This window comes from Parasteatoda tepidariorum, chromosome 6 (genome assembly GCF_982258835.1).
Source record: "Parasteatoda tepidariorum strain Cologne lab strain chromosome 6, Ptep-v5.0, whole genome shotgun sequence".
Classification (NCBI taxonomy): Eukaryota; Metazoa; Arthropoda; class Arachnida; order Araneae; family Theridiidae; genus Parasteatoda; species Parasteatoda tepidariorum.
Genome location: NC_141760.1, coordinates 13748924 through 13818183, shown reverse-complemented (window position 1 = coordinate 13818183; position 69260 = coordinate 13748924). Strand labels below are relative to the sequence as shown.

Below are 69260 nucleotides of genomic sequence, written 5' to 3'. Positions count from 1 at the left end.
AGGCCCTCAAGCCCTTCTAAATACTGTGCGTTTAAAATATTGGCCCATTGGTGGCAGGAATGCAGCACGCAAGGTCGTTCACGAGTGTGTCGAATGCTACAGAAACAAGCCAGTTGTCGCAAATCAAATTATGGGGGACCTTCCTGCAGAAAGAGTTACATCTAGTTCAGCATTTTTAAATGCAGGAATTGATTTATGTGGACCGTTCGAAATTAAATACAAGGGACAGAGAAAGGGTACTCTTCAAAAAATATATGTTGCTTTATTTATATGTATGGCGACCAAAGCTGTACACATAGATTTTGTCTCGGATTTAACGTCCGAAGCTCTAATCGCAACCTTAAAAAGATTTTTTGCGCGTCGTGGTAGAAGCTCCATGATTTTTAGCGACAACGCGACTAATTTTACAGGAGCTTCCGCAGAACTTAAACGCTTATACAAATTAATGTATAGCAGCGAAGACGTTTTGAATATGCTTTCCTCCGAAGGCATAAGATGGAAATTTTTGCCTCCTAGGGCTCCCAACTTTGGCGGTCTTTGGGAGGCAGGAGTGAAATCTTTTAAATATCATTTTAAGAGAGTGGTAGGCTCCGCAAGACTAACGCTTGAAGAGTTTTTAACAGTAATCACTCAAATAGAGGGTATCCTCAATTCGCGACCTCTCACTCCTCTACCGTCTGATACTGACGAATTTCAAGTTTTAACACCGGGTCATTTCCTTATAGGAAAACCTATAAATTCGATACCAGAACCTAACTTCATCGACAAAAAAGACAATCTTCTTAATGGATGGCAAAGGGTTCAAAAATTAGTTCAAACTATTTGGAGACATTGGCAAAACAGTTATTTGAGCCATTTGCAACAACGCTCAAAGTGGCTGCTCAAAAAGCAAAATTTATGTCCTGGCATGCTAGTTCTTGTAAAGGACATCCAACTTCCAACCTATCAGTGGCCTTTAGGTCGAATCATTAGAGTAATTTCAGGTTCAGATGGCAACGTTAGAGTTGCAGATATTCGCACAGCGAAAGGAAATTTTCGAAGGCCAATTTCAAAAATTAGCATTTTGCCTATAGTAGATAATTTTGAGTTGAATTGAAATGTTCATTTGTATCTGTTTAATTATTACACTGATTGTATTCATTTACTAATTGTATGGTTATTTAGTTGTTTTATTTCTTTTTCTTTTATTTGTAAGAATAGTGATGTAACTTTATATATATTTTTCCTTATTGAAACATATGCATATTTCAACGCCGGGCGGGATGTTCCGTATTTGTAAGTTACGCTCTTGGCGTTCGAGCATCTCCCCTTGGCACACTGTAAATACGCCAACTTGGCAAGATATCTATGTTTGTACGCCATTACAGTCTACGCTCTACACCCGAAAGGGAAACGCTAATAAACTCCTAATTTACAAAACGCTTTCTCTTCATTTTACGCTACCTCCGCACAACAACAATTTTAAAAAAATTGGGAGCCAAATCTGCTTGTTTAGTAAACTTTTATTACACTAAATAAGTAGTACGCTAAGTAAAACTAAATTTCATACTTAATAAATATTTATTAATGCGAACAATGTGCTTGCATCTCCTGCATCTCCTTGGAAAGTGTGAGTAAGTCTGGTTTGTATGTTGTTGTTTTTAATTTTAGGCATGATTCCGAGTTCTCATCAATGAGACGACTTCTCAGTTTACTCTTGATAATGTTCATGCTTGAAAAAGATTGTTCGCATGTATATGTAGAACCGAAAAGGGAAAGAATAGCAAAAGCGAGCTTTTTCAGCTGATCGTAAGAGTCAAGAATACTATTCCAAGCGTTGAAAATGATCAGGTCTTCCTTCTCCAGTTCACAAAATAAAATTTTAATTTCCTATCTATCTTTTAACTTAAACAAAAAATTTTACATTGTCTTGATTTATAGAAGAATTTTAATTTATCAAAATAAAATGCAATTTTTTTCTTACCAAGTTTTTTTTAAATGAAAATATTATTGCGCCTTCCGTGGATATTTGTGCCAGAGCTGCAGTTAAGGAGCCAAAGAGCCACATGCGGCTCTGGAGCCGCACTTTGCCGACCACTGTTCTAGGCGAAAACATATCCCCATTAAAACGTTGGCAGTTGACTCAAAAACTTTTCCAGAATTTTTGGAAAAGATGGGTTAACGAGTATATTTCCAGCTTACAGCAGCGCCCCAAATGGTTGCGAGAACAGCCTAATTTGAAAATTAACGATTTAGTTCTCATTAAAGAGGACAATATTCCACCTTTGAAGTGGAAATTAGGGCGTATACAAGAAGTTTTTCCTAGTGCTGATACTAAGGTAAGAGTGGTCAGTGTCAAAACTGAGACTGGAACTTATAAAAGACCCATTCACAAACTGTCAGTTTTACCTATTGACTGATTAACTTTCTTTATTTTATTTTAGACTTTTACTTTTCTTTTTGTTTTGTGTTATAGTTATCCGGTTTATACCAAGGAATCTATACATCTGTTTATAATTATATATATTTTAATTTTATGTATGTTGCATTAGTTTTTTATAATTATCTTTTTATTAGATGTGTATAGTTTAATTTTGTTTTTTGTCAATTTATGTGCAAATTTTGAAACTATGTTTCAAGGTGGCCCGGTATGTTGAAGCCGGTATGAATGTAGTAATAGTAGCGCCACCTACATTAATTAGAAAAAGTTACTTCCTTGTTGGCTTCTTGGCGTCATTGTTCTCAGCCAAGAGTCAGTTAATGTAAAACAACCAAAGAGCAAACACGCTCGGTTTTTGCATCTCCGCAGCGCTATCAGCGCACCCGCAAAATAAATTTTTTACAGTCCACGTTGTCCAAGTTTGATTTTATACACCCCGCAAGCTATCGCAAAACATATAGTTAGAATTTTTATTCCTTAATATTTATAAATACTTTTCCTAGGATGTGGAGATATTCTAACTTGGTCTAAATGTGCTCTTAAAAAAGGGGAATATTTAAACCCACCCTTTCTTTAGATCACCTCTCGATTTGCGAAGCTTAATAAATAAGGTCCCATGTTTTAATCTACCCGCTACACATCTACTACCCGTCCATGCTATCCAATCTCTGTTCAACTTGATGCCCAGGTGTTGCGGGTTCGCATAGGTAATATTTCATGGGAAATAGTTTAGTTGCAATGGAACGGCAACAAAATATAAAAATATTATAGAACAAACAATCGATAAGTTAACAAGTAAAAACAATGTCTAAAATAGTTATTCTTCCTATGTAAAATGTCCTCGTCATGTAAATAAATGTGCTCTTGTCTAAAAGAACCTGTATCTTCTTCTTGTGAGTCGTAGTTCAATATTGTTAGGAAATTTAAAGTTCGCCTTCGCAACACCAGGAGAATAACAGCTGTTATTGCTGTCAGGGGAGGCAGCTCTAATGATTCCTCAGTATCTATACATCCAAATATCCTGAAAATGTAATCACTTGCTCTTCAACTATAATGTATAATCCCAATAAATATCATTCTGTTATTTGCATTCCTTCCTGGTGTAGCAATTTTATTGGCCATTAGTGTATATTGTATTTTTATTATTATACTAGCCGCCTAAGGCGGCCAGCTGTCCGCCACGCTAAAGGTTTTCACAAATAAAGTTTTTTAAGACATAGCAGGAAATCTGAAGATTAGTGGACAATTAAAGTATTCCTGACCTGCAATTTTGTCTTAAATTTCTATTTTATATAGCTACAACGCTTAAGAAAAAAAAAACTAAAATGCTAAATACATGAAAAGAACACGAAAACGAATTAATTTTTTATGGTATCAATTTATATTTCTATATAATTTTTTATGGTATCAATTTATATTTCTATAAAAAATTTTTATGGTATCAATTTCTATTTCTATATCGCTACAAAAATTATCGTCTTCGCTTGAGAAAAAAAATAGAGCGTGGAAAGAAGAAGAAAAACTTAATATAACAATTATGAACAGCGACAAATATATCAAAGCAAAGCGTTCTATTTACGTATCGAATATGTTGCCACATTTTTAATACAAAAGTTAAACTTTTCTCCACTTTGATAAATGTAAACTAATGCGAACATTACAATTAAATTATTAATTCCTTCGTATATTATTGGTTTAAGTTGTCGAAAATTAATATTTCAATTGTAAGGTTCGCATTAGCATACATTTATAAGAGTGGAGAAAAGTATATACATTTTTTAATAGATTTTTGAATATGGCTCTTTGAAGACGAAAAAGCATAGATTTTCTTACAAAATGACTGATAACTAAAAAACTAATCCAAATTTTTGAAAAAAAAAAAATACTTCTTTATTATGTCAAAACACAAATATGTGCCGAGTTTAGTGCCTGGGCGAGGCTTCTGAGGCGATATATTGTGATTACAGACACACACACAGCCACGTTTATTATTATGTATAGATTATAAAAGGTCATTTGAATTCTGACAAATATTTTAAGTTACACGGTTTTCTTGAGTAAGAATGAGTCGCAAATAACATTCCTATGTTTCTATACATTTCGAAACTGAACCTGCTCAACATGTTCTTTAACTAAATTCTTATGCCGCAGTGGACGGATCGTAAAGACCCAGTAAAACACCGAGATCAGGCATCACTGGTTTGCTGTCAATAAGCAGCACTTGACTTCCTCAGGGATGTTTCCCAGACGGTCGCCACTAGCCCATTGCGCAGCTCTAGTGTATCGTAAATAAAGTACGTACTACTAAGATTTTTGATTGCTATCAGTTACTCATTCATCACAAAAAAAAGTTTCTTTGTTTCGTTCCTTTATTTACAAATTTATTGTTTACCAACTCACCATCGACATCTGATATGATAGCCCCATTTTAAGTAGAGTTCATAAGGTCCTTAGGAAATTAAAAATGTGGTGGCTAAACTAAGAAGATGTATCTTATTATGTTTATATTGACCACAACATTCAATATTTAATTTTAAAAATTTGTAAATTCGTGGTAACGAAATGTGTGGCTTTAAAATTTTAATGATAACTTTATAATTACGATACGGTTACCACAGTTTTCTTAATTTATTAAGGACAATATAAGTCCTGCTAAACTATTAAAATACAGATCTTAGGTACTACAAGCATAAAAACTTAATTTTTCTAAAGGAAAGTTCAAATTAAAAAAAAAAAAAATAGTTTCAAATCTTTGAAAAAATTAAAATTTGCCAAAAATGGGCGTCTAAGCTCTGAAGGTACTAGTAAATTGCAGAGTAAATTGTACTTGGAGTTTTTCGTTGAGTTTTGCCGTTGTAGATTATTGAGAGATTTGCAAGTTTTTATTAGAGTTTTACTAATTTTAATCGTTAAAGTAGAAAAAATAATGTTCCACAAACGCATCACCAAAAGACATGGCTTATACACTCTAAAAGGAAAAATAGTAGCACTATATGAAACTGGAAAATCCATCAGAGAAATTAGTTGGGTATTGAATCTATCGTATTATACAGCTAGAATGAGTATTATATCATTTGAGGTAAATTAATTGTATTTTTAAGTTGAAAATTCCTAATTTAAAGGTATATATTTCGAAATAAATTCCTTATTACTTAAGTATATAAAGTTGTAATCAGCATCTGACTTTATTTTAAAAATTTTTATGTATTGTGGTAAAAAAAATTAGTTTCTCAAAACTATTTGCATTATTAACTCTTTTAAAGACCTCTCTATTTTTTTGTAAATTTATATTAAACTACATTTCAAGATTTTTTGTAAAATAGAAGTTCACAGAGCCTATTATTTTTTATAGTTTGCGTAAAAAAAATTTGGTTTTTAAAACCTTTGATGGGTTGTAAAATTTTACCTATAAGTAAAGAATTGACCATTCTGTGCATATAAATAACCGGATTTATCCAATAAAATTACAAATAATTTATAAACAACCAGATAAATATCCAAATATGTAAAAAAAAGTTTTTTTATTCAGAGAAAGTATGTTTCTGTGTCCGATTTCGTAACTTAATTAATAGTTAGCACTAATTAATTTTCATATATGAGGAACCATTAAGATTGACACTTAGTACGTGAAAATCAAATCATTAGAGCGAAAGTTATTCAGGGTGGTTATGAGGGAAAGTTATCCTTTTTTTTCGGTCCACTGTACAATATGTACATGAATTCGCAAATATACAATTGGTAATAATTTTAGTAGTTCCTTTACTTAAGTGAAAAAAGAAATATTTTTTAAAAATGTGTTTTCTTTTTTACAAAAAAGAGAATAAAATTGTCTAAATATAGAAAATCGTTAACTTGTAGCAAAATACAAGGATTTTCTTGTGAGAAACAGTAGAGTATGATGTAGCGATGAGGGGGGAGTAGTGAGATAAGAGATTTTTCTATATTCCTCTCACACATCGAATCAAATAAGAGTAATTGTCTCTAATACTGGAAGTAGATTAACATCGTACTTGAGAGCTATAAAGACTTCGTAGTTCTTTTTGTTACTTACTTTGTTTCATTAAATTTCTTCAATTCTTTTTTAGATTTTCAATAATTTTTCTCCCTGTTAATTTCAACAAAATTTTAAAATCACAAAAATTTCAGGACATCTATTGCAATGCTTAATAGTTTAGAATACTTTTTTTTTAAAAAAAAAAGAAATTAAGGATTACTTTGAGCCCCGATTATGTAATACTATAAAGCAGGGTTGGCAAGGTTTAGGACAAAATGGATTAATCCAAGGATTTAACCGTCCTGTCCAAAACCCTTTTACTCAAATAGTGTCACAATTTTATCTGAACAATATTTAAGAGGTAAAATAAACATCAAACTAATAATAACATATTAATAATTAAATCTACTAGAAAATATTTGTTTTTTAAAAGTATAATGTTTTATTAATATTGTTTGACTCTTTAATATAAACATTAAACAAAGGAAGATTAATCAGTAATCAAGTTCAATTGGTCCTCTCATTCAATAGTACATAAATGAAATTTGGCCTTACCATACAGGTTAAACTTTTAGGGACTAAGTACTTGGTTAGTCATAAACAGGTTTATTCATCTATAAGTACTATCCAAGAATACTTTCATTTCATTCATGTTCAATTCTTTTAGCATAGTGGTGATACATCACCAGTGTCAGTAACTGAAACTGATGTCATGCCCTTCAAAACTGTTAATACATTTTTCAGTTATTTTGTATTTCCAATTTAAATTAATATATTTATATTTAAAAATAATATTTATTATAACATTTTTATAATAGTTATATTTATATTAACAGAAATTATAACATTTTAAAAAAAAATATATTGTGAAAAATAAAAGGTAAACAAATTTAATTTTTTTAAAAAATATATATATTTTTTTTAATATTGCCTTACTTATCCTTATGCAAAAACATTTATCAGTATTAAAAGCATGTTTATATTTAAAGGATTAGGTATTCACTGTTGTTGTTCAATGAATTGTGGAGCTTCAAAAATTATAAACCTTTTCATATTATAATAAAGTATCTTCTTTTAATAAGCTATAGTAAATTGTATAAAAAATATAAAATATTTATTGATACATGTAATTATTATGTCTACAATGGTTACACCTATAGAATTTTTACCTTTTACCAAAGTTCAAGGTTTTGGACTCTTTAAGACAGTTTAACACAGTTTAAGACAGTGAAACCCACATGTCATGTTCAAAATCCCAACCTTGCTATATATAACAGAACCTGCTATATATTATAACAGAACATTTCATGCACCAAAACATGTAACTGCTTTATAAAGCAGTTATTTAAATTATAAAATTTTTAAATTGATGATTTTTTTAAAAGTTTTGGAATATTTGTTCATGTTATGACATTTGCCTTTAAAATAATTGTTATATTATTCATCATATCTCTTACAATAAATTTCTCTATCATCATCAGAGGCAGCACAATAATAGCCGTTTCTAGCTTATTTTGAACAGTAGGAATGTATTGATTTATGCTTATCTGAGCTGCTGAGAAGTTTATTTTATACAATTTCATTTTTAAAATTTTAGAAAAAAGGAAAATATTTCTCAGTGGTTTAGGTTATTGATAATATGTTAACTATTAAAAATGTGAATAAGCATAAGAATGATGTAGCATAATCCTCTTGATCCTTGTTAAAAATAAAAGAATTTTTAATTGAATTTTAGTAATATTTCTATGTTTGCGTGCAGCTTTATGATATCCATAATAATAAAATATCTAAATTCATAATTATAATACTTAGATCCTTTTGCTCATTCATGCAACTCAGTTAGGAAAACAAAACTTAACATCTTTTTCATTTGCCCAGTAAAAGAGTGATTCAAATTTAATTACTCAACAATCTATTTTTAATTCTTTCATAGAAAATTTTTTTTAAAATAGCAGCGAAAACTGAAAGCAATCACAGTTAATAAAGCTGTAAATCTAACATGGAGTGCAAGTTAACAGTGAGTTAAGAAACCCCCAGTTAGGAAAAAGAGTGTCCAAAAATAATGAAAAATACCCTTTTCGAATCGTGGTCAACATTTCCAAACAGGGGCTTCGACACTGGGTGTTTCGCGTAAGGTCAGTGTCAACGGTGGAAACAGGGTTAATAATTAACTACAAGAATCAGGTTTCTCACTAGTATGAACAATGCTGTGTTTCATTAGATTACTGTTGTGAGTAAAATTTTTATTACATATACAACAAGAATAAGGCTTTTCTCAAGTATGAACACAAAGTGCTCAGTCAGATGACATCTACGTGAAAAACTCTTATTACACATACTGCACAGATAAGGTTTCTCACTAGTCTGAACATAACTGTGCTTAGATAACTTTAGCATGAAAAACTCTTTACATGTAGCACAAGAATACGGATTATCACCAGTGTGAACAAGACGGTGTTTAGACTGATAACTTATTTGCTAAAAAACTTTTGTTGAATATACTTTAAGAGAAAGGTTTCTCACCAGTGTTAACACGACTGTGTTTAGTCAAAAGACTATTTTGCGAAAAACTCTTATTGCATATACTACAAGAATAAGGTTTCTCACCAGTGTGAACATGACTGTGTTTATTCAGATGACTTCTTAGCGAAAAACTCTCATTGCATATACTACAAGAATAAAGTTTCTCACCAGTGTGAACACGACTGTGTACAGTTAGAGAAATTTTTTGCGAAAAACTTTTGTTGCATACACTACAAGAATAAGGTTTCTAATCAGTGTGAACACGACTGTGTTCAGTCAGATGACTTTTAAACGAAAAATTCTTGTTGCATACACTACAAGAATGAGGTTTCTCACCAGTGTGAACACGACTATGTTTAGTCAAAACATTTTTTTGCGAAAAACTCTTATTGCATATACTACAAGAATAAGGTTTTTCACCAGTGTGAACACGACTGTGTACAGTTAGAGAAATTTTTTGCGAAAATCTTTTGTTGCATACACTACAAGAATAAGGTTTCTCACCAGTGTGAACACGACTGTGTTCAGTCAGATGACTTTTAAACGAAAAACTCTTGTTGCATATACTACAAGAATGAGGTTTCTCACCAGTGTGAACACGACTATGTTTAGTCAAAACACTTTTTTGCGAAAAACTCTTATTGCATATACTACAAGAATAAGGTTTCTCACCAGTGTAAACACGACTGTGTTTATTCAGATGACTTCTTTGCGAAAAACTCTCATTGCATATACTACAAGAATAAGGTTTCTCACCAGTGTGAACACGACTATGTTTAGTCAAAACACTTTTTTGAGAAAAACTTTTGTTGCATACACTACAAAAATAAGGTTTCTCACCAGTGTGAACACGACTGTGTTCAGTCAGATTACTTTTAAACGAAAAACTCTTGTTGCATATACTACAAGAATAAGGCTTCTCTCCAGTATGAACACGACTGTGTTTAGTCAAATAACTTTTTTTCAAAAAACTCTTGTTGCATATACTACAAGAATAAGGTTTCTCACCAGTGTGAACACGACTGTGTTCAGTCAGATGACTTTTATGCGAAAAATTCTTGTTGCATATACTACAAGAATAAGATTTCTCACCAGTGTGAACACGACTGTGTTTAGTCACATGATTTCTTTGTGAAAAACTCTTGTTACATATACTACAAGAATAAGGTTTCTCACCAGTGTGAACACGACTGTGTTCAATTAGATAACTGCTTTGCGAAAAACTCTTGTTGCATGTACTACAAGAATAAGGTTTCTCACCAATGTGAGCAAGACCCTGCTCAGTTAGAAGACTTTGTTGTGAAAAACTCATATTACATAAACAATAAGAATAAGATTTCTCAGCAGTGTGAACAGAACTCTTCTTAGTCAGATGACTTTTGTATGAAAAAACTCTTATTATATACTAGAATAAGGTTTTTCACCAGTGTGAACACGATTGTGTTTAGTTAGATTACTTTTTAGTGAAAAACTCCTATTACATGAGCTTCAAGAGTAAGGTTTCTCAGCAGTATGAACATAACCGTGTGTAGTCAGATTACTTCTATGGGGAAAAGTCTTATGACATATAGGACAGGAAAAAGGTTCCTCACCAGTGTGAACAGGAAGGTGCATAGTCAGATGAATTCTTTGTGGAAAACTCTTGTTATATATACTACAAGAATAAGATTTCACTCTTGTATAAACACAACTATACTTAGTCAGATAACTCTTAGGGGATATTTCCGTATCGGTATCTGTGAGGCCCACTAGATTCAACTGAGGTCCTCTATTTAATACCTATAATTATATTTCTCCATTCATTGGCGATGCATTTTCGACAATCATTGTGGAAGTACTTAGAGCACATTAACTAAAATCAATTAATATATTTCGCACATATTGAAGCAAGATTTACTATTTAACATGATACACAAATTATTTCGAGCACATTTTTCCTGATTCAGATTTCCTAACTCATATAATTTCGGATTATAGAGGCCCGGATTGTTTGGAATGAAGGATTGACAAGTGCATGGGTGTAGTATAGTGAGACGAGATCTTTGCTTAAGCTTATAGCTTCCTGATCCCATTAATAAGGCTCTAGTTGAAGCTAGAGAGACAGCGAATGGGGCACGTGACATCACGATCTTTGTTTACATCAATTGGGTGGCGAGCACTCTAATGTAAGTCTATGGGATTTTGATGTCATTTTGTAATAAAGTAGCAAATTTTATATTTTCCTTAAATTTTTGAAGTATAAAAGGTCGATTTTCGTGTAGAATAGAGTTCTAATAAACTTTATAGAAAGTTTTGGCTAAATTGTGACAGTCTTTAAAGGAAAAAATTCAAATATTTATCGGTGGTGAGTGAGTTCTGTTTCATTTCGCAGATGTTGGTTATTACAATACATACTATATATATAATTGTTGATTTTTTTTTATTAGATCTTAATAAATTAGATTAACTGGGATGTCTGCTTCATAAATACGTCAAAATAATTGTCAAATTATTTTTTACAATGTGTTGATATAGCTTTGTTTTATCATTATTAACTTCTGGGTGGCAGAATTGAAACTTAAATATTTTGCTGACATTTTTAACAATTCACTTTATTATTTTATTATTATATATATTAAAAGTAGAATCAATTTATTTTTATCTAAGTCCAAATAATAATAATATATTTTAATTAGGTTTAGATAATTGTGTAAAAAAAATCGTATGCTCTGTGGGTGAGTGTGCTTTCTCCTTAAAAATAGTGTTTGTTTTAAATCAAATTAGAAATAGTTGTTGTGTTTTACGTAAGATATTAATTAAGTATAATGCCTGTATAATATATAGGAACAAATAATGATAAAAAAATTGTTTCAGTGTGTTTAAATTGCTTTGTTTTTGTAAATAAACTTCTGGGTGGCAGAGTTGAATGAATGGATTTTCCTGATATTTTAACTAATACACATTATTATTTAATTCTTTTGTTTATTAACAGTAGAATTTTTTTTATTTTTTGAAATGTCCTAAATCTATTATAATATAGTTAGGTTTAGATAATATTTGTTTAAAATCTTTTGTTCTGCGAGTGAGAATGTGCTCTCTCCTTAAAGATGTTTGTTGTGATTCATATGAGAAACAGTTGATTTTTTACATTAGATATTAATTAAGTATAATGCCTGTAGGATAAATAGGGATAAAAAAAATTCTACAATATATAAATTGCTTTGTTTTTGTAAATAAACTTCCGGGTAACAGCTTTGAGTGAATGGATTTTTCTGATATTTTTACTAACAGACATTATTATTTAATTCCTTTGTTTTTCAACCGTAGATTTAATGAATTTTTTTAAATGTTCAAAACTTCTTGAAAATGTTTCAATCAGATTTTGCTAAAATTTATGAAAGAAGTCTTGTGTAAGGTAGTTGAGCTTCAGGATATCAGACCTTCGAATATAAGGATTTTGCTGATATTTTCACAAATACACATTATTATTTAACTATTTTGTCTATTAAGAGTAGAATTAATTTATTTCAAGTATGTATAAAACTTTTTAGTTAGATTTTAATAATATTTATCACAAAAATTCTTATTTTTAAGTGAGTAGGCTCTCCACTTAAAGTTACTGTTTGTTATGATTCATGTAAGAAATAGTTGCTAATATTTTACTTAAGACATTATTAATTAGATTACATATAATGCATGTTTCATAATTCTTCCTCACACTTGTTTCCTTTCGATTTAGGATGCAACTTTGTATGGAGAAAACAATTCAAAATAAATTGTGAAGAAGCAGATGGAATTATTTAAAGCAGGCTATGCCGAAATGAAAATATTATTCAATTGAATCTTTAAAAGATGCAGAATGGCTCAGTTGGGATTTAGTGAGGAAACTTGTTTCTTATTTAATATCACGTATCTTTCCGCCTATTGCCCCTTCTAAGCCGCATCAATCCTTAAGGAATCACTCATGGAGACATCTTTCAAAATTAAGTCTGACTATAAGGTACTCCATAACACGGTGATAGCATAGTATGGAGGTGCGTATGTTTGTATTGATTTTTTTTCTTTAAAATTTATTAGTCATTATGCATGTTTGTTATAAACTGTCTATTAAACAACGTTGAATTTAGGGTAGGATTTATATGCTTCCCAGCCAGTATAACAAATCAGTTGTAAATAAAGTGGAAAAAAACGAAAATATAAAGAAATTTAATTAATAATTAAAGGTTTATTGTAAAATAATTTCTATCCTTGCTTTCAGAATTTTAGCTATATAATATTTTATAATCCAATTATGTAATTATGTTGAAATAATAATTTTTCTTCGAAAATTATTACTTAAATAATTAATTGAATATCCATGAAGTACATTCAGAAGAGGTTTGAGAAAAATATATAATAAATATCCTGCGTAAATGCTTTAATTTTTTTTCTTGTTTTTAAATAATGTGTTAAGTTATTATTACTATTTTTTTTTAATTCATTACCACTTATCTTATTTCATTGCATATAATATCACGATAAAAACTTATCTCAGCTTTGACATAAGCATGTGAACATCTAATATTTCATGCAGTTTTTCTTATAGTTTGTATAGGGTGATAAATATTTCTTTAAAACTATAATTTATGTATCTGCTACTCTATCTCAGAACTATGATGCTTAGCGATGAGTTTATTAACCAGCTTATATTCGAATGTTTTACTCGCACGAGTGACTGTTTCAAAACTACACGTGAGAGACATGCCTCAGGCATGTGCAAATCGCATGTTAAATGTAAACCTGTTATTTGTTCTTCTAAGAATATAGTGTCTGTTTTACTTACAAATTTCAGCTACCCATTTGTAGAGCACCCTGTTGATGTGAATGATATAATGTAAAACTTATTGTATTATAGATTCTATATAGTAATTAACTCTCCTGAATCTTCTCTCTCTTTTTAAAAAATAAAAATAGTTTCATGTTTCATTGAAATACATAAACAATGAAAATATAAACAAAAATAATTAAATCACCGCTAAAAGACTTTCATAGAATTGAAAATTTAAAAAAAGAAATTTCTATGAATACAGCTTAATAGCCATCGTAGTGAATATTAATCGGTGATGTCTTGTTCAAACTCCTTTGAGTTGCTCATTGCTGTCAGGCTAACAATCGACTTCCATTTTAATTTTACTATTACATAAAGCAAAATATATTTAGTTTAATTTATATGTCTAATAAGTATGTTAGTTCCAAGTGTATTTTTTTTAGTTTCAAATGTTTTAAATTAAAAACAGTTGAAAGTTTTAGTTATTTGTTTATAGTTTATTTTGAGAGTTTTAGTTATATTCTACTTAAATAATTCAAATGCTGTTTAGTTTTACTTACAAAGAAATATCCTTCATGTTTCAAGAAAGGTTTAATCAAAATTGTTTATGTCGCTTAATGAGAGGTAAAAAGAATAACAAATTTTAAATAACTTTTAATGCAAATGATTTATCACACAAAAAAAAAATCACAAAATAAACGATTTGTCCCTTTGGTTTTTAGTGCCACAATCTCACAAAGAGTATTTCAATGGAAAATGTAATGATCATCCATGTCAAACTGACCATAGAGTAAGAACACATGCCAGTAGTAATAGATTTTTTAGCCATAGAAATATGTTACGAGTGTGCACGGCGAGGAGGCAGATCACTCCCCAGTATTATATATAAGATAAAATTTGCTAAATAAATATAAGTGATTCAATAACTTTTAGTATTAAATGTGTGACAGAACATTATATATACTTTCTATAATTTATATATTTGATTCATATTTTAATGTGAATAAAAACTTATTCTCATACAATTAGCTATTGTTTAACTACGAAAAGCTTTAAACACTGTAAATACTCTTAAATAGGATCAGAATATGATTTTTTATTAATTTAAAATGTTATTTTGTGAGACACTCATGTACAAAAAACATTTTTTGTATTTACTCTGCTTTAATGACTTAAAAAACACAAAAAAATACAAGATCTTTAATAATAATATTAATTTTAGTATGTACAGTATTTTGATACATGTGTAGTAAGTATATTAGAGTAGCAAAAACAACATAAATAACATGTAAGAAGTAAACAACATGCAACAACATGGTGATCCTAGTTGAATCCACAATTTACTAAATAAAAATGGAATAAATGAATCATAAATCTATCCTAATTCATTGTTCAGAAGACAAGTTTTCTAATAAAATAAGAATTAGAAGTACCATTCAAAATAAAAATACCATTAAGAAAAATAACATGAATTAATAAGATTGATTGACTATGATATACTCAAAACTGTGTTTAATATATATCAGTTTTAAAGTAAATAAAAACATTCACACATAAATAAAACACTAAATCCTAAATAATAATATTAATTTTAATGAAGGTATTCTATACATTTATTTCTAATCAAGTTTTGCCATAACATTACAAATCACACGAAATACGTAAACAAAGTGACCAAATATATATCCTCAAATTGCAGCATTTAAAAGGAAATTTTCAAGTAAAACTGCATCACTATTTAAAATTCAGTACACTATCTTTCGAAAAATATATGTAATATTCTAAATAAATTCACAATATAAGTTAAAAACACTTTACTTTTAAGCCTCGCTATGTTAAGTCTATGACACCCTCGCCACCCAGACACCCGCAACTGATTGTTTGTTTACAATCAATGCCCGTGCCCCATACCATACGATGGATGGTTAACTGTATATCACAGTGGCGTAGAGCAATAAAACTGCATCACTATTTAAAACTGCATCACTATGGCAACACTTTCCATGAAAGAAGAAGGAAGCTTGCTTTTCCGTAGATATAAGGAACAGAAGGTCCCATCTTCCCGATGGCAACGAAAAATCGATTTTCAAGGTTACCCTACTATTTTTGTGGTTTATCTTATTATTGGCATCTAAAAAAAATTTAATACCATATTTTTAATTTTTGTGATGAGTGGTTTAGTTGTACTAGTTCTGATTTAGAATATAACAATATAATAAAATATAAAAAATGGATAATAAATTGTATTTTAACTTTTGGCGATCTAAATGGGCTGCAGGTGGCGTAGAGCAGAACTCTTTTCCTATGGCAACACTTCACATGCTTTCCCCATTAGCGTGTGGAAAGTCATAGAGGAAGGAAGTACGTTAGTTTCTCTCTTGTTTTTCATATAGATTGAAATCTCTTAACTTGAAAAACTATACGGAACTGAAAACTACATTAAACATAGTTCTAAAGAAAACTATTATGGAAATTTTAAAAAAGATTCTTATTAAATAAAAAGGAGAAATATTAAGAAAAGGGAAAATATCGTAGTACATTCCTATACTCCTATAGATGAAAAGAGGAGGAGAGGGAAGGGAGAAGGGCTAAAGGCATGAAACCGGTCTCTCCCCAGATGGCGTATTCGAGTGTTGCGATCGCGATTGGCTGACCAATTTTTTAATAAATAGAGACATTTGATTGGTCGATTACATCATCGTTTTCATCTTTATTGCTTAATCGTTTAGTCAGGTTTTTTCTAGAATGGCATTTTTAGCATTTTTGTTTAGCGCAACTTTTACTGATGCGCATGCTTGGTTTGATAATTTATTCAAACCAATCGAAGTACTTCGTAGACAATGAATATAGAGACTTATATCCCCTCCGTTGCTTGTGTATACTCAGACAAAGACATAAAGATCAATCACCATGCCAAACGAATGTCAGGGTGAACTTTGACTAATGTGGCCTCTACTCTATTTCTTATATTTGATTTTTGTAAATTGTTATGATAAATAATAACATTATCTTTATGCTAGACAAATCTGAACACATTTTTTTCAAATTCTTTAAAGATTTATAATTTGTAAACTTTAAAATAAAAAATATATATTCTTAAAAGTTGATTTTTATATTGTTCTAAAATTCAAATACTTGAAATAAATAAAATTGAAAAAAAAAAGCAATTTAAGTGCTTATATAAACTAAGACTACCTTATATAGTAACTTATATAAACATATAAAAAATATAAAAATACTAAAAAAATAAAATAATTAAAATAAAATAAAGAACAGTTTTATGAGCAAAACATTTAATTTCATGAAGAACAATAAATAGGAAAATGTTAATAATTGTTGATATAGAGTCTCATAATTGTCTGCTAGCGTTCAATTAGTTTGTTATTAAAACTTTTTCATGGTTTTCATTTGTGTTTAATGTAAATTCAAATTATTTTCATTCAAAAAGTCTTTCAAATTATGATTTTATTCCTGTATTTAAATTACAAGTAACTTTGATATCTGGGTTGTGTACAAAAATACAAAAAGGGGCCAAAATTTTTTTAGAGTATTTCGCAACATTTACTTAGATAGGCTATATATCAAAGATGATAAAAAAATTATTGATTTTTAAAAAATGATTTCATTGCTGTAATGAACATTTCGGATTGGAATCCTATTATCAAGAAATCTGACAAACGTTGTCGTGGTTTTTCTTAGCTTAGAATATTATTGCAGAATTTAGAACTTATTGCAGAATTTAGTTACTACAGTAGCTTTTATAAATATGCTTTTATTCTGATACTTAACTTGCAAGTTACTCGATTACGTAAAAAAATATTAACGTAAGAAGAGTGTTTGAGAATATTCACTAAGATGACAGATTGTTTTTCGAAGATGATAAGAAAATTATTGATTATAAAATAAAATTTCACTGCGATAATCAACATTTAGCTGGAAACTTATTACCATTCAGCAATTTAAAAGACTTTTTCGTGGTTTTCCTACAAATGTAACGCAAATTTGATTATTTTAATTTAAATCTTCATTAAAATTAACTATTCTTATAACTTTCATGAATATGATTGTATTCCGATACTTAAATTGTTAATTACTTTGATTTCTGAATTGAATTAAAAATAATAAGGGCGTTTCGTTACATTCACAAAGATGATAAGCTTTACAAGGATGAAAAAAAAAATTATTGGTTATTAAAAAATAATTTCTTTTAGATAATATACATTTAGCTAAAATCTTATTACCAATAAAAGCAATTTTTAAAAAAAGCAATTACGTGGTTTTCCTTAGCGTTTAACGCAAAATTTGATAGTTTTAATTAAAATAAGTTATTTTTATAGCAGTTATACCTTGATACTTAAAATCAAACTTACTTTTATTTCTAGGTTGAGTTAATAAGAAAAGCTTTATGTTTTATTCAGAAAGATGTTACCCTACTTATTAAGGATAATAATAAATAAAAAAAAAAAATAAATAAAAAAAAAAAAAAAAAAAAACAGTTATGTGGTTTTTCCTTTGCGTGTGACGCAAAATGTGATTATTTTGATATAATTAATTAAAATAAACTAATTTTTAACTTTCATGAATATAATTTTATTCCGATGCTTAAATTGCAAGTTATTCGATTTTATATACCAATAAAAGCAATCTGAAAAACATTTTCGTTTGTTTTTCTTAGCGTGTAACGCGAAATTTGATCATTTTAATTTCAATTTAATCTTGATTATAATTAGTTATTTTTATAACTTCCATAAATATGGTTTAATTCCTATACTTAAATAGCGAGTTACTTTGATTTTCTGTTTGAGTTAAAAAGTACAAAAATATGAAGAACATCTCGTTATATTCACAAAGTCTCTCAAAGATGCTAAAAAAATTATTCATTATAAAAAAAAATTCATAGCGATTACTGAGCTTTTAAATGGAATGAAGCAATCTGAAAGATATTTTTGTGGTTCCCCTTTACGTGTAATACGAAATATGATTGTTTTCTCAAACTTTTATTCAAGCAAGAAAAGAGCAAAAAATTTATGCCACTACTAACCACTATAAAAACCGGAGTAAATACTTTATTATAGAACTGAAATCTGGAATTATGAAAAATTTGGAATTATGAAAAACTTGCCGATATATTTTGATTCAATAAACTGGTTTATTTTCTGCTTCCCTTTTTACATTTTTTTTAAAGTGAAAAATGAGAACTTGTTACACCTTCTGACTCTTATAACATATATATGAAATAAACATGAACTTTTTATACGGTGATAAAATTCAAAATATTAAGTACTTGGATTGCTATGATTTTATTATTTTACTAACAACTTATTCTAGTATATTATATTGAAATATCTGATATATTGAAATGTCTGATATATCTGGAGAAAAAAAAATTCTAACTAAATATTCTTTGAGTCAGGAAAAGACAAAAAAAAAATCTGTTGATTTTTTTGAAATATACTTGGCTTTCAAAACAACGCCTTAAAAATTTTGTTCTCGATAAAATTAATTTTAGATGATTTTAATCCTTCATCTCTAATTAACCTCGTTATATCATGTTTTTGATCAAAGTTCAGCAGCGTGTTTGTCCTTTCTCTTCTAAATATTAATTTGATCCTTACACAAGTTTTTTATTCCATTTCTTATAAGGATTCGTAAAATATATATTAACAGCCAGGATTAGAGAACAACAGAGTTATATTCTTCAAAAATGGCACAAAACAAAAAAGATACAAGGGAGTTAATTTAAATCAAATAAATGTACTGTTTGTTTATATGTACTCACTTTTCCTTTCTAAAGGATTCCAGCGAATAAAAGAGTATGCATATTTACCAAGCTTTAGCCAACCGAAAAATAAGATAGATTCAATACCTCCTTAATTTACTCTTCTTATATATTTGAATTTTTGTATTAAAGAAATATATCAAATTTAAAATTGAAGCCCAGCTAACAGAACAGAATTTTACAACGAATTGTGGTAACAGGTATGCAAAAACTTAAGTACGACATTTTAAATACAGTAAGTTGATGTCGTTGTTCTTCAAATATAATAGAGAGAATACTTTACTAATAAATTTAATAAAAAATAATTCCGTTTTTGTTATGTTCTTCAATTTTTACTGCTAACTGATCATGTAACTAATATATTCAGAGAAAAAACTTTTTGAATCCTGCACAATTTTCAGAAAACTACTGATGCTCATTTAAACCCTGTTTCTTACATAGATTTTATCATCTGTATTTTATAAAACAAATCGAAAACAAGGTCGAATTTCCAGTCAGAATGAGAGGGGGAATAAGTACATACATACGAAGGGCAAGCTTATAAATTATAAAATTATCTATGAAAACTCATATAACTAAATACTTTCTATTTATTCACGTAATTGGTATTATCACGCTGGCATTATTTGCAACTTTCACGCTATCTTTGTTAAACAACTTGTCTTTTAGGCGTCCTCTTTTCTTCAAACTCTTTGAGATACTTACTCCAGTCAGTACACCCTGGTATTGCTAAAAAATAAAATATCGATAAAAAATTTTTAATAATTAAAATCTTACAGTTATTTTATTTACTATATAAATACATGTAACCATTTAGTTTCAAGCTTGTTAGTATCCCTTATTATACTAGATGATTTTTTTTAATATACTATTAAAAATCATACTATTATTGACACAGTCATACTATTATCAATAGCTGAGACCACTTTTCATATGCTTTACTATAATCCTAAGTTAAAACAAAGAAGTCTACTCATAGGTAAGGGTCGCAAATTAGTCTTTATCCGACTATAGTACAAAAACGCTAGCGACTTTTCACAAATTTCAGTACAAGAAGGTGGGTGTAAGGAACAAGAAACAGAGAAGAGTTAAAAAACACCTATAATTAAATCATTTTTAGTATTTATTACATCCTCTTTATTCCATTTTATTTGTTAAATTTCGTAGAATTTTTGTTTTTAATGCTTTAAAAAATTTGCAACTCCCATTTCATTACATTTTTGTTGTCATCTTTGATACGAATTCTTAAAATATATGTTAACGGTGTTCTATACAGACTAATCCAGAGTAAACTTTCACGAATTCAATATTTGTTCCTAAACTTTTTTTCTCGATAAATTTCTGTTGTAATATAAAATTCAATTTTAAATTAGAATGGTAGTAAGTAATGATTCCTCAGTATCTATACATCCAAATATCCTGAAAATGTAATCACTTGTTCTTCAACTATAATGTATGTTTCCAATAAATATCATTCTGTTATTTGCATTCCTTCCTGGTGTAGCAATTTTATTGGCCATTAGTGTATATTGTATTTTTATTATTATATTATAAAAGGTCATTTGAATTCTGACAAATATTTAAGTTACACTGTTTTCTTGAGTAAGAATGAGTCGCAAATAACATTCCTATGTTTCTATACATTTCGAAACTGAATTTTGCAAACATGTTCTTCCCCTCAAACCTGCTCAACATGTTCTTTAACTAAATTCTTATGCCGCAGTGGACGGATCGTAAAGACACGGTTCCCAGTAAAACACCGAGATCAAGCATCACTGTCAATGAGCAGGAGGCTGACCACTTGACTTCCTCAGGGATGTTTCCTAGACGGTCGCCAATAGCCCATTGCGCAGCTTTGTGCGACGTAAATAAAGTACGTACTACTAAGATCTTTGATTGCTATCAGTTACTCATTCATCACCAAAAAAAGTTTCTTTGTTTTGTTCCTTTATTTACAAATTTATTGTTTACCAACTCACCATCGACATCTGATATGATAGCCCCATTTTAAGTAGAGTTCATAAGGTCCTTAGGAAATTAAAAATGTGGTGGCTAAACTAAGAAGATGTATCTTATTATGTTTATATTGACCATAACATTCAATATTTAATTTTAAAAATTTGTAAATTCGTGGTAACGAAATGTGTGGCTTTAAAATTTTAATTTTAATGATAACTTTATAATTACGATACGGTTACCACAGTTTTCTTAATTTATTAAGAACAATATAAGTCCTGTTAATATATTAAAATACAGATCTTAGGTACTAGAAGCATAAAAACTTAATTTTTCTAAAGGAAAGTTCAAATTAAAAAAAAAAATAGTTTCAAATCTTTGAAAAAATTAAAATTTGCCAAAAATTGATGTCTAAGCTCTGAAGGTTCTAGTAAATTGCAGAGTAAATTTTACTTGGAGTTTTTCGTTTAGTTTTGCCATTGAAGATTATTTAGAGCTTTGCAAGTTTTTATTAGAGTTTTACTAATTTTAATTGTTAAAGTAGAGAAAATAATGTTCCACTGCTAACACTCTAAAAGGAAAAATAGTAGCACTATACGAAAATGGAAAATCCATCAGAGAAATTAGTCAATTATTGAATCTATCGTATTATACAGCTAGAATGAGTATTATATCATTTGAGGTATATAAATTGTATTTTTAAGTTGAAAATTCATAATTTAAAGGTATATATTTCGAAATAAATTCCTTATTACTTAAGTATATAAAGTTGTAATCAGCATCTGACTTTATTTTAAAATTTTTTATGTATTGTGGTAAAAAAAATTTGTTTCTCAAAACTATTTGCATTATTAACTCTTTTAAAGACCTCTCTATTTTTTTGTAAATTTATATTAAACTACATTTCAAGATTTTTTGTAAAATAGAAGTTCACAGAGCCTATTATTTTTTATAGTTTGCGTAAAAGTAATTTGGTTTTTAAAACCTTTGATGGGTTGTAAAATTTTACCTATAAGTAAAGAATTGACCATTCTGTGCATATAAATAACCGGATTTATCCAATAAAATTACAAATAATTTATAAACAACCAGATAAATATCCAAATATGTAAAAAAAAAAAAATTTTTTATTCAGAGAAAGTACGTTTCTGCGTCCGATTTCGTAACTTAATTAATAGTTAGCACTAACTAATTTTCATATATGAGGTTCCTGAGGAACCATTAAGTACACTTGAGAGCTATACAAGCTATACTTGAGAGCTATAAAGACTTTGTAGTTCTTTTTGTTATTTACTTTGTTTCATGAAATTTCTTCAATTCTTTTTTAGATTTTCAATAATTTTTCTCCCTGTTAATTTCAACAAAATTTTAAAATCACAAAGATTTCAGGACATCTATTGAAATGTTTAATAATTAAGAATGCTTTCTTTTTTTTAAAAAAGAAATTAAGGATTACTTTGAGCCCTGATTAAGTATTACTATAAAGCAGGGTTGGCAATGTTTGGGACAAAATGGATTAATCCCCGGTTTAAACCGTCCTGTCCAAAACCCTTTTACTCAAATAATGTCACAATTTTATCTGAACAATATTTAAGAGGTAAAATAAACATAGAACTAATAATTACATATTGATAATTAAATATACTAGAAAATATTTGTTTTTAAAAGTATAATGTTTTATTAATATTGTTTAACTCTTTAATATAAACATTAAACAAAGGAAGATTAATCAAGTTCAATTGGTCCTCTCATTAAATAGTACATAACTGAAATTTGGCCTTACCATGCAGGTTAAGCTTTTAGAGACAAAGTACTTGGTTAGTCATAAACAGGTTTATTTATCTATAAGTACTATTCAAGAATACTTTCATTTCATTCACGTTCAATTCTTTTAGCATAGTGGTAATACATCACCAGTGTCAGTAACTGAAACTGATGTCATGCCCTTTAAAACTGTTAATACATTTTTCAGTTATTTTGTATTTCCAATTTAAATTAATATATTCATATTTAAAAATAATATTTTTTTAAATAGATGTCTTTTTTATCATCCTGTGATGCAGAAATTATAACATTTTTAAAAAAAAAAATATTGTGAAAAATAAAAGGTAAACAAATTTAATATTTAAAAAAAAAAAAAAAAAAATTTTTTAATATTGCCTTACTTATCCTTATGCAAAAACATTTATCAGTATTAAAAGCATGTTTATAGTTAAAGGATTAGGTATTCACTGTAGTTGTTCAATGAATTGTGGAGCTTCAAAAATTATAAACCTTTTCATATTATAATATAGTATCTTCTTTTAATAAGCTATAGTAAATTGTATAAAAAATATAAAATATTTATTGATACATGTAATTATTATGTCTACAATGGTTACACCTATAGAATTATTCAAGGTTTTGGACTCTTTAAGACAGTTTTACCCAGTTTAAGACAGTAAAACCCACGTGTCGTGTTCAATACCCCAACGCTGCTATAAAGCAGTTACATGTTTTTTTGCATGAAATGTTCTGTTATAATTTAATTTTCATAGTGTATTTCAATTATGATTACTTTTATAAAACTTAATTTAATTAATTATGAAGTTAAGCTTTTATGTATATTAAAAAAAAATCAATTTAAGTTTGAAAATAGTATTCCTCTTCATTTTATACATTTTTCTTAGAAAACACAAAGAAAAAAAAGAAAAAAAGAGAGAGAGAAAGAGACTAAGTCAGTAGAAAAATCATTTATTATAAAATGAAAACAATTTAGACACACATTTGGATCAAAAATACCACAGCTACCTACATAATAAGAAAAATTCAGTACATTTTACAAATTAAATAAATAAAATTTTTAGTCTATGAGCAAAATGTAAAATTCTCCTTTTATAGGAGCTCTTTAAAAGCAGTTAAGATAAATAAAATACCAAAAGTAATACTTTTTAATATGACTGACAGTCATACATTTCATTCATTCCTAATTCTAAATATTTACTAGACACCTATTTAACTTTTGATAGCTTTAGTTTACAAGATATACATAAATATGATAGGCATTTGAAAACAAAATCACAAAATTTTAACAACAGTTTAGAACTATCATGTTTGAAATTCATTATTCATTGAAACTCAAACACTCATTAAAAAAAAGATTTAATCTTATTAAATTTATCACAAAATTTTAATACAGATTTGCGAGAAAAAAATAGACCTTCGTAAAAATGAATGCTGCACGCCTAATATTGATATAAATAAATACATTGCTACGAAACTCTGCATAAAAGTCATTGCATGCCATTTTGTAATAAACCTAAAATCTTTACCTGTATTTTGCACTTTAATAATTTTGTTCAGAAATCAAATTGATTGATTTAAAGAAAACTGAATCTTTTCTTTTCTCCTGCATTTTAAAAAAAACAACAACAACAAAAAACACTTCTCCGACACTTTGAAAATTACAATTTAAAGCTCATGCTCAAGTTAAAAAAAATCATGTTTTAAGATGTAATTGTTTAAAGATACCGATATTATTTATATTCGAAAGCTTCATTACTATTTTATATTTTTACAGATTTATTAAAAACATTCTGAGCGAGTTGTTTCAGACATTTTCAGCATAAGGCTTATGCAAGAAATCATTTTCTTATTTTTACACTACTGGTCATTAAAATTGCTACACCAGGAAGGAATGCAAATAACAGAATGATATTTATTGGGCACATATATTATAGTTAGAAGAACAAGTGATTAAATTTTCATGATATTTGGATGCATAAGATCCTGAGGAATCAGACCTCAGAACAGCCTCCCCTGGCAGCAATAACAGCAGTTAAACATGTTCTGCGTCAATGAAGGTCAGGACAGTGCGGGCCACACACACACGGTCGTGCCTTGTCCTTCTGAAAGTAGCGTTTTGGAGACCTCAAAGATAAGGTAGAGCAACTAGCCCTAACACATCAGAAATGTAACAGCTGCTGTTGTGCTTACAATGCGAGCAAGAGATCACCCCATAGCCAGGTGATGGGCCAGTATGACGATGTCGACTGCATGCTGCCAATGGGCGTTCTCCACGATGTCGCCAAACGAGGATGCGGCCATCATGATGCTGTATACAGAACATGGATTCGTCTGGAAAGACGACGTGATGTCAATCCTGTGTCCAGGTTTGTCGGCGATCACACCATATGATGCGCGTCAAGGATAACCGAACTGACAGTCCATACTGCTGCAAATGTCGTCAAATTGTTCGTGCAGACACTTGTTGTCTTGCAAATGATCCCATTTCTTGACTCTGGGTTCGTGACGTAGCTGTACGATCCCTTAAGACCGTGTGGATAACGGGTGTCTTCTCGGCAGTAAGAGATGGGGGAGGGGGGCACTGAGATCCTGCACGTCGTTCCATATGACCGTCATGAACTCATCGATCCCATATTCTGCTAACAGTCATGGGATCTCGACCAACGCGAGTTCAATACTTCAGTATAATAAACCGCAATCCCGGTAGGCCACAATTTGACCTCGATCAAACTCAGGAACGTGCGGGTAGGCATTTTTCCTTCTTTTTTATTCAAGAACAACGCTCAAATTCATTCCTGTATGGGAAACTTACTGCCAAATATCTTCTTTTATAAACATTGTAGGTGTCGCTACCACTGCCAGCTTTGCATGAATGCGCTGATAAGTTAATCACTTGCATACCACAACATGCTTCATCCGTCCTGCAAATTTCACGTTCAAGGTGTGTTCCTATCTTGGTGTAGCAAATTTAATAGCAAATAGTGTAGTAGTAGGGTTTTTTTTTTTTTTCTTCGTATTTTGAAAAAATCTTTTTCCCTGAAAGTACTCTTTTTATAAACTAATGACCATGCTAAATTTAAAATTTTGAAATGTGAGATATTCATTAAAAGCTATGTTACCAAGTAAACTTTTTAAGAGTATTTTGACCAATTCCAACTAAGAAAACCCTGTAATGATATAACTGTTACAGTGTTAAAATGAATTCTTAAATAGTTTTTTTGTTTTTTTTTGCCATTTATTTCCTATTCATGAGAATCCCCGCAATTACAACAATCATTGCGCAGCATAGCACTTCACTAAATTTTACCTCATGCATTTAGAGTTTGTGGGTATAAGTTGAATTGATTCAGAAAATTATAAGAAACCCTAAGTTATTATTTAACACTGAAGCAAGTATTCCCAATTACTAAATTTTATGTTCTTAATTCTATATATAAATGAGCATATAATTGTTTCAATAATATAACAAGAAACTAAAAATAGTATGGTTAACACTTTAAAGATCTTTACCAGACATCAAATTGTAGTCTTTAAAATGTAGAACTCTGGACTATTAGACAAAATAAAATTAAATTGGAAACGCTTTTTTTAAAAAAATATAAGAAATGTCGTATCCTACTTATAGCCTAGTGCTATGATATTGTATATAGTCATGGCTATTTTTTGCTAGTTTCCGTTTAATTCTACATTTCCTTAATATGGATTTTAAAATAAAAAAAATGATAGAATATAATTTTATCTGCTTAAAACTATATAATGTATTATTGATTCCGATATTTTATTTATTTTAAATCATTTATTTCTTAATTCATTTCAAAAACATTAAAAAATGAATTCTAATTACAGTTTTAAGACATTGTATAAATACAGGTAAAATTTGATCAAAATAATTTTTATAAAAAATTATTTATTTTGCGAGTATAATATGCAAGCATTATTCTGAAACTTTCTACTACAGTTTGCTGTCAAACAGATTCTGTTAGGTTAAAAAACATTTCTCTAAAAAAAGAACGAATTCTAAAAGAAATAAAAATAAACAACTTAAAAAATAAAAATGCTGTTGCCAGCCATAGATTTTTTTTGAAAGTTAACTTAGCAACACAAATCAAAATGACATAGAAGCGCGACTAGATCAAAATTAAGATACCTGAACGCTTGACGTAAAAAATCCTTTCATTCTATAAGTGTTGTATCGCCAAATGCCCAAATTAACAATTGTGTTTTTAAAGAAATTCTCTCTCTCTCTCTACTATTCAGACTACTATTTCATAAGTTTCACAACACATGGCTTTATCACTCTGGTGGGAAAGACTTTAAAACAAAACTTACAATAGTTACTTTTCTCAACAACTAAAATTTAGAATAGTGTGATTAAGAAAAATATGTGAACTGTTTGCAATTTCAAATTAATATTGCAATGTACAGGTTTAGAATTTTCTACAGTGAAAAGTTTTCGGAACTTCAGTATTCAAAAAAGTATACAAAAGCTAGACGTTAAGAACGTATCCAATGAGCGAGCAAAACGAGCATTGGATTGCGAAGCAATCCGAAAAGAACTGCAAAAGCAGTTCCGGGGGTTGGCGAGCGCTAGCGAGCAGGGGGCGAAGCCTCCTATATATAATAATAACATTATTTAAAATATATAATAAAAATTATTAAGGATGTAACGAATATTCGGCCATTATTTGGTATTCAGCCCTTTTGCCATATACTGCGGTTATTCGGCTGAATATGATTATTATTAGATATTTGGCTGAATAAATTCATGATAATAAAGAAAGATATTTTTTTAAATGTGTTTTTAAATATATTTAATCATGAATATTGCCTAGTTACATTTCACTGCATTAATTATTAGAAAATCTAGCATTTACTCACATTAGATATTTTAGATCATTATTTAGATATTTAAAATATTAAAAAAATACATCAAGTTGTAAATTTTTTTTTAAAATATAGAAAGTTTAAATAGCAAATTTGTTAATATTTATTTCATTTTTAATTTAAAATTTGAAAATTATTTAATTACAAAATTAAAATTTCAAAAGTGAAAATTTTTAAAAAGTTCTTAATTTTCTGGGTTTTAATAATTTTTCTAACAAAAAAGAAAGTTAAGAATACATTTAACAGTAGTAATGAGTTCTTACTTTAAATAAAATAGCATATAAATTACAAGTATAACTATAGCTAAAATATGCTATTATTAATTATTTAGATTTATAAAAGCCATACAGTCGAATCCCGTTTTTGCAAAATTCGAAATAGCAAAAATCTCAAAGTAACGAATATTTTCCGAATCCCCAAATGTATTTCCATGTGAACAATGTATAAAAAATACCGATATCACGAAATCAATTATCCGATTTAGGGAAGGCGAAAATGAACACCAGGTCTTATTTTCTTTGATGAACAAGACACATTTCTTCAAAAATGTTCTCAGAAATGAACTGTTTTATCACCCTTAAAATACTAATAAGTTTCAAATGTGAAAAACCTGTCAAAAAAAGAAGAATCACTGGAAAGAGACCACCCTGAGTTGACCCTTGCATTGATTCATTCATGTTTTAAGAAGTCAAAATACACATGCTTTTAAAAGAGGGAATTCTATTCAATAGAAAGGGCTTGTCAAGAATGATAGATTAGAAGTGGCCACCCTTAGCAGAACAATTCCTTCCTTGAATTACAACAGACTAAATAGGGGGGGGGGGAGAGAGCTGTTCTAAGAATTCAAGGTGTAAAAGGGGTGTAAACAAGTTTCAGAAAATTACCAGAGTGGTGTGCAACTTCAATAGGAGAAGGTTAGTTAAATCAGTTTGCCTGCTTTCAACATTTGCAAGCATTTTGTTTTCCTTCTTAAGCATAATGAGTGGTCAAAAGAGTAAACAATTTTTCATTAAGGAAAAACTGGAAATTATTTCAGAAGTTGATCATGGGATAAAAAAAAAGCTGACGTTGCGACAAAGTATGGACTATCCCCATCTACTCTATCTACTTTTTAAAAAAATCGAACGAAGTTGGAACAGCAAGTGCAATCAGCATTGATCGGATCACATTGAAAAAAGATACGACTTTCAAATTTTCAAGATGTAGATGCAGTTGTTTTTACATGGTTCCAGGATATTCGCTCCCGAAACATTCTAATTTCCGGGCCGCGACTTTACACATTGTCGACTCCCGGGCACCTCCACTCGCCGCGGTTTTATTTGTCAACTGTTTCACCGCCTTATCTAGTAACCCTCACTCAGAGGCAACCCTACGCTCGCCTCAATACAGCACTCGCAAAAGTCATAAATGAATCTTCGCGCTCATGGATATTTTTAAAAGTTGCTTGTTAAATAAGTTAAAATTTTATCCTCGTTCAAGACTAGAAAAATTCAAATAACGAGAACAAAATACTTCGTCCTTCTTTAAAGAAAGAGGAAGAAAAATTTACATACACACAATTATTTCAGTTAATTACATACATATTTCGATTAAAAAAATTTTCAAATAGAAATTATTCTTGTAAATTAAATAAAAATCTGGAGTAATAAAATAGTCAATTATTCAGAATAATCAATTTCTTTTGAATATCTTAATTAATAAACAAAGTTTAAAAAAATAATTCCCTATATAAATCATCACATTATTAAGTGTACATATTTTTAAAGATAAAAGTATTAAAAAAAAATTTACTCAGTTTGAAAAATAATTATTTTCATTTCCTTCATTTTTACCAGGTTTTATCAATTATTTCTATTTTGGAAAAAATATGTATTCTTCAAAATGTTTACAATATCTTAAAAAAATTGCATATATTTTATACTGAACAACTTTTGATTGACAGTATTTTCTTCATAAGAGAGTCTTTAAAAAAATTTGAAAATATTTTCATTAAATTTGTTCAAATATTTTCTGTAAAATGCGTGCTATTAGGAAAACAAGGAGAAAAAATATTTTTAGTGAAGCCATGACGTAAAGAAACAAATCTATGACATATTCACTACTATTTTCGTATATGTAGTTAATTTATTTTTTATATCAAATATCATATCATTTTTTTATATCAAATCATATTTATATCAAATATCATATCATTTTTTTATATCAAATCATATTTACATCAAATCATATTTTTTGAAACTTAAAGTTGTGGCTGCTTAACTTTTTTTAATGTTTCTTAAATTCGTCAGGGAAAATTCCGATATTTTCCATTTTTCTTGTTCTATCACTATTATTTGTATATATCTGAAATTACTCACCTTCGTTTTAATTGTTTCCTAATTAATTTTATCATATATTTTGCTATATATATTTATCCTTTCATTCTATACTTCATTAATTTCATAACATATCCATCTTGTAACTTTTTATTCATAATTTTATAACAACTTCAGCTTATTAGATTCTATAACTCAACAATTGGTCTATATATTTTATAATTTTTTTTATTCAATTTTTGGGCTTCTAAATAAGATATGGAAAAAATACTAGGAAAATTATTACATTTATTATCAATCTAAAATTCGGCCTTTTTTTCCTCCTAACTTAAGGTAACGTAATTTAACACGATTCATCTATTTTAATAAGAAAGATTCAGAGAAAAGCAGGATCAGAAAAAGTGAGATGTATATTTTAATTTAAATTCTGCTTCAAAAATGAGACAAAAGAGACACAGAAAACTTTTCTGTTATTATTTAATAGTCTTCATTAGTCTTTAAAATTCCAAAAGAATTTTTCAGTTGCTGGAATCATATAATAGTCTCATTTGTAACAACATTGTTTTTTTTTTACACAATAGCTTTTATTGCATGCAATTTGCTTTAAAAGTTCAAGTATTTATTCTTGGATTGTCATGCAGTCTGTGTGTCTGAAAACTGTATGACCTATTTTATTTTATTTGTTCCTTGCAGAATGGTAATAATTGTTTCTTATTTGATAATAAAAATCTTACTTTTGCTGAGATAACTGATCGCAGGAGTTTTGTTTTATTATCACAACATCGATTAATTTTTTTGAGAAAAGCGTAAGTCCTCAGCCTTTCAACCCAATTGCTTTAAAACTGCTTTCTTTATTTAAAGAAAATTATTAAATTTAAAAATTGTTAAGATTCTCTTATTTGACTCAATATCTTGTCTTTAATGAATCAGAAATAAATAAACAGATTGTCCTTATATTGTTATACAGTTATGATATGAGAATGTCAAAGTTGATTCTTACTGTTTACATTATATTTTTATTTTACAAATCATAAAAAGTTTTCTTTAATCAAAATTGTGTTCACCTCATAAATATACTTTAACTGCTACAAATTTTTCAGTCTTTGCTACCAAAGCTGTGGAGTTGGCTAATACGTATGAAGGAATTTATCGTTTGGGACATAACATTTACAAAAAAGTGTCAAATCTAAGTACAATTGTTTGGACGCAGATATTGTTGGCACTGCAAATGGGAATCATTACACCAAATTTAATCATAGATATCAATGCCAGAAAAGTAAAAAAGAATAAATTCATGTATAAAGCTGACAGCAACAATCTCCTCATCATTACACGTACATAAAAAGAAAATGCTTAAAACTCATAAATTGTGTAGTTACTTAAATTAAAGGTTCTAAAAACTAAACAATAAGGTACAAAACTCTGCTGCATTATAGAATATTGTGTCCACATACTTGGTAAACACACTATAAATTATTTGCAATAATTTTATAAAAATAATTAAAAAGCTATACCCTACTCATATATCCTACAACCACAACAAAACTTTATCCTAAAAAGGAAATAAAAAAGTAAGAAATAAATATGTGTTTCAGGAAGTCCGAATAAAAAGAGAATGATTATACACAAAAATTTTTAAAGCAGCTAAATTTATTCACACCTCATGTTCACTCATGCGTTTTTTAAATCGTATGTCGCAAGTGAAACATGCGCGAATTAATATTCGAAGATTTTCGCGAGAAAATTTGAAACCCGACTTGGCGAATGTAAGATTGGCGAATTTCAAAATACGGTGCCAAAGAAGTGCCCGGGAGTCGACAATGTGTAAAGTCGCTTCCGGGCCCCTCTGAAAAGGCTTTAGAATTTGCAAGAACTTTTGGAAACGAAGATTTTCAAGCAAGTGTTGGTTGGTTGAATCGATTCAAGGAAAGTTATGGTATTGTTGCAAAGCAAATTTGTGGTAAAGCTAACTCTGTTGATTTAAAAGCTGTGAATGACTGGAAATCAAAAAAAAATATCGGATGCAATTAGGTCTTATGATCCTTCTGATGTTTTCAACGCAGGCGAAGCGGGAATTTTTTTCCAGTTGTTACCAAACAAAACCTTGGCGTTTAAAAAGGATAAATGCATTGGAGGCAAAAATTCAAAACTGCGTTTAACTGCTTTGTTTTGCTGCAATATGTCAGGCACTGAAAAGAGAAAGGTTATGGTTATCGGCAAATCTGCGAAACCTAGGTGCCTAAAAAATGTAAATTCACTACCTTGTGATTATAGATCTAGCCACAAAGCGTGGATGACGACTGGAATATTTAATGAGTGGTTGGTTAAGTTTGATGAAGATATGAAACGTAAGAAAAGAAAAATTCTGCTTCTTATTGATAATTGTTCACCCCACAATGAGCCACCAAAAGTGGAATGTATTCACATCGAATACTTTCCTCCTAATTGTACGTCAATTTTACAACCTCTGGACCAGTGTATAATTAAAGTGGTAAAGGGAAAGTATCGAACACAACTTCTGATGCGTATGCTTGTGCAAATCAAAAACAAAGAAGCAATTACAAAACCAGATGTAAAGCAAGCAATGGATATGATTGATGGAGCATGGAAAGACATTAGCCAAAAAGTCATCTGTAATGGATGGAAGAAAGCAAATTTAATTTCAGCAATTGGCAATGGGACAGTTGATGAAATTAATGATGTTATCATCGATTTGCAGCCTTTATGGGATCATGTGACAAAAGAAACATCAGTGCCAAACGAAGTCAGTCTTGGCGATTTTCTGACTGCAGATGATGATGCTAGAACATGCGAAGCATTGACAGACAATGATATTGTACGTATGATTCAAGAAAACAAACAAATCACTTTCGGACAGCAGCGATGATGAAGAATGTCCAGAAGAAAACAATGTACCTACAGCTTCACAAGCCTTGGCCAATTTGGAAGCTGTAAAGAGATATTTATCGGCAAAAAAAAAAAACTTTTCAGATACTTTGTTTGAACATGTGCATAATTTGGAAAATTTTTTAATTTCTACTGGTTCTAAATAATTTGTTCAGAAAAAAATTACTGATTATGTATCTGGCTAATTAGCAAGTGTTAATAAATTCATTGTTTACATTAGTTTTGTGCGCTCTTTTAATATTACATTGATATTTTCCCAAATCTAGATTAAAAATATAATATCAAAACTGTTAATTGATTTTTCATACAAATAGTAATCCCAATGTAACAAAATAATATTTGTTAATGTTGAAAATTCGTAATAACGGTGAAACGAATTTTCATTAGTGTGTAGAAATAGCTTCGGTACCATGGAATTCGCTAAAACGGGATACAACTGTATTGCCTTGTTATTGGCATCAAGATATTTAAATTATTACAAAAAATAAATCAAGTTCTTAAAATTTTTTCAAATATACAAAGATTAAAAAAGCAATTTTTATAATATTTATTTCATTTTTAATTCAAAATTTGAAAATTACTTTAATTACAAAATTACAATCAGAAGAGAAATTTTTAAAAAGTAAGTATTCGGCCGAATATTTGGTATTCGGCCCCATCACTATTCGTTACATCACTAAAAATTATGCTGAAATAAATATTACGTAATCAATACAAATCTTGATGTGAGGTAACATTTTAACTACACAATAATCTGCATCAAATAACTTTAATAACCATTTAGAATTTTATAACCATCAAACAATCAGCTGAGTATTTGGAAAAAATAGAATCATTTGAGAGAGATTGATTGCTTAATATTATATGAATTTAAAATGCCATCTTTAATTAATATTTTTTTAAATATAAGGCCTGGTTACTTTATGACATCTGGTGCATATACAACTGATATATTTTTATTTACAATTATTTAAATAATAAAATTTGTAAATTGATGATTTTTTTAAAAGTTTTGGAATATTTGTTCATATTATGACATTTGCCTTCAAAATAATCGTTATATTATTCATCATATCTCTGAAGGTAAATTTCTCTATCATCGGCAGAGGCAGCACAATAATAGTCGTTTCTAGCTTATTTTGAACAGTAGGAATGCATTGATTTATGCTTATCTGAGCTGAGAAGTTTATTTTATACAATTTCATTTTTAAGTTTTTAGAAAAAAGGAAAATTTTTCTCAATGGTTTAAGTTATTGATAATATGTTATGTTATTAATAATATGTTAACTACTAAAAATTTGAAAAAGCATAAGAATGATGTAGCATAATCCTCTTGATCCTTGTTAAGAATAAAAGAATTTTTAATTGAATTTTAGTAATATTTCTATGTTTGCGTGCAGCTTTATAATATCCATAATAATAAAATATCTAAATTCATAATTATAATACTTAGTTCCTTTTGCTCATTTATGCAACTCAGTTAGGAAAACAAAACTTAACATCTTTTTCATTTGTCCAGTAAAAGAGTGATTCAAATTTAATTACTCAATGCAATCTATTTTTAATTCTTTCATAGAAAAATTGTTTTAAAAATAGCAGAGAAAATTGAAAGCAATCACAGTTAATAAAGCTGTAAATCTAACAAGGAGTGCAAGTTAACAGTGAGTTAAGAAACCCCCAGTTAAGAAAGAGAGTGTCCAAAAAGAATGAAAAATACAATTTTTGAATCGTGGTCAACATTTCGAAACCGGGGTTTCGACACTGGGTGTTTCACTTAAGGTCAGTGTCAACGGTGAACACAGGGTTAAGAATTAACTACAAGAATCAGGTTTCTCACCAGTGTGAACATGACTGTGTTTAGTCAGATTACTTTTTTGCGAAAAACTCTCGTTGCATATACTACAAGAATAAGGTTTCTCACCAGCGTGAACACAACTGTGATTATTCAGATTACTTTTTTGCGAAAAACTCTCGTTGCATATACTACAAGAATAAGGTTTCTCACAAGTGTGAACACGACTGTGATTATTCAGATTACTTTTTTGCGAAAAACTCTCGTTGCATATACTACAAGAATAAGGTTTCTCACCAGTGTGAACACGACTGTGTACAGTTAGTTGACTTTTTTGCGAAAAACTTTTGTTGCATATACTACAAGAATGAGGTTTCTCACCAGTGTGAACACGACTATGTTTAGTCAAATCACTTTTTTGCGAAAAACTCTTATTGCATATACTACAAGAATAAGGTTTCTCACCAGTGTGAACACGACTATGATTATTCAGATAACTTTTTTGCGAAAAACTCTCATTGCATATACAACAATAATAAGGTTTCTCACCAGTGTGAGCACGACTGTGTACAGTTAGAGACATTTTTTGCGAAAAACTCTTGTTGCACATACTACAAGAATAAGGTTTCTCACCAGTGTGAACACGACTGTGTTCAGTCAATTGACTTTTTTGCGAAAAACTCTTGTTGCATATAGTACAAGAATAAGGCTTCTCACCAGTGTGAACACGACTGTGTACAGTTAGAGAGAGTTTTTGTGAAAAACTTTTGTTGCAGATACTACAAGAATAAGGTTTCTCACCAGTGTGAACACGACTGTGTTTAGTCAGATGACTTTTTTGCGAAAAACTCTTCTTGCATATACTACAAGAATAAGGTTTCTCACCAGTGTGAACACGACTGTGTTCAGTTAGACGACATTTTTTCAAAAAACTTTTGTTGCATATACTACAAAAATAAGGTTTCTCACCAATGTGAGCAAGACCCTGTTCAGTTAGAAGACTTTGTTGTGAAAAACTCATATTACATAAACAACAAGAATAAAGTTTCTCAACAGTGTGAACAGAACACTTCTTAGTCAGATGACTTTTGCATGAAAAAACTCTTATTATATACTAGAATAAGGTTTCTCACCAGTGTGAACACGATAGTGTTTAGTTACATTACTTTTTTGTGAAAAACTCCTATTACATAACTACAAGAGTAATGTTTCTCAGCAGTATGAACAAAACTTCTATGGGGAAAAGTCTTGTTATATATACCACAAGAATAAGATTTCACTCTTGTAGGAACACAACTATCCTTAGTCAGATAACTTTTAGGGGATATTTCCGTATCACTATCTGTGCCGCCCACTAGATTCGCCAAGGCGAGATTCAACTGAGGTCCTCTATTTAATACCAATAATTATATTTCTCCATTCATTGCCGATGTATTTTCGACAATCATTGTGGAAGTACTTAGAGCACATAAACTAAAATCAATTAATATATTTCGCACATATTGAAGCAAGATTTACTATTTAACATGATACACAAATTATTTCGAGCACATTTTTCCTGATTCAGATTTCCTAACTCATATAAGTTCGGATTATAGAGGCTCGGATTGTTTGGAATGAAGGATTGACAAAGGCATGGGTGTAGTATAGTGAGACGAGATCTTTGCTTAAGCTTATAGCTTCCTGATCCCATTAATAAGGCTCTGATTTAAGCTAGAGAGACAGCAAATACCAACACTTTCCATGATTGTTGTTGTTGTTGTTACTTTACGTCGCACTAGAGCTGCACAATGGGCTATTGGCGACGGTCTGGGAAACATCCCGGAGGATGATCCGAAGACATGCCATCACAATTTTGATCCTCTGCGGAAGGGATGGCACCCCCGCTTCGGTAGCCCGACGACCTGCGCGCGAAGTCGAGCACTTTACGGTAGCACAGTTTAACGAGGACCAATACCGCACACCCTCGGTCCCTACGCAGACTGATCCAAGTGGTCACCCACCCGCACACTGACCGTAGCCAGTGATGCTTGACTTCGGTGATCTGCTGGGAACCGTGTCTTAACGATCAGTCCACTGCGGGACACACTTTCCATGAAAGAAGAAGGATTTGTTGTTGTTGTTAATTTACGTCGCACTAGAGCTGCACAATGGGCTATTGGCGACGGCCTGGGAAACATCCCGGAGGATGATCCGAAGACATGTCATCACAATTTTGATCCTCTGCGGAGGGGATGGCACCCCCGCTTCGGTAGCCCGACGACCTGGAAAGAAGAAGAAGGAAGTCTGCTTTTCCGTAGATATAAGGAACAGAATGTCCCATCTTCCCGATGGCAACGAAAAATCGATTTTCAAGGTTACCCTACTATTTTTGTGGTTTATCTTATTATTGGCATCTAAAAAAAATTTAATACCATATTTTTAATTTTTGTGATGAGTGGTTTAGTTGTACTAGTTCTGATTTAGAATATAACAATATAATAAAATATAAAAAATGGATAATAAATTGTATTTTCACTTTGGCTGTTTCTTGGCTGACCGATTTTTTAATAAATAGAGACATTTGATTGGTCGATTACATCATCGTTTTCATCTTTATTGCTTAATCGTTTAGTCAGGTTTGCTAGAATGGCATTTTTAGCATTTTTGTTTAGCGCAATTTTACTGATGCGAATGCTTGGTTTGATAATTTATTCAAACCAATCGATGTACTTCGTAGACAATGAATATAGAGGCTTATATCCCCTCCGTTGTTTGTGTATACTCAGACAAAGACATAAAGATCAATCACCATGCCAAACGAATGTCAGGGTGAACTTTGACTAATGTGGCCTCTACTCTATTTCTTTTGGTTCTAGGGGTGTTTCACCGAACATACCACCTGTGGTCTTTACCCCCACCCCTACAGAATGAAAGGAACTCCTGAGGTAGGTATACTGACATCGAAAAGAAGCACAGGGGTTAACATAAGATTGATTTTTGGCATAACAATATGAAGTCAAAAATCTCGCCAGTGATATGTTTGTAAACTACACCTTCCCTCTTACACACGAATTAGCTGCGCATGCTCGACAAATCGAAACCAAAAATAAAAATACTAGATCAGTTGTGACTAGTATTGACAGCACTGATCTAGTAACTAGTTTTACACTATATCCACGCCCTCGAGTGAGCTGTGGTGCTTCTTTATTGTAATTTATTCCTTTTTTTATAAGTTGTAATGATTAATATTAATTCATAACATTCTGTATCTTTGCAGAAAAATAGGAAAATTCGCAAATTTTATAACACAATTTTTATCTCGAATTTTTGAAAGATTTATAATTTGTAAACTTTAAAATTAAAAAAAAAGAAACTAATATGTTCTTCAAATTTAATTCTTTATATCATTCTGAAATTCAAATACTTGAAATAAAAAAAAAAACACAATTTATGTACTTACTTACAAAAAATAAATAAATAAAATAAAATAAATAAAATAAAGAACATTTTAGTGAGCAATCTGAGCTGCCCAAAACATTAAATTTCATATAAAGCACAAGAAATTGCAAATTGATAATAATTGCTGATATATAGTCTCATTATTATCTGTTAGCGTTCAATTAGTTTGTAAAAAGCGTTTTTCTGGTTTTCATTTATGCTTAATGGAAATTCTAATTATTTTCATTCAAGAAGTCTTTCAAAATGTGATTTTACTCCTCTATTTCAATTACAAGTTATTTTGATATCTGCGTTGTGTACAAAAAAGTGAAGAAAGTACAAAAATAAGAAGAGCATTTCACAACATTTACTAAGATGATAGACTATATATCCAGGATGATAAAAAAAATATTGATTATTAAAAAATAATTTCATTGCTATAATAAACATTGAGAAGAAATCCTATTATATATAGGTTAATATATAGGTTATATATTGGTCATAATAAACAGAATACTACAATAGCTTTTATATTACTCTGATACTTAAACTGCAAGTTACTTTGATTTTTGGGTCGTGTTAAAAGTTAAAAATATAAGAAAAGTTTCCCACAACATTCACTAAGATGACAATTTGTCTGTTAAGGATGATTAAAAAAATTAATGGTTAAAAAAATAATTTCATTGCGATAAAGAACATTTAGCTAGAATCTTATTACCGTTCAGGAATCTAAAACACTTTTTTGTGGTTTTTCCTTGCCTGTAACGCAAAATTTGATTATTTTTATTTAGTCTTAATTGAAATAAGTTATTCTTATAACTTTAATGATTATGATTGTACTCCAAGTAACTTATGAGTAATTTCGATTTCTGGGTTGAATTAAAAATAATGACGTTTCCTTATATTCACAAAGATGATAAACCATCTATCAAGGATGGGAAGAAAAAAAAACTTGATTATTTAAAAATAACTTCTTTTAGATAACGAATATTTGGCTGAAATGCCTATTACCGATAAAAACAATCTGAAAAACACTTATGTAGTTTTCTTTAGCATGTTACGCAAAATTTGATTATTTAATTTTATTTAAAATAGGTTGTTTTTATAGCTTTCATAAGTATGAAATTGTATTTCGATACTTAAATTGTAGCTTATTTTGTTTTACTGGTTGAGTTAAAAAGAAGAGCTTTTCTTTTATATTCAATAAATTGATACATTATCTGTTTCATAATTTTATAACCGTCGTCGAACAGCCGACCTAATTTTGTGTTTACTCCTACTGATGTTCAACTCCGTAAATTCAATTTTAAATCCAATCCAGAAGACAAGGATAGTCCTGGTTCAGGTATTGAAAGAAATTTGCCTTCGTGGAGGACTTCTTGATGGAATTAACCCGCATTTGCGTTACATGGAGAGGAAAACCACGAAAACCTCCCACGGTTAGCCTGATCTCAAGGAGACTACTGATCTTCTGAGCCACAACGGCTAGGCCTAAATAATAATCAAAAATTGTTGCTTATAAAAAAGTATTTCATTGAGATAAGGATGAACATTTAGTTAAAATCCTATTACTTCCAAGCAATCCGAAGAACATTTTCGCGATTTTCCTTTGCGTGTAACGCAAAATTTTATTAGTTTAATTTAAACTTAATCTTGGTTAAAATAAATTATTTTTATAACTTTTATAAACATTGTTTTACGCCGATATTTAAATTGTGCGTTACTTTGATTTTTGGGATGAATTTAAAATTAAAAAAGAAAATATGAAGAGCATCTCGTTATATTCACCGAAATAATTGGCTGTCTGTCAAAGACGCTAAAAAAATGATTTATTGCATAAAATTCATTACGATTACTGAGCATTTCGCAGGAACTTTTAAGCGTCAAGCAATCTGAATGATATTTTCGTGGTTTCCCTTTACGTGTAACGCAAAATATGATTGTTTTTTTTTTTAAAAAAAAAAGACATTCACAAAGGCAGCAATGGTGAAATATTTACATAAATTATAAGTTATTTTATCTTTTTTCCTTGTTAAAACAAAACAAAATGAAGAGCATTTATTGATTGTGGGCAATTCACTAGCAAGGTAGATAGTCTTACGCGGACTAAATTATATATATATATATATATATATATATATATATATATATATATATATATATATATATATATATATATATATATATATATATATATATATATATATATATATATATATATATATATATATATATATATATATATAATAAATAAATAAATACAAGAAAACACTAAGAAAGTTAAGAAAAACAATAAGTTTCATTTATTGCGCTTAAGCTGCAAGTAAACAGCACTCATTAGATAAGTTCAAAATGAAGAATAAAACAAAGAAAAATTATAGACATATGAAAAAAAGGGGGGTGGGAAATAATAAGTAAAAAAAAAAAATAAACAGCAGTTTATTAAAAAAAAAAATTTAAAAAAATGAAATGTTAATTAAAAAAGCCGGAAAAAAAAAGATATAATATTTTCTTCAGCCCACACGATTATATCCGCAAAACAGAGTGCTTTCTGATATTGTATCAATAAAGCCAAAGCAAAATATATTAATACAATAGTGTGAGGAGCACTCAAAAAAATTTTTTATGAAAATAACAACAAATAAAATAGAACACAAAAATTAAAAATAAGTAAAAATAACATGTAAAAACAGATAATAAAATAAAATATAAAGAAAAAACATTAAAAAGGGGGGACTATAAAGCGAGTAAAGAATCATAACAACTTACATGGACGGATATTTTAAAATGATTTAAAAATGTTTTCGCAGAAAGATTGCCAGATTACAAAATATGAAAACAAAAGCGCAAATTGAGTGTAAAAGAGGGCTTTAAAGTGTCGTTCTTACTGCACTGCTTAAGTGATTTGTTATTCTGAGTTTTGATTTGTTATAGTTACCAAGGATGGGCCCGAAATGGATGTGCGCAAGGTAATATTATACTGGATAATTTTAAAAATTGATCATAAATAGTTTTATAAGATAGATGTTTATTTAAGAAAAAATAGAAAAGAGAAACATAAATTGCCTGTTTTGCAAATAATTTTAGCCGCGGATTTGCCCGAAATGGATTTGCACATGGAAAATTCTATAAATTAATAAAGAAATTTTTAGCAAACAATTTTATCCACGGATTTGCCCGAAATGGATTTGCACATGAAAAACTGTAAAGATTAACAAAGGAAATTATTTAGTAAAGGAATTTTTAGTAAATAATTCTAACCATGGACCCGAAATGGATTTGCACATGGGAAAATCATAAAAATTAACAAGAAAAAATGTTTAGTAAATATATCCACCAAAATATACGATTAGTTCAATGATTTTATATAAAATTTTACTACATTAGTTGGGTATCCATTGCTTTTTATCAGATTTTGAAAGAGTTTATCGATTTGTTTTTTGGATAAATAAATATTACTACATATTCTTTTAATTCTGTTCATTTCATTAAAAGTGGTATTTAAATAGATGCTCCTAGAAACATTAGAATTCCAAGTAACTAGTTTATTAATATTAAAATTAAAATCATTTCTTTTATCGTATGAATCAACAAAGCAGATATTTTCAACTTTCATAATTCCCAAATCCAAAAAATTGAAATTAATATTATCATCATGATTACGAAGTAAGATTAATTCCTCAGGGTATATATCACTCAATAAAACAGTAAAATCTTGGAAATTAAAGATAATTAAGTCATCAATATATCTAAAAACAAATTTAATACTAAGAGTATAATTTTTTTCATAATAATGCAAAAATAAGTTAGCTAAGAGAGATGAATAATTAGATCCCTGTGGTATTCCATTAATTTGAAGAAAAATATCCCTTCCATTGTAAAGATAATTACTAAAAAGACAAAAATTAATCAGAATTTCCCAATAATCAAAATCGCAACAAAGGATATTTTTAAAATCATGGTAATAATTCGAAAAGACATCTTTTAGTTTAGAAAGGGGAATGCTATTGAAAAGATTCTGGAAATCAAAAGTCGCAATAGAATTAATTTTATTATGTTTAATGAAATCTAAAATCGGTTGATTATTGGTTATAATCCAAGAGAAACCTTCTTTAGTAATATAGTTAATAATCTTATTTAAGTAGTTAGAGAAAATGGTGCCAGGTTTAGTTAAATAAGTATTAGACCCACATGTGATAGTTCTAAATTTTACTGGAATTTTATGAAATTTAGGACTGATAATTAAGTAAGGAAATTGTATATTGCTAATTTTAATTTTTAATCTCTTGTAAAAAGCTAAAAAGTTTTTAATGGCAATATTATTATTGAAATTACTAAGTTCAAAATTTTTACTATTTTTCAGCATTTTCAGCATAGAATTTTTTTTACAGAATATAGCATAATTATTGTTAGCTTTGTCTATGGGAGTAATTACAAAATTTTTTTGAAGTTGCTTAATTGATTGTACAATATTAGAAAAATTTGTTGAATTGTTATTCTTATTTAAATTATCCTTATTATTGAAAATAAAGTTTTTAAAGTAATAATAAACTCCCCATTTCCATTCTGTTAGCATACCTAAAGGTAAAGAGAATCTATTTGATATCTTTAAACAAAAACTATTGAGATCATTAAGAAAGTATTTTAGAATCTTATTGATTGATATATGGTAAATGGGTCTAAATTTTGTGCCTTTTATCATTAAATTCCTAAGTTCCAAGTTTTCTATAATATTTAAATTAGCAGTAATAATATGTTTATCAACAAAATCAAAATATTTATCCTCCTCACAGTGACATTCATAATCGGATATATTAATACTCCCTAAATTTTTGCTTATATCATTATAGTTAAATATGGTAATTTTTCTTTGTTTTATTCTTCATATATATATATATATATATATATATATATATATATATATATATATATATATATATATATATATATATATATATATATATATATATATATATATATATATATATATATATATATATATATATATATATAATAATTTAATAAATATAATATAACATATATAAATTTAACAAATTTACGCTTGCATGGCTTATATTTTGTTTCAAAAAATGTGTCCTTAATGTGCATTTTTATTTATAACGATTTTAAAACTAAATGTTTAATTATTCAGATCCAGCAGGAAAATTAATTTACGAATTTTATCTATCTTTAATTCAAATTCTTAAAAGTATATTTACTATTCGTTACTAAGCCATCCTCACTGGATGCACTTTTACACGCGAGCGGCAACGTGATTAGTGAGTTTTGATGATTTCTGTCGCATCCGAAAAAAATCACATTCAGTGCAAACGGTCCTTTAAAAATCTAAAAAATTCTGTTGTGTTAGTCATGAGCGTAGCCAGTGGAGATCACGGTGATTATTTTTGAAAAACTGCTCGTCTATTTTAAGTTTTAAGAATACATTTATATTTAAATACATATAAAAATAAATATGCATATGTGCAGTGCATAATAAAACGGACCACGCGGAATTACTTTTGGTCGAATAGTCGGATCTTAATATTTTAAAACTCAACCTAAATGGCTCGGTTGAAGGGTGAGCTCAAATTTGCTAATTAATAAGGGTAAACGATATTCTAAGTTTCCAAACCAAGCACAAAAAATTTTTTTCTCTAAATAAACATACATTTTCTTTGACGGATTTCGATTTTTGATATCCCTAAAAGAAGGAGGTAATCGCTATCTCGTAAATATGGTTGGACTCTTGTACGTATTTTAAAATATCTCGAGAACATTTTATACATATAAATATGCTAACATATGTATAAAATATTATACTTATACAATTTAATCATTTAGCACTTTATTAGAGAGTATGGTAATTTTTTTTAAAATTTTATTTTTATATCTGCCTGCTATAAATGATTTAATTAAAATATATTATCAAATATCACAATTCTTTTGTTTTCATTTTTAAGGAATTAAACTTTACTTTGTTTTTCGTTCATAATTCGGTCATTATTCAATTTGATTTAATTATTTATGTGAAATAATAATAATAAAAAAATGGTGTTTTAAAAGCGTTTTTTTTTAACTTTATTTAGCACTTTGTTTTAAACATACAAATATTTTTTAACGAACTTATTTTTTTTTTAATTTTCTTTCTATACTGTTGGGTAAATATATTGATAAATTTCAATTTGATTTATTTTTAAATTAAGAAATCTTTCGTTATTTTCGTGATCATTTTTAGAAAATGTAGCAAAACTTGCGTTTACTCTTTCATTTAGAATTTGAAAATTACGATCGAACTTAATAATTATGTAATTATTTATGCAAAATAGTACAAGGAAACATGGATTTGTAAAAAACGCTTTTTTTAAAAATAAACAAAGTTTTTAACACTTTGTTTTAAGCGTATAATGAATTTTTAATATAAAATAAAATAAAATAAATAACAATTTAAGTGTTTATTAAAACATATAAAAAATATAAAAATAGTAAAAAAATAAAATAATTAAAATAAAATAAGGAACAGTTTTAAGAGCAATCTAAGCTGCGCAAAACATTTAATTTCATGAAGAACAATAAATAGGAAAATGTTAATAATTGTTGATATAGTCTCATAATTGTCTGCTAGCGTTCAATTAGTTTGTTATCAAAACTTTTTCATGGTTTTCATTTGTGTTTAATGTAAATTCAAATTATTTTCATTCAAAAAGTCTTTCAAATTATAATTTTATTCCTGTATTTAAATTACAAGTAACTTTGATACCTGAGTTGTGTACAAAAATACAAAAAGAAGCCAAAAATTTTTTAGAGCATTTCACAACATTTACTTAGATAAGCTATGTATCAAAGATGTTAAAAAAAAAAGAGATTGATTATTAAAAATTATTTCATTGCTATAATGAATCCTATTGCCATCAAGAAATCTGACAAACGTTTTCGTGGTTTTCCGTAGCTTGTATCGCAGAATTACTACTACAATAGCTTTTATAAGTATGCTTTTATTCTGATACTTGAATATCAAGTTGCTTTGATTCTTGGGTTGTGTAAAAAAAAATATTAATATAAGAAGAGTGTTTCACAATATTCAGTAAGATGGCAGATTGTTTTTGAAGGACGATGAAAAAAATTTCGGATTATAAAAAATAATTTCATTGCGATAATCAACATTCAGCTGGAAACCTATAACCATTCAACAATTTAAAATACTTTTTTGTGCTTTTCCTTCGCATGTAACGCAAATTTGATTATTTTAATTTAATCTTCATTAAAATAAACTATTCTTATAACTTACATGAACATGATTGTATTCCGATACTTAAATTGTTAATTGCTTTGATTTCTAAATTGAATTAAAGATAATAATGGCGTTTCGTTACATTCACAAAGATGATAAGCTTCACAAGGATGGAAAAAAAATTATTGGTCATTAAAAAATAATTTCTTTTAGATAATAAACATTTAGCTACAATCTTATTACCAATAAAAGCAATTTTTAAAAAAAGCATTTTCGTTTTTGTTGCTTATCCTCCTCTGGTCTGACGAAGTCAGACCAGATCTATGAACCCGTTGACCTGAAGAAAATCAAAGACCAAAAGAGGAGTGGAGTAAATGTCTTCCCAGAGAAGACCAAGACAGTTCAGGATGTGATCGGCGGAAGCCCGGTGTAGATGGCATTTAGGGCAGAGGGGGTAGGTTTTAGTTCCCTCAGAATATAGTAAACCTTTAAGATGGCCGGTAGCTAGGCGGGAGATGGTGGTGCAGACTCTCCTTTCAAAGGGAAGGGTCAGAGAAGCTCCAGGCTTATTGTACCAATGGTGGGTGGGGGGAATCAACCAGTCTCTGAGAAGCTGGGATTTCTTCAGGGAGTATTGGTCTGGGATTTCTTCGTGGTTTTCCTTAGCGTTTAACGCAAAATTTGATAGTTTTAATTAAAATAAGTTATTTTTATAGCAATTATAAATCGATACTTAAAATCCAACTTACTTTTATTTCTAGGTTGAGTTAATAAGAAGAGCTTTATGTTTTATTCAGAAAGATGTTACCCTACTTATTAAGGATAATAATAATTAATAAAAATGGCTTATATTAAAATATTTTCATTGAGGTGATGATGAACCACCACTTATCACCAAGCTATTAAAAAAAAAAAAAAAAAAAAAAAAAAAAAAAAAACAGTTTTGTGGTTTTTCCTTTGCGTGTGACGCAAAATGTGATTATTTTGATATAATTAATTAAAATAAACTAATATTTTAACTTTCATTAATATAATTTTATTCAGATGCTTAAATTGCAAGTTATTTGATTTTATATACCAATAAAAGCAATCTGAAAAACATTTTCGTTTGTTTTTCTTAGAGTGTAGCGCGAAATTTGATCATTTTAATTTCAATTTAATCTTGATTATAATTAGTTATTTTTATAACTTCCATAAATATGGTTTAATTCCTATACTTAAATAGCGAGTTACTTTGATTTTCGGGTTGAGTTAAAAAGTACAAAAATATGAAGAACATCTCGTTATATTCACAAAGTCTCTCAAAGATGCTAAAAAAATGATTCATTATAAAAAAAAATTCATTGCGATAACTAAGCTTTTAAATGGAATGAAGCAATATGAAAGATATTTTTGTGGTTTCCCTTTACGTGTAATGCGAAATATGATTGTTTTCTCAAACTTTTATTCAAGCAAGAAAAGAACAAAAAATTTATGCCACTACTAACCACTTCAAAAACCGGAGTAAATACTTTATTATAGAACTGAAAACTGATATGCCAAAAATTTGGAATTATGAAAAACTTGCCGATATATTTTGATTCAATAAACTGGTTTATTTTCTGTTCCCTTTTTAAATTTTTTTTAAAGTGAAAAATGAGAACTTGTTACACCTTCTGACTCTTATAACATATATATGAAATAAACATGAACTTTTTATACGGTGATAAAATTCAAAATCTTAAGTACTCGGATTCCTATGATTTTATTATTTTACTAACAACTTATTCTAGTATATTATATTGAAATATCAGATATATTGAAATGTCTGATATATCTGGAGAAAAAAAAAATTCTAACTAAATATTCTTTGAGTCAGGAAAAGACAGAAAAAAAAAATCTGTTGATTTTTTTGAAATATACTTGGCTTTCAAAACAATGCCTTAAAAATTTTGTTCTCGATAAAATTAATTTCAGATGATTTTAATCCTTCATCTCTAATTAACCTCGTTATATCATGTTTTTGATCAAAGTTCAGCATCGTGTTTGTCCTTTCTCTCCTAAATATTAATTTGATCCTTACACAAGTTTTTTATTCCGTTTCTTATAATGATTCGTAAAATATATATTAACAGCCAGGATTAGAGAACAACAGAGTTATATTCTTCAAAAATGGCAATTATTTCATTTAAATTTGATCCTCTTGTGAGTGATCATATATCATTGTCAAACATATCAGTGACCCGTATCAATGACATCAGATAAAAATCTAAATGTCAATGCACATATTAGCTGAGGTATGGGGATTAACTGAATGCTCGGTAAAATAAGAGCTTCCTTTGATGATATGTTTTTTAAATCAGTGGTGAAATCGTCTAATAATTATTTTTTTAAAATCTTTACATGAAGGGTTAGCGAGGGTATATTTTTTCAGATACAAGGGAGTTAATTTAAATCAAATAAATGTACTGTATGTTTATATGTACTCACGTTTCCTTTCTAAAGGAATCCAGCGAATAAAAGAGTATGCATACTTTCCAAGTTTTAACCAACCGAAAAATAAGATAGATTCAATACCTCCTTAATTTACTCTTCTTATATATTTGAATTTTTGTATTAAAGAAATATATCAAATTTGAAATTGAAGCCCAGCTAACAGAACAGAATTTTACAACGAATTGTGGTAACAGGTATGCAAAAACTTAAGTACGACATTTTAAATACAGTAAGTTGATGTCGTTGTTCTTCAAATATAATAAAGAGAATACTTTACTAATAAATTTTATAAAAAATAATTCCGTTTTTGTTATGTTCTTCAATTTTTACTGCTAGCTGATCATGTAACTAATATATTCAGAGAAAAAACTTTTTGAATCCTGCATAATTTTCAGAAAACTACTGATGCACATTTAAACCCTATTTCTTACATAGATTTTATCATCTGTATTTTATAAAACAAATCGAAAACAAGGTCGAATTTCCAGTCAGAATGAGAGGAGGAATAAGTACATACATACGAAGGACAAGCTTATAAATTATAAAATTATCTATGAAAACTCATATAACCAAATACTTTCTATTTATTCACGTAATTGATATTATCACGCTGGTATTATTTGCAACTTTCACGCTATTTTTGTTAAACAACTTGTCTTTTAGGCGTCCTCTTTTCTTCAAACTCTTTGAGAGACTTACTTCAGTGCACCCTGGTATTGCTGAAAAATAAAATATCGATAAAAAATGTTTAATAATTAAAATCTTACAGTTATTTTATTTACTATATAAACACATGTAACCATTTAGTTTCAAGCTTGTTAGTATCCCTTATTATACTAGATGATTTTTTTTAAATATAAATGTCTTTTCTGGTTTAATCAAAGTTTTAATAATAACTCCGTAACTATGACACAGTCATGCTATTATCAATAGCTGAGACCACTTTTCATATGCTTTACTATAATCCTAAGTTAAAACAAAGAAGTCTACTCATAGGTAAGGGTCGCAAATTAATCTTTATCCGATTATAGTACAAAAACGCTAGCGACTTTTCACAAATCTCAGTACAAGAAGGTGGGTGTAAGGAACAAGAAACAGGGAAGAGTTTAAAAACACCTATAATTAAATCATTTTTAGTATTTATTACATCCTCTTTATTCTATTTGATTTGTTAAATTTCGTAGAAGTTTTGTTTTTAGTGTTTTAAAAAATTTGCAACTCCCATTTCATTACATGTTTGTTGTCATCTTTGATACGAATTCTTAAAATATATGTTAACGGTGTTCTATACAGACTAATTCAGAGTAAACTTTCACGAATTCGATATTTGGTCCTAAACTTTTTGTCACGATAAATATCTGTTGTAATATAAAATTCAATTTTAAATTAGAATGGTAGAACTATAAGGAAATTCAAATATTGATATTATAGTTAGAATTTTTATTCTTTAATATTTATAAATACTTTTCCTAGGATGTGGAGATATTCTAACTTGGTCTAAATGTGCTCTTAAAAAAGGGGAATATTTAAACCCACCCTTTCTTTAGATCACCTCTCGATTTGCGAAGCTTAATAAATAAGGTCCCATGTTTTAATGCACCCGCTACACATCTACTACCCGTCCATGCTATCCAATCTCTGTTCAACTTGATGCCCAGAAGTTGCGGGTTCGCATAGGTAATATTTCATGGGAAATAGTTTAGTTGCAATGGAACGGCAACAAAATATAAAAATATTATAGAACAAACAATCGATAAGTTAACAAGTAAAAACAATGTCTAAAATAGTTATTCTTCCTATGTAAAATGTCCTCGTCATGTAAATAAATGTGCTCTTGTCTAAAAGAACCTGTATCTTCTTCTTGTGAGTCGTAGTTCAATATTGTTAGGAAATTTAAAGTTCGCCTTCGCAACACCAGGAGAATAACAGCTGTTATTGCTGTCAGGGGAGGCAGCTCTAATGATTCCTCAGTATCTATACATCCAAATATCCTGAAAATGTAATCACTTGCTCTTCAACTATAATGTATAATCCCAATAAATATCATTCTGTTATTTGAATTCCTTCCTGGTGTAGCAATTTTATTGGCCATTAGTGTATATTGTATTTTTATTATTATACTAGCCGCCTAAGGCGGCCAGCTGTCTGCCACGCTAAAGGTTTTCACAAATAAAGTTTTTTAAGACATAGCAGGAAATCTGAAGATTAGTGGACAATTAAAGTATTCCTGACCTGCAATTTTGTCTTAAATTCCTATTTTATATAGCTACAACGCTTAAGAAAAAAAAAAAAACTAAAATGCTAAATACATGAAAAGAACACGAAAACGAATAAATTTTTTATGGTATCAATTTATATTTCTATATAATTTTTTATGGTATCAATTTATATTTCTATATCGCTACAAAAATTATCGTCTTCGCTTGAGAAAAAAAATAGAGCGTGGAAAGAAGAAGAAAAACTTATTATAACAATTATGAACAGCGACAAATATATCAAAGCAAAGCGTTCTATTTACGTATCGTATATGACAAGCGACTAGGGGAAGGACGATTCCATAATGTTAAAAACTTAGAGTTTCGTCGGAAGAGTAAAAATAGGGAAAGAGGGTAATTACACTGAGAATATTGGGGATTTTTTTGTTCGCTTCCTTGGCGTATTGGCTAAATTTCAAAGGTTTACCGTCACCGTTCGCATTTGTTTTTATGTTTATTTTTTGCGACGTTTGCTGTCATTTTCAAACTCTCATAAAATATGTTATTTGTTGAATTTTTCGTTATGTCTTTGTTTTTATTATTGTTATCTGTTTTGCTTTTGTTTTTAATTTTTTTTTACTTTAAAGTTAGATAGATCTTAATATATGTATGTGACCGGCAAAGTATGAAACGCCGGCATTGTATAGAAAGCTGGATGTTTTTAGGCAAAGTATGAAATGTGAGAATTATACCGGGCAATGGCACTTGACCTTAAAAAAACATCAGTGAAGGGTAAACCGGGCAAATATATACCGGGCAGTGGCACTTGACCTGAAAAAAACATCAGTGTAGGGTATACCGGGCAAATGTATACCGGGCAATGGCACTGAACCTTAAAAAAACATCAGTGAAGGGTAAACCGGGCAAATATATACCGGGCAGTGGCACTTGACCTGAAAAAAACATCAGTGTAGGGTATACCGGGCAAATATATACCGGGCAATGGCACTTGACTTTAAAAAAACATCAGTGTAGCGTATACCGGGCAATAGCACTTGACCTTAAAAAACATCAGTGTAGGGTATACCGGGCAATGGTTTGACCTTAAGAAACATCAGCGTAGGGTATACCGGGCAATAGCACTGAACCTTAAAAAACATCAGTGTAGGGTATACCGGGCAGTGGCACTTGACCTTAAAAAACATCAGTGTAGCGTATATCGGGCAAATATATACCGGGCAGTGGCACTTGACCTTAGAAAACATCAGTGTAGCGTATGCCGGACAAATATATACCGGGCAATGGCACTTGACCTTAAAAAAACATCAGTGTAGGGTATGACGGGCAAATATATATCGGGCAATGGCACTTGATCTTAAAAAAAACATCAGTCCAGGGTATACCGGGTAGTGGCACTTATACTAGGTCTAGTTGACTAGACTTTTGGTAAATGTCTGAAATATATACAAGGTCTAGTTAAGTGCCACTGCCCGGTATACATTTGCCCGGTATACCCTACACTGATGTTTTTTTACGGTCAAGTGCCACTTCCCGGTTTATCCACGGAATTCTTTTCCCGATCTCCCCCCCCCCTCCTCACGCTCCTCCAACATGTACAGAATTGTTGGAACAGCGACCGATAATTGTCAACAGTAGGACTGGGCGATACATCGATGCATCGGAAAACATCGATGTTGTGCAATAATCGCCGATCCGATGCTTAGACTGGCCTCCTTTTCGAAGCATCGTGAATTCCGATGTGAGCACGATGTTTTCCGATGCCAGGTTGACATTGATGTTTCCCGATGCCGCGAAGCACGATTCTCCCTCTCCAACATCGATGTTCGCAAGCACGCGCGATGAGCATTTCCCCCCGATCATGCGGTGACATCGATTGTCGTGACGATATTTTCCCCTATGTTTCTTCCTTCGCGAAGCATCAAGTAACGATGTGCTCACACGATGATTTCCGATGTGACTAGACGATCTTTCCCCTTGTGTTTCTTCCTTCGCGAATTGTCAAGTAACGATGTGCTCACACGATGATTTCCGATGTGACTATAACTCACCGCCAATGAAAGATGAAAAGGTGCTTTCTTCATTTCGTGTAAATCCAAGAAAAGAAAGTGATTCTCGGAGGATTGTTTATGTTTTGTTATTTGACAATACTTTGAGATCATTTTTGTCTTGTTGAAGAAACGATCGTCTGTTTCGATGAGACTTTTTATTTATTTACTTTTTTACCTATTTATTTTTCTTTGTTAAATCTGAAGAATTGCATTCCCTCAATATGGATAAAATGTTTTCATTAATAATTTTATATAAAGCTGCAATTTTGCATAATGACCACGTTTTCAATTATTAAAAAATGATTATTATTATTGTTAGAAAATATTTAAAAAAAAATCTAATATTTTTGCAAAAAATCTTTGCAAACGAGGTTTTGAACCGACAACTTCTCAAACGCAAATTTTCTTTTTAAGACAGTCGTTTCGTTTTTATTTCTTTAGCATTTTCTTTTTCGACATGACTGCTTTTTGATCTTTCTTATTTATAACAATTTTAATAAGAGTGTGCAGTTAAATTTTATTTACACGAAATATAGTTTATCAACATAATAATACATTAGGTCATCAATAATTTTGAAGAGAAATTTTCAAATAATTGATTTTTACAATATTGAAGCCATAATAATTTCCATAATATCCTTTTTCAGGAAATTTTGTTTTTATACTGGTTTTTCTCAATTTCCTCAATTATTGAAGGTTACTACCTTCAATAAATTATTGAAAGATATTCTTCAAGAAATTCTGGAGAATGAAAGGTCAAGAGGTTATGCGCATCGGCTGTTCTAAGTTTTCTAGCTTTCTCAATCCATATATATATTTTTTTTTTATCTTTTTCTATTACGTTTTTTATTTTTCTGTTTATAAAGAATTTTAAATTGTTGGGTCAATGCACATTTAAAATTTTATTTTTATAATTGTATCTATTTTATTTTTTCAGTTGGCTGACATAATTCGTTCATCCAAAGATAATTTTATGTAGAAATGATTTTAATTAATTTTTTTATTAGTAATAGTCGAAAAAAGTTTGAATTGTAAGGTATACAAATTTTTTTAAAAAATATAACTTTTTATTTTAAAATAAAAAAGTTAAAAGAAATTAGTTGAATAGTTTCTGAAAAATAAATTTTAAAAAAATCGGACTTTTTGAAATCCAATTATGAAGTCAAAAGTAATTTTTTTTTTCATGCACTGCACTCTATCCACAAATATCAAATATTAATTGCTAAAATATCCATGTTAAGATAAATTTATTACAATATGAGAGCTGAAAAAATGCACCAATTTCTTTTAATTTTATTTTCTAAAAAAATTATTTCTTAATGTAATAATTTTTTAATGTGTTTTTGTCTAAGATACCTAACCATCTTTAAGAATGTTGAAAATTAACGATAATTTTTGTTGGCTAAGGTTGAAATACTATTCTTTTTTTTTTAATTCATCCTTAAAGATAATTTCTCATTTTTTTTAAGCTGCATGTAAAATTTTAATGAATTATTCGTTTCACTAGTTAACTATTTATTCAATACCCTCTTTCTTTACTTTAAAAACTTCCGATTGTTTTCAGAAAAGTTTGAAAAGATGTGTTTTATTTAAATTGAAAAAGACAGTCTATCGAATTATTTTTATACAAAAGAAGAAAATAATCAATTTACTAAACATTGATATACCCGGATATAAAGTCATATATTTAATTTACTCCTATCTTTACTTTTTTCTCGTATTGATTATATAACTTTATTGAAATTAAATACCTATAAAATGAATATAGTTCGTATAATGTAAATTTGATGCATTTTGGCAGATTTTCACTTTTATAAATTTTTTCTGAATATCCCCCTTGAAATCTTACTCTCCTTTTTCCACAAACACACAAAGTTTAAATTCTAAAAATCTAATATATATATGTATTTAAAATTTTAGATTTAGTCTTACTTTACAGTAGCATCAAATTAAAAAAAAGTTAAGGTGTGCAAGAATGCAAAATTTGGCAAAACCAAATGTGAAATAGTAATGTGACATCGCGATGTATCGAAACATCACGATGTTTGAGTGGCGATGCATCACGATGCTGAAGTCTTAACATCGCCCAGTCCTAGTCAACAGTACTGAGGTACGTACCTCTCTGCATCAAAAACGTTCTTTGAAGATAAAAAAAATCAAATCTGACTGTCTTATCTGTAAAGCCTATTAATCAATTCTTTCTTTTTTGATGAAAGTTTTTTTTTTCAGAAAATCTTTCTTTTTTGATGAAAGTTTTTTTTTCTCCAGAAAATCCCGCCAAAATTTGACTTCTAATGTTGGCGCTAAAATAAGGCGATATTTTGCTCACCAGCAACGTTTTCCCGATATCGAGCTCATTTTTCCCTTTCTAAATTTTCTAAGTCCGTTTGTATTATGGAATCGTCCTGTCCCTAGTCGCTTGTTCGAATATGTTGCCACATTTTTAATACAAAAGTTAAACTTTTCTTCACTTTGATAAATGTAAACTAATGCGAACCTTACAATTAAATTATTAATTCCTTCGTATATTATTGGTTTAAGTTGTCGAAAATTAATATTTCAATTGTAAGGTTCGCATTAGCATACATTTATAAGAGTGGAGAAAAGTATATACATTTTTTAATAGATTTTTGAATATGGCTCTTTGAAGACGAAAAAGCATAGATTTTCTTACAAAATGACTGAAAACTAAAAAACTAATCCAAATTTTTGAAAAAAAAAAAAAATACTTCTTTATTATGTCAAAACACAAATATGTTCCGAGTTTAGTGCCTGGGCGAGGCTTCTGAGGCGATATATTGTGATTACAGACACACACACAGCCACGTTTATTATTATGTATAGATTATAAAAGGTCATTTGAATTCTGACAAATATTTAAGTTACACGGTTTTCTTGAGTAAGAATGAGTCGCAAATAACATTCCTATGTTTCTATACATTTCGAAACTGAATTTTGCAAACATGTTCTTCCCCTCAAACCTGCTCAACATGTTCTTTAACTAAATTCTTATGCCGCAGTGGACGGATCGTAAAGACCCAGTAAAACACCGAGATCAAGCATCACTGTCAATAAGCAGGAGGTTGACCACTTGACTTCCTCAGGGATGTTTCCCAGACTGTCGCCAATAGCCCATTGCGCAGCTCTAGTGCGGCGTAAATAAAGTACGTACTACTAAGATCTTTGATTGCTATCAGTTACTCATTCATCACAAAAAAAAGTTTCTTTGTTTCGTTCCTTTATTTACAAATTTATTATTTACCAACTCACCATCGACATCTGATATGATAGTCCCATTTTAAGTAAAGTTCATAAGGTCCTTAGGAAATTAAAAATGTGGCGGCTAAACTAAGAAGATGTATCTTATTATGTTTATATTGACCACAACATTCAATATATAATTTTAAAAATTTGTAAATTCGTGGTAACGAAATGTGTGGCTTTAAAATTTTAATTTTAATGATAACTTTATAATTACGATACGGTTACCACAGTTTTCTTAATTTATTAAGGACAATATAAGTCCTGCTAAAATATTAAAATACAGATCTTAGGTACTAGAAGCATAAAAACTTAATTTTTCTAAAGGAAAGTTCAAATAAAAAAAAAAAAATAGTTTAAAATCTTCGAAAAAATTAAAATTTGTCAAAAATGGACGTCTGACATCTGAAGGTTCTAGTAAATTGCAGAGTAAATTTTACTTGGAGTTTTCCGTTGAGTTTTGCCGTTGTAGATTATTGAGAGATTTGCAAGCTTTTATTAGAGTTTTACTAATTTTAATTGTTAAAGTAGAGAAAATAATGTTCCACTGCTCATACACTCTAAAAGGAAAAATAGTAGCACTATATGAAACTGGAAAATCCATCAGAGAAATTAGTTGGGTACTGAATCTAACGTATTATACAGCTAGAATGAGTATTATATCATTTGAGGTAAATTAATTGTATTTTTAAGTTGAAAATTCATAATTTAAAGGTATATATTTCGAAATAAATTCCTTATTACTTAAGTATATAAAGTTGTAATCAGCATCTGACTTTATTTTAAAATTTTTTATGTATTCTGGTAAAAAAAAATTAGTTTCTCAAAACTATTTGCATTATTAACTCTTTTAAAGACCTCTCTAATTTTTTGTAAATTTATGTTAAATTACATTTCAGATTTTTTTGAAAAATAGAAATTCACAGAGCCTATTATTTTTTATAGTTTGCGTAAAAGTAATTTGGTTTTTAAAACCTTTGATTTGATGGGTTGTAAAATTTTACCTATAAGTAAAGAATTGACCATTCTGTGCATATAAATAACCGGATTTATACATTAACAAATTACAAATAATTTATAAACAACCAGATAAATATCCAAATATGTAAAAAAAAGTTTTTTTATTCAGAGAAAGTATGTTTCTGTGTCCGATTTCGTAACCTAATTAATAGTTAGCACTAATTAATTTTCATATATGAGGAACCATTAAGATTGACACTTAGTACGTGAAAATCAAATCATTAGAACGAAAGTTATTGAGGATGGTTATGAGGGAAAGTTATCCTTTTTTTTCGGTCCACTGTACAATATGTACATGAATTCGCAAATATACAATTGGTCATAATTTTAGTAGTTCCTGTACTTAAGTGAAAAAAGAAATATTTTTTAAAAATGTGTTTTCTTTTTTACAAAAAAGAGAATAAAATTGTCTAAATATAGAAAATCGTTAACTTGTAGCAAAATACAAGGATTTTCTTGTGAGAAACAGTAGAGTATGATGTAGCGATGAGGGGGGAGTAGTGAGATAAGAGATTTTTCTATATTCCTCTCACACATCGAATCAAATAAGAGTAATTGTCTCTAATACTGGAAGTAGATTAATATTGTACTTGAGAGCTATAAAGACTTCGTAGTTCTTTTTGTTACTTACTTTGTTTCATTAAATTTCTTCAATTCTTTTTTAGATTTTCAATAATTTTTCTCCCTGTTAATTTCAACAAAATTTTAAAATCACAAAAATTTCAGGACATCTATTGCAATGCTTAATAATTAAGAATACTTTCTTTTTTTTAAAAAAGAAATTAAGGATTACTTTGAGCCCTGATTATGTAATACTATAAAGCAGGGTTGGCAAGGTTTAGGACAAAATGGATTAATCCAAGGATTTCACCGTCCTGTCCAAAACCCTTTTACTCAAATAGTGTCACAATTTTATCTGAACAATATTTAAGAGGTAAAATAAACATCGAACTAATAATAACATATTAATAATTAAATCTACTAGAAAATATTTGTTTTTAAAAGTATAATGTTTTATTAATATTGTTTGACTCTTTAATATAAACATTAAACAAAGGAAGATTAATCAGTAATCAAGTTCAATTGGTCCTCTCATTCAATAGTACATAAATGAAATTTGGCCTTACCATACAGGTTAAACTTTTAGGGACTAAGTACTTGGCTAGTCATAAACAGGTTTATTCATCTATAAGTACTATTCAAGAATATTTTCATTTCATTCACGTTCAATTCTTTTAGCATAGTGGTGATACATCACCAGTGTCAGTAACTGAAACTGATGTCATGCCCTTCAAAACTGTTAATACATTTTTCAGTTATTTTGTATTTCCAATTTAAATTAATATAAAAAATAATATTTATTATAACATTTTTATAATATTTATATTTATATTAACAGAAATTATAACATATTTAAAAAAAATATATTGTGAAAAATAAAAGGTAAACAAATTTAATTTTTTTAAAATATATATATATATTTTTTAATATTGCCTTACTTATCCTTATGCAAAAACATTTATCAGTATTAAAAGCATGTTTATATTTAAAGGATTAGGTATTCACTGTTGTTGTTCAATGAATTGTGGAGCTTCAAAAATTATAAACCTTTTCATATTATAATATAGTATCTTCTTTTAATAAGCTATAGTAAATTGTATAAAAAATATAAAATATTTATTGATACATGTAATTATTATGTCTACAATGGTTACACCTATAGAATTTTTACCTTTTACCAAAGTTCAAGGTTTTGGACTCCTTAAGATAGTTTTACCCAGTTTAAGACAGTGAAACCCACGTGTCATGTTCAAAATCCCAACCTTGCTATATATAACAGAACCTGCCATATATTATAACAGAACATTTCATGCACCAAAACATGTAACTGCTTTATAAAGCAGTTATTTAAATTATAAAATTTTTAAATTGATGATTTTTTTAAAAGTTTTGGAATATTTGTTCATATTATGACATTTGCCTTTAAAATAATTGTTACATTATTCATCATATCTCTTACGGTAAATTTCTCTATCATCATCAGAGGCAGCACAATAATAGTTGTTTCTAGCTTATTTTGAACAGTAGGAATGTATTGATTTATGCTTATCTGAGCTGCTGAGAAGTTTATTTTATACAATTTCATTTTTAAGTTTTTAGAAAAAAGGAAAATATTTCTCAGTGGTTTAGGTTATTGATAATATGTTATGTTATTAATAATATGTTATTGATAATATGTTATGTTATTAATAATATGTTATTGATAATATGTTAACTATTAGAAATGTGAATAAGCATAAGAATGATGCAGCATAATCCTCTTGATCCTTGTTAAAAATAAAAGAGTTTTTAATTGAATTTTAGTAATATTTCTATGTTTGCGTGCAGCTTTATGATATCGATAATAATAAAATATCTAAATTCATAATTATAATACTTAGATCCTTTTGCTCATTCATGCAACTCAGTTAGGAAAACAAAACTTAACATCTTTTTCATTTGCCCAGTAAAAGAGTGATTCAAATTTAATTACTCAATGCAATCTATTTTTAATTCTTTCATAGAAAAATAGTTTTAAAAATAGCAGCGAAAATTGAAAGCAATCACAGTTAATAAAGTTGTAAATCTAACACGGAGTGCAAGTTAACAGTGAGTTAAGAAACCCCCAGTTAGGAAACAGAGTGTCCAAAAATAATGAAAAATACCCTTTTCGAATCGTGGTCAACATTTCCAAACCGGGGCTTCGACACTGGGTGTTTCGCGTAAGGTCAGTTAACGGGGTTAATAATTAACTACAAGAATCAGGTTTCTCACTAGTATGAACAATGCTGTGTTTCATTAGATTACTGTTGAGAGTAAAATTTTTATTACATATACAACAAGAATAAGGCTTTTCTCAAGTATGAACGCAAAGTGCTCAGTCAGATGACATCTACGTGAAAAACTCTTATACACATACTGCACAGATAAGGTTTCTCACTAGTCTGAACATAACTGTGCTTAGATAACTTTAGCATGAAAAACTCTTTACATGTAGCACAAGAATACGGATTATCACCAGTGTGAACAAGACGGTGTTTAGACTGATAACTTATTTGCTAAAAAACTTTTGTTGAATATACTTTAAGAGTAAGGTTTCTCACCAGTGTGAACACGACTGTGTTTGGTTACATATCTTTCTTGTGAAAAACTCTTGATGCATATACAACAAGAATGAGGTTTCTCACCAGTATGAACACGACTGTGTTTAGTCAAAAGACTATTTTGCGAAAAACTCTTATTGCATATACTACAATAATAAGGTTTCTCACCAGTGTGAACATGACTGTGTTTATTCAGATGACTTCTTAGCGAAAAACTCTCATTGCATATGCTACAAGAATAAGGTTTCTCACCAGTGTGAACACGACTGTGTACAGTTAGAGAAATTTTTTGCGAAAAACTTTTGTTGCATACACTACAAGAATAAGGTTTCTAATCAGTGTGAACACGACTGTGTTCAGTCAGATGACTTTTAAACGAAAAACTCTTGTTGCATACACTACAAGAATGAGGTTTCTCACCAGTGTGAACACGACTATGTTTAGTCAAAACACTTTTTTGCGAAAAACTCTTATTGCATATACTACAAGAATAAGGTTTTTCACCAGTGTGAACACGACTGTGTACAGTTAGAGAAATTTTTTGCGAAAAACTTTTGTTGCATACACTACAAGAATAAGGTTTCTCACCAGTGTGAACACGACTGTGTTCAGTCAGATGACTTTTAAACGAAAAACTCTTGTTGCATATACTACAAGAATGAGGTTTCTCACCAGTGTGAACACGACTATGTTTAGTCAAAACACTTTTTTGCGAAAAACTCTTATTGCATATACTACAAGAATAAGGTTTCTCACCAGTGCAAACACGACTGTGTTTATTCAGATGACTTCTTTGCGAAAAACTCTCATTGCATATACTACAAGAATAAGGTTTCTCACCAGTGTGAACACGACTAAGTTTAGTCAAAACACTTTTTTGCGAAAAACTTTTGTTGCATACACTACAAAAATAAGGTTTCTCACCAGTGTGAACACGACTGTGTTCAGTCAGATAACGTTTAAACGAAAAACTCTTGTTGCATATACTACAAGAATAAGGCTTCTCTCCAGTATGAACACGACTGTGTTTAGTCAAATAACTTTTTTTCAAAAAACTCTTGTTGCATATACTACAAGAATAAGGTTTCTCACCAGTGTGAACACGACTGTGTTCAGTCAGATGACTTTTATGCGAAAAATTCTTGTTGCATATACTACAAGAATAAGGTTTCTCACCAGTGTGAACACGACTGTGTTTAGTCACATGATTTCTTTGTGAAAAACTCTTGTTACATATACTACAAGAATAAGGTTTCTCACCAGTGTGAACACGACTGTGTTCAATTAGATAACTGCTTTGCGAAAAACTCTTGCTGCATATACTACAAGAATAAGGTTTCTCACCAATGTGAGCAAGACCCTGCTCAGTTAGAAGACTTTGTTGTGAAAAACTCATATTACATAAACAATAAGAATAAGGTTTCTCAGCAGTGTGAACAGAACTCTTCTTAGTCAGATGACTTTTGTATGAAAAAACTCTTATTATATACTAGAATAAGGTTTTTCACCAGTGTGAACACGATTGTGTTTAGTTAGATTACTTTTTAGTGAAAAACTCCTATTACATGAGCTTCAAGAGTAAGGTTTCTCAGCAGTATGAACATAACCGTGTGTAGTCAGATTACTTCTATGGGGAAAAGTCTTATGACATATAGGACAGGAAAAAGGTTCCTCACCAGTGTGAACAGGAAGGTGCATAGTCAGATGAATTCTTTGTGGAAAACTCTTGTTATATATACTACAAGAATAAGATTTCACTCTTGTATAAACACAACTATACTTAGTCAGATAACTCTTAGGGGATATTTCCGTATCGCTATCTGTGACGCCCACTAGATTCAACTGAGGTCCTCTATTTAATACCTATAATTATATTTCTCCATTCATTGCCGATGTATTTTCGACAATCATTGTGGAAGTACTTAGAGCACATAAACTAAAATCAATTAATATATTTCGCACATATTGAAGCAAGATTTACTATTTAACATGATACACAAATTTTTTCGAGCACATTTTTCCTGATTCAGATTTCCTAACTCATATAATTTCGGATTATAGAGGCTCGGATTGTTTGGAATGAAGGATTGACAAAGGCATGGGTGTAGTATAGTGAGACGAGATCTTTGTTTTAAGCTTATAACTTTCTGATCCCATTAATAAGGCTCTGGCTTAAGCTAGAGAGACAGCGAATGAGGCACGGGCACGTGACGTCGTGATCTTTGTATACATCAATTGGGTGGCGAGCACTCTAATGTAAGTCTATGGGATTTTGATGTCATTTTGTAATAAAGTAGCAAATTTTATATTTTCCTTAAATTTTTGAAGTATAAAAGGTCGATTTTCGTGTAGAATAGAGTTCTAATAAACTTTATAGTAAGTTTTGGCTAAATTGTGACAGTCTTTAAAGGAAAAAAATTAAAATATTTATCGGTGGTGAGTGAGTTCTGTTTCATTTCGCAGATGTTGGTTATTACAATACATACTATATATATAATTGTTGATTTTTTTTATTAGATCTTAATAAATTAGATTAACTGGGATGTCTGCTTCATAAATACGTCAAAATAATTGTCAAATAATTTTTTACAATGTGTTGATATAGCTTTGTTTTATGATTATTAACTTCTGGGTGGCAGAATTGAAACTTAAATATTTTGCTGACATTTTTAACAATACACTTTATTATTTTATTATTATATATATTAAAAGTAGAATCAATTTATTTTTATCTAAGTCCCAATAATTAATATATCTTAATTAGGTTTAGATAATTGTGTAAAAAAAATCGTATGTTCTGTGGGTGAGTGTGCTTTCTCCTTAAAAATAGTGTTTGTTTTAAATCAAATTAGAAATAGTTGTTGTGTTTTACGTAAGATATTAATTAAGTATAATGCCTGTATAATATATAGGAACAAATAATGATAAAAAAATTGTTTCAGTGTGTTTAAATTGCTTTGTTTTTGTAAATAAACTTCTGGGTGGCAGAGTTGAATGAATGGATTTTCCTGATATTTTAACTAATACACATTATTATTTAATTCTTTTGCTTATTAACAGTAGAATTTTTTTTTATTTTTGAAATGTCCTAAATCTATTATAATAATTTAGTTAGGTTTAGATAATATTTGTTTAAAATCTTCTGTTCTGCGAGTGAGAATGTGCTCTCTCCTTAAAGATGTTTGTTGCAATTCATATGAGAAACAGTTGATTTTTTACATTAGATATTAATTAAGTATAATGCCTGTATGATAAATAGGGATAAAAAATATTCTACAATATATAAATTGCTTTGTTTTTGTAAATAAACTTCCGGGTAACAGCTTTGAGTGAATGGATTTTTCTGATATTTTTACTAACAGACATTATTATTTAATTCCTTTGTTTTTCAACGGTAGATTTAATGAATTTTTTTAAATGTTCTAAACTTCTTGAAAATGTTTCAAACAGATTTTGCTAAAATTTATGAAAGAAGTCTTGTGTTAGGTAGTTGAGCTTCAGGATGGCAGACCTTCGAATATAAGGATTTTGCTGATATTTTCACAAATACACATTATTATTTAACTATTTTGTCTATTAAGAGTAGAATTAATTTATTTCAAGTATGTATAAAACTTTTTAGTTAGATTTTAATAATATTTATCACAAAAATTCTTATTTTTAAGTGAGTAGGCTCTCCACTTAAAGTTACTGTTTGTTATGATTCATGTAAGAAATAGTTGTTAATATTTTACTTAAGACATTATTAATTAGATTACATATAATGCATGTTTCATAATTCTTCCTCACACTTGTTTCCTTTCGATTTAGGATGCAACTTTGTATGGAGAAAACAATTCAAAATAAATTGTGAAGAAGCAGATGGAATTATTTAAAGAAGGCTATGTCGAAATGAAAATATTATTCAATTGAATCTTTAAAAGATGCAGAATGGCTCAGTTGGGATTTAGTGAGGAAACTTGTTTCTTATTTAATATCACGTATCTTTCCGCCTATTGCCCCTTCTAAGCCGCATCAATCCTTAAGGAATCACTCATGGAGACATCTTTCAAAATTAAGTCTGACTATAAGGTACTCCATAACACGGTGATAGCATAGTATGAAGGTGCGTATGTTTGTATTGATTTTTTTTTCTTTAAAATTTATTAGTCATTATGCATGTTTGTTATAAACTGTCTATTAAACAACATTGAATTTAGGGTAGGATTTATATGCTTCCCAGCCAGTATAACAAATCAGTTGTAAATAAAGGGGAAAAAATGAAAATATAAAGAAATTTAATTAATAATTAAAGGTTTATTGTAAAATAATTTCTATCCTTGCTTTTAGAATTTTAGCTATATAATATTTTATAATCCAATTATGTAATTATGTTGAAATAATAATTTTTCTTCGAAAATTATTACTTAAATAATTAATTGAATATCCATGAAGTACATTCAGAAGAGGTTTGAGAAAAATATATAATAAATATCCTGCGTAAATGCTTTAATTTTTTTCTTGTTTTTAAATAATGTGTTAAGTTATTATTACTATTTTTTTTAATTCATTGCCACTTATCTTATTTCATTGCATATAATATCACGATAAAAACTTATCTCAGCTTTGACATAAGCATGTGAACATCTAATATTTCATGCAGTTTTTCTTATAGTTTGTATAGGGTGATAAATATTTCTTTAAAACTATAATTTATGTATCTGCTACTCTATCTCAGAACTATGATGCTTAGCGATGAGTTTATTAACCAGCTTATATTCGAATGTTTTACTCGCACGAGTGACTGTTTAAAAACTACACGTGAGAGACATGCCTCGTGCATGTGCGAATCGCATGGTAAATGTAGACCTGTTATTTGTTCTTCTAAGAATATAGTGTCTGTTTTACTTACAAATTTCAGCTCCCCATTTGTAGAGCACCCTGTTGATGTGAATGATATAATGTAAAACTTATTGTATTATAGATTCTATATAGTAATTAACTCTCCTAAATCTTCTCTCTCTTTTTAAAAAATAAAAATAGTTTCATGTTTCATTGAAATACATAAACAATGAAAATATAAACAAAAATAATTAAATCACCGCTAAAAGACTTTCATAGAATTGAAAATTTAAAAAAAGAAATTTCTATGAATACAGCTTAATAGCCATCGTAGTGAATATTAATCGGTGATGTCTTGTTCAAACACCTTTGAGTTGCTCATTGCTGTCAGGCTAACAATCGACTTCCATTTTAATTTTACTATTACATAAAGCAAAATATATTTAGTTTAATTCATATGTCTAATAAGTATGTCAGTTCCAAGTGTATTTTTTTAGTTTCAAGTGTTTTAAGTTGAAAGTATTAGTTATTTGTTTATAGTTTATTTTGAGAGTTTTAGTTATATTCTACTTAAATAATTCAAATGCTGTTTAGTTTTACTTACAAAGAAATATCCTTCACGTTTCAAGAAAGGTTTAATCAAAATTGTTTATGTCGCTTAATGAGAGGTAAAAAGAATAACAAATTTTAAATAACTTTTAATGCAAATGATTTATCACACACAAAAAAAATCACAAAATAAACGATTTGTCCCTTTGGTTTTTAGTGCCACAATCTCACAAAGAGTATTTCAATGGAAAATGTAATGATCATCCATGTCAAACTGACCATAGAGTAAGAACACATGCCAGTAGTAATAGATTTTTTAGCCATAGAAATATGTTACGAGTGTGCACGGCGAGGAGGCAGATCACTCCCCAGTATTATATATAAGATAAAATTTGCTAAATAAATATATGTGATTCAATAACTTTTAGTATTAAATGTGTGACAGAACATTATATATACTTTCTATAATTTATATATTTGATTCATATTTTAATGTGAATAAAAACTTATTCTCATACAATTAGCCATTGTTTAACTACGAAAAGCTTTAAACACTGTAAATACTCTTAAATAGGATCAGAATATGATTTTTTATTCATTTAAAATGTTATTTTGTGAGACACTCATGTACAAAAAACATTTTTTGTATTTATTCTGCTTTAATGACTTAAAAAACACAAAAAATACAAGATCTTTAATAATAATTTTAATTTTAGTATGTACAGCATTTTGATACATGTGTAGTAAGTATATTAGAGTAGCAAAAACAACATAAATAACATGTAAGAAGTAAGCAACATGCAACAACATGGTGATCCTAATGGAATCCACAATTTACTAAATAAAAATGGAATAAATGAATCATAAATCTATCCTAATTCATTGTTCAGAAGACAAGTTTTCTAATAAAATAAGAATTAGAAGTACCATTCAAAATAAAAATACCATTAAGAAAAATAACATGAATTAATAAGATTGATTGACTATGATATACTCAAAACTGTGTTTAATAATATATCAGTTTTAAAGTAAATAAAAACATTCACACATAAATAAAACACTAAATCCTAAATAATAATATTAATTTTAATGAAGGTATTCTATACATTTATTTCTAATCAAGTTTTGCCATAACATTACAAATCACACGAAATACGTAAACAAAGTGACCAAATATATATCCTCAAATTGCAGCATCTAAAAGGAAATTTTCAAATAAAACTGCTTCACTATTTAAAATTCAGTACACTATCTTTCGAAAAATATATGTAATATTCTAAATAAATTCACAATATAAGTTAAAAACACTTTACTTTTAAACCTCGCTATGTTAAGTCTATGACACCCTCGCCACCCAGACACCCGCAACTGATTGTTTGTTTACAATCAATGCCCGTGCCCCATACCATACGATGGATGGTTAACTGTATATCACAGTGGCGTAGAGCAATACTCTATCTATGGCAACACTTTCCATGAAAGAAGAAGGAAGCTTGCTTTTCCGTAGATATAAGGAACAGAAGGTCCCATCTTCCCGATGGCAACGAAAAATCGATTTTCAAGGTTACCCTACTATTTTTGTGGTTTATCTTATTATTGGCATCTAAAAAAAATTTAATACCATATTTTTAATTTTTTTGATGAGTGGTTTAGTTGTACTAGTTTTGATTTAGAATATAACAATATAATAAAATATAAAAAATGGATAATAAATTGTATTTTGACTTTTGGCGATCGAAATGGGCTGCAGGTGGCGTAGAGCAGAACTCTTTTCCTATGGCAACACTTCACATGCTTTCCCCATTAGCGTGTGGAAAGTCATAGAGGAAGGAAGTACGTTAGTTTCTCTCTTGTTTTTCATATAGATTGAAATCTCTTAACTTGAAAAACTATATGGAACTGAAAACTACATTAAACATAGTTCTAAAGAAAACTATTATGGAAATTTTAAAAAATATTATTATTAAATAAAAAGGAGAAATATTAAGAAAAGGGAAAATATCGTAGTACATTCCTATACTCCTATAGATGAAAAGAGGAGGAGAGGGAAGGGAGAAGGGCTAAAGGGCCGGTCTCTTCCCAGATGGCGTATTCGAGTGTTGCGATCGCGATTGGCTGACCAATTTTTTAATAAATAGAGACATTTGATTGGTCGATTACATCATCGTTTTCATCTTTATTGCTTAATCGTTTAGTCAGGTTTGCTAGAATGGCATTTTTAGCATTTTTGTTTAGCGCAACTTTTACTGATGCGCATGCTTGGTTTGATAATTTATTCAAACCAATCGAAGTACTTCGTAGACAATGAATATAGAGACTTATATCCCCTCCGTTGCTTGTGTATACTCAGACCATCAGACAAAGACATAAAGATCAATCACCATGCCAAACGAATGTCAGGGTGAACTTAGACTAATGTGGTATCTACTCTATTTCTTTTATTTGATTTTTGTAAATTGTTATGATAAATAATAACATTGTCTTTATGCTAGACAAATCTGAACACATTTTTTTCAAATTCTTTAAAGATTTATAATTTGTAAACTTTAAAATAAAAAATATATATTCTTAAAAGTTGATTCTTATATTGTTCTAAAATTCAAATACTTGAAATAAATAAAATTTAAAAAAAAAAAAAAGCAATGTAAGTGCTTATATAAACTAAGACTACCTTATACTACCTTATATAGTAACTTATATAAACATATAAAAAATATAAAAATACTAAAAAAAATAAAATAATTAAAATAAAATAAAGAACAGTTTTATGAGCAATCTAAGCTGCGCAAAACATTTAATTTCATGAAGAACAATAAATAGGAAAATGTTAATAATTGTTGATATAGAGTCTCATAATTGTCTGCTAGCGTTCAATTAGTTTGTTATTAAAACTTTTTCAAGGTTTTCATTTGTGTTTAATGTAAATTCAAATTATTTTCATTCAAAAAGTCTTTCAAATTATGATTTTATTCCTGTATTTAAATTACAAGTAACTTTGATATCTGGGTTGTGTACAAAAATACAAAAAGGGGCCAAAATTTTTTTAGAGTATTTCGCAACATTTACTTAGATAGGCTATATATCAAAGATGATAAAAAAAATTATTGATTTTTAAAAAATGATTTCATTGCTGTAATGAACATTTCGGATTGGAATCCTATTATCAAGAAATCTGACAAACGTTGTCGTGGTTTTTCTTAGCTTAGAATATTATTGCAGAATTTAGAACTTATTGCAGAATTTAGAACTTATTGCAGAATTTAGTTACTACAGTAGCTTTTATAAGTATGCTTTTATTCTGATACTTAACTTGCAAGTTACTCGATTACGTAAAAAAATATTAATGTTAGAAGAGTGTTTGAGAATATTCACTAAGATGACAGATTGTTTTTCGAAGATGATAAGAAAATTATTGATTATAAAATAAAATTTCACTGCGATAATCAACATTTAGCTGGAAACTTATTACCATTCAGCAATTTAAAAGACTTTTTCGTGGTTTTCCTTCAAATGTAACGCAAATTTGATTATTTTAATTTAAATCTTCATTAAAATTAACTATTCTTATAACTTTCATGAATATGATTGTATTCCGATACTTAAATTGTTAATTAATTTGATTTCTGAATTGAATTAAAAATAATAAGGGCGTTTCGTTACATTCACAAAGATGATAAGCTTTACAAGGATGAAAAAAAAATTATTGGTTATTAAAAAACAATTTCTTTTAGATAATATACATTTAGCTAAAAACTTATTACCAATACAAGGAATTTTTTAAAAAAGCATTTTCGTGGTTTTCCTTAGCGTTTAACGCAAAATTTGATAGTTTTAATTAAAATAAGTTATTTTTATAGCAGTTATACCTTGATACTTAAAATCAAACTTACTTTTATTTCTAGGTTGAGTTAATAAGAAAAGCTTTATGTTTTATTCAGA

The 69260-nt window shown here is 29.0% G+C and overlaps 2 protein-coding genes across 2 annotated transcripts; both read right to left on the bottom strand.

Annotated features, from left to right (window-relative positions):
• Positions 1-7470: 7470 nt before the first annotated feature.
• Positions 7471-10530, bottom strand: LOC147807566 (uncharacterized). The gene has a single exon (XM_087166573.1). The coding sequence runs from the start codon at positions 10246-10248 to the stop codon at positions 9184-9186; it is 1065 nt and encodes a 354-aa protein (XP_087022699.1). The 5' UTR covers positions 10249-10530; the 3' UTR covers positions 7471-9183.
• Positions 10531-33871: 23341 nt separating this feature from the next.
• On the bottom strand, positions 33872-62064 carry LOC107453834 (uncharacterized). The gene is given in 3 exon segments (XM_087166688.1): positions 33872-36252; positions 36255-36334; positions 59935-62064. Coding segments are annotated over 3 exon segments (2586 nt in total). The 5' UTR covers positions 61348-62064; the 3' UTR covers positions 33872-35159.
• Between the last annotated feature and the right edge of the window lie 7196 nt (positions 62065-69260).

Bases quoted from the DNA above. Each gene is read 5' to 3' on its own strand.
- LOC147807566 (XM_087166573.1), bottom strand. From the start codon at position 10,248: ATGAGTTTTTCACAACAAAGTCTTCTAACTGAGCAGGGTCTTGCTCAC.